The following is a 72,089-nucleotide window of genomic DNA, read 5'->3' as shown; positions in this document are numbered from 1 at the left end:
TGTTTAGTTTTGTTTGTTTTACCGGGTTGTATTATGACCCTTGGATGTAGTTGATCCAACGGTTATAATATGTCCTCACATAAAATAGGGTTCTCACATAAGGAGGGTGGTCTCATATGATCTTATTTCTATATATATATATATTGTTCTAGTAAGCAATTGTACATTACACATAACATAATATAAGACATGAAATTTTAGAATAAAACAAATATACAATAAGAAATTAGACTTATTTTGAGTAGCTTAAGAAACTATACCTTATTATGGGGCGAAATAATTGATGATTTAGACAGGGAAACCATGGTCGAATTTGAAATAGCATCAACACAATTAGATCCAAAAGGCGATGATAACATCGTCAAAAACCTGAAGCAAACGCTACATTGTTGTAGCATTATATCTCTCATAATTTGGTAGCAAATAGAAAAAATCATTTTTGTAGCATATTAGTTAGTCGAAGAACAGATCTAAAGAGGAAAAAAATATGTAAACGCGGCGGAGAATTTACCCTAAACAATTTGTGTCAACTTTATATAACAACAAGGCTAATGCACTTGGCCTATCACTTATATCAGTCTATCAGCAACAGTCAATACTCAATAGTGAATCTAGTAAATGATAATAAGACTTTGAAATGTCCGTCAAATAAAAGTCTTTGTCAAGGTTGTGGTCCAATAATACAGTAGCCTAAATTTTTTTTTTTTTTTTCTTGAATAGACCTAGCCTTTTTTAAATTGCATTACTCAAGTAATTTTGGAGATAAGAATGATTTAGAGAGTAAAAAAAATGGTTTTAAACTATATAACTAAAAAGAAAAGTAATGCAACTAATTTGAAACTTTTGTTTTGGAAAAATAATGCAACTAAAAAAAATTACTAGGGGACATCGTGAATGGGCTTCAAAGTTGAACAATTTTAATTCTTACAAATTGAACAAAAAGATTAGATAATTCAAATTATGAAGCAATAGTGGTATAAGTACTGTAAATCGAATGATGATTCAAATTATGAAGCATTAATGGTATAAGTACATACTGTAAATCGCATAATAAGACATGGTAATCAAATTACCGTAATTTGCAGATTTCTTCGCAGATTTCGAACACGGATTGAACAAAGTAAGGAGTAATTCGGCCAATTCGAATACTGAAGGAGCAAAGAGGAAGATTTGAAGTCGAAATCGTAAAAAAAAAAAAAAAAAAAAAAAAAAAAAAAAAAAAAAAAAAAAACTGTAATTTCAGAGAGAAAGCTAGGGTTTATTAAAAAAAAAAAATTACTCGTAAGACATGGTGAAAGGTTGAAGAAAGAGAAGAGAGGAACTTTCTGGATCATATAGGGACATAAAAATCAAATTATATTGGGAAAGATTTTATTTAGTGAAGTTGAATTAATAATAAATAATCTAAATAGAATCCTAGGATAAATTAGGTAATTTTAATGGAATAATAAGGGCAGATTAGGAAAATAAAATAAAATAAATAAGGAATAGATTCAATATGGGTAGATTATTTTGAAACGTCCAAAATAGTGTATGGGACTAACATTATGAAACGGAGGGAGTAAAAAATTACTCTTTTCGTGTTTTAATAAGTGTTACGCTTATCAAATCTGACCATGTTTTAATAAGTGTTACATTTTCTGTTTTGACAAAAAGCTACATTCAAATATTATGGCCTTGTTTGACAAATGGGTGTTGGCGGTTGGTTGTTGGCTAATTCACTTAGCTTGTTTGACCAGCTGAAATGTTTGGATGTTTGTAATGGCTTTTGAAATTGGTTATTTTTAAAAATGTTTGGTAAATTAATTATTGACTGTTTATTAGATAATTTGTAGGTCAACAAGCCAAAAACCAACAAAAAAGCTACTTAAAGCATCTTTTTCATTTTGGCTTAAAAGCCAGTTTTTTTCGCTGAGTAAAAAGTCAATTACCAAACACATTATTTGGCTGTTTGACCACATAAAAAAGCCAAAAGTCAAAAGCTAAATAAAAAGTCATTTACCAAGCATTGTCATATCTCTCTTCTCTCATAGTCCCCACATAAACCCACTAGTACTTTTTTTATTATATATTACCTCTCACATTCATTACTTTTCAATAAACTATTGACCCACTATTTTTCTTTTATAATTTTTTAATACTTCAATTACCCCACTTACCTCTTATTGTATTTAAGTTAATAAAATTGCCTAAAACTATGTGCCGGTCAAAGTGTAACACTTATTTAAACACATAGATCGTAAAAATAAGGGAAAAATACAGTTTAGTAATCCTAACTATTAACAATTTACTTCTAATAATCCCAATTATGGGCTCAGTTTGCCTCCAGTGATCTCAATGACCGATAACTTGTTGGAAGGGTGATTTTTTTTTTTTTTCAAAAGCCCCATGTTCGAACATGGTTTGCTACAATAAGGCATTGTTTTGGTGTTGACCAATTGGGATCATTGGAGGCAAACAGCCAAACATACCCAATAGTTGGGATTCTTAGATAATAAACCTTATTCATACTTCCTCCGTTTTCTTATACTTGCAACAGTTTGACTTTTACACTATTCATATAATCTACTTTGACTAGCTTTGATGATTTATAGCTAAGAAAAAATATAGTCATGTGAGATCTTGTTAGATTCGTCTCGATTTATACTATTTTAATATATAACATTTATAATTTTTACATATTGATAATTAAAGATATAAACGATTGAAATAATGCATCGGCAAGTGTGAAAAAATAAGTGTTGCAAGTAAATAAAAACACAGAAAGTAATTATTAGAAGTAAATCACTAATAGTTGGGATTATAAAAATGTATTTTTTTCTATGTAGTAAAATATAAATTTAACATTGGGGTTGAAGATTTCTTTTTATTTTTTTTAACCTTATGGGACCCTAATGTTTTTTTTTTTCAACTTTTGTTACTTAGAGTCCAATTTTCGGCCAAAAACTAAATAAAGGAGAGTTTATCAATAATCTATAGCTATATATAACTATAAATTACTGTGCATGGCACGGGATCTAACCTAGTATATTTCTTGTCAGAATAGGTCCCACTCGTCGGAATTAGTTGTGGGAAAATGAAAAGGGTAATGCTACTAAACTTTTAAAATTTGGAGGGTAGTTTTTTATTAAACTTTTTTTTTACTGGATTTATTAAACTTTTTAGCAAGTAGTTGTTCACAAATTGACCTGTTAAGCGAGTTGTTTCGTGACAATTTTTCCTTATAACTACTTTAGTTTAAAGGTGAATGCTACTTTGATTGAGTTATTTGACAATGTTGTCTTGATAAAACAAACTTATAAGTAACATTTTAGACCTTCTCCTTTATTGTTAGAAACCAATGTAAAATCTTTCAATTTGTTTCAGTATGATGAAAATAGTTATGATTATAAAAAGGGAATTTTAAAAGTGAAAATTTTTGAGTGCTGCAAGTGTAATGAGATGTTATGAAATAATTTAGCTAAGTGGAATATTTTTATTTTTATATTATTTTCTAAAGATTATGTTTGAGATACAAAGGTTATCATATAACTAATATATAAAGCTAAACTTTTAGACAGGCGACGAGACAGCGACATTTGGCGTATCAAATTTTCGCCAAGTGTCGCGCCACGTAAGATAGAGTCATATATATAGAATTTAATTTGTAGGATAAAAAAATTACTCCGTAGTTTATAATTCTATTTTCAATCAAATTTCGATAGAATTTTAGGATAAAATTGTTAATTTAGAGCTTTATTTTCGATAAAGTACCAATATTTCATATGTACAAATTGAATTATTATTTATTTAAAAAATAATTAGATTATAACTCTCATAAATTATTATATAAATTTATTTTTTGTATCATAATATTTTTTTTAGAGAGAAGGAATTAGTTCAAAATGCACCACATCCTTTATTTATAATATATTCTAATCAATTTAAATAATATATACTTCACAATCTAATATAATTTTATTACTCTGTGTAGACCAGTCATTGTCAATCGGATCTGGTCCCAAGTCATTTCAAACAGGGTCATTATTTCAGGTTACGGGTCAAGAAATATTTTTCACCAATATTATTATTATTATTAATCATTACATGTCTACTACATAGTTTTAATTTTCACAAAAACACATCAATTCTTAACTAATTTTGTATCAATGATATATTTTAAAATTTGACATATAGATTAAAAATTTATCTTAAAATTCAATAAACAACCCGGGCATCGCACGGGCACAAAACTAGTTATAAATTAAATTTATTTCAAAGATCAATGATCAATAGTTTTAAATTGTGTACAACAGTTTTTAATTGTGTATATTATTTACAAATAACTTGAACTAGTCATTATCTTGTTATAGTTGGCTCATCGACTTGCTATTCATGGAAGGGAGATGGCTGTTAGGTACAAGACTCATTATCTTGTTCCAGATTGTGTTTCAAAATTATATGAAGCTGAGAAAGCTCGTGTTGCAGCAGGTTCTAATCAACAAAACTGATGCTCAGGTTGTCTTAGTTATGGATGTCAGTAGCTTTTGGTTCTCCATTATGGATGTTGATAGCTTTTGGGTTACTAGATGATGTACATATTCTTCTCCTTAGGAGAGTAATTTTGGAGCTATGGTTAGCCTATTATACTGGCAACTTTTGTAATTACATCAATTTTCAGTGTAAAAGGTATGGGATGTACTATGTAAATATTAAGGCCTTAGCCTTTTAATCTAATATATCTTCTAGTTGTGTTAAAAAAAAACTTGAACTAGTCATTAAAAGTTATTTTGAACTAAGTAATATCGATCAAGAGTATTGATTTGTTGATTTGTTTACTTATTACATAATTATGTTTGCAAATGTGACACTTTGATGGATAATTTGTGTTATTACAATAGTTTTGGAACCATGAGTTGTTTGGTTTTCTTGGGGAAAGTAGCTAGGCAAAGTGAGATTTTAGTCACAGCCTTTTGACAAACTGGTCTGCTAGTCATAGTACGGTCTAAGGACCTGTTCTCATTGACTGAACTGAACTGAACTGAACTGAACTGAGCTGAAATGAATATTTTATAAGAGAAGGAAATTAGGAGCTGAACTGAACTGAACTAAGCTGAAATGAACTGAATTTCAACGTAAGAGAACAGGCCCTAAGTCTTTAATAGACTCGTGATCATCATGAGGCGCTTAAAATTATCTTCAATGGTGAGATTTGAGGAAATTTTTTTAGGAAAGAGAGTAGTTTTTGTAAAGGATACCAATAAGTTGGTATCTAAATTTAACAACTTTCTAACTCCAAAAGAAAGTTGGTAAGTTTAAATCCTCTCCAATGGTGAGACTCAAGTGAGTATTTTTAGGAGAGAGAGAGTATTTTTTTGCAATGTATACCAATAAGTTGGTATCTAAACTTAGCAACTGCAAAAGAAAGTTGCTAAGTTTAGATACTCAACTTTGAGTCTCATTTGACAAAAAATGTGGATCCCTGTCAATATTCTAATACATTTTGTAATTTATTTAAATTTTATCTTTTTTTTATCTTACAATATTTGATAATAAAAAAGAAATGATTTGGTGAGCCATAACTGAAAGTGTCATTTGTATACTTTAGAGAGTCTCACCATTGGAAAATTAGGCTTTACATGAAATGTTAAATTGAGAAGTGAATATGGTATCACCATTGAAGGTAAAAAGACAACTCATTTTGTATTGGATTTTTTGACTTTTACCACCAAAAAAAATCAAAAAAAATGTTTTTTACAACCAAAACTTCTAAAACTTTTATTTTACCACCAAATAAAAAAATAAAAGTTGTTTTTTACCACCTGCCGTCAAAAACCTAACGAAATTTTCTAAATTCTTCGATTTTCGTGTCAAGCACAGGCTCTTTAGGGGTTTTGGGGGGCACTTTAGTCCTTCGAGTCCAATTTGAGGTCAGAATTAACAAAAAATGATCGGAAATGCCTCGTTTAGCGTGTTTAAAAAAACCTCGATTTGCGTGAAAACGCAAAACGAGGCATTTCCGATCATTTTTTGTTAATTTTGACCTCAAATTGGACCCAAAGGACTAAAGTGCCCCCCTAAACCTTTGAAAAACATCTTTTGCGCACAAAATACGAAGGAATTTTTTTAAACCGTTAGATTTAACGGTTTTCTTGACGTTTGGTGGTAAAAAACAATTTTTCGAAGTTTTTTTGGTGGTAAAATCAAAGTTTTAGAAGTTTTGGTGGTAAAAAACATTTTTTTGATTTTTTTTGGTGGTAAAAGTCAAAATTTCCTTTTGTATTTCAATACTTAAATTTGAGTCTCTCCATTGGAGATAGTTTAGCTACCCAACTTTGAGTCTCATTTGACAAAAAGTGTGAGTTCCTTATAAATATTATAATGTATTATGTAAATTATTTAAGTTTTATTTTTAATTTTTTTTATAAAAAACTTACAATATAGATTTGGTGGGCCATAAATTAAAAGTGGCATTAATATAATTTAGGGAGTCTCACCATTGGGAAATTAGATTTTCAAATGAGTTGTTAAATTGAGAAGTCTTAGGTTTCACCATTGAAGACAAAAAACAACTCATCTTGTATTTCAATACTCAAAATTGAGTCTTACCAATGGAGGTGGTCTAGTAGGGGAAAATTAAGCGTGATCCGAGCTTGTGGTCGTGTTTTTCGGGCTTATATGCTCATGGTTTATTATGAAAGTCTTGCAAGCACTTGGTTTATAGGAGGCAACCACCCCATAGTCTAGAAACAGCGGTCTTGTGACCCCTCTTTATGATAGAAAATGATTTTAATCAAATGATATGGTTGTATATACATATTTTTGTAGTTTTAAATTACTTAAAAAGAAAGCATATTTTGAGAAATAGTTATAACTACTTAAAATTTGAAAAAACAGTTATTAAAAAATACGCAAACTATTGGGTGTAGGCATCCGCACTCAAGTGTTTGTGCGTCCCGTCACTAGGTGAAAAAATAAGATTGGCACCGCCCTAAGGCCACCGGTTTTTCAAAACCGGTGGGGAAAATAGGGAGAAAAATAGACGGGATTTTGAGGGGTGGTTTTTGCCGTCGGTTCAAACCAAACCGGTGGGGAAAACCATTATTCCCACCGTTTTGGTTCAAACCGGTGGCCTTTTATTTAAAAAAAACCCCATGTTTAAACCCCCTAACCTTACGTACCCAACTTCTTCATTCACGCAGCTTCTCACTCCTTCTCTCTCCAGCTCTCTCCTCTCTCCTTTCCATCTCTCAATCTCCTACTCTCTCCTCTCCATCTCGTCTCACCACCACCATAACCATCGTCGTCCTCTTATCTCTGCTCTCATCTCCCTCGTCTCTCCTTCTCTCTCCTCTCCCTCATCTCTCCTTCTCTCTCCTCTCCCCCGTCTCGTCTCACCACCACCACTAACCACCGCCGCCACCAAGTACAAACAACAACACCCTCGCTTAGTGCGTGCATGTTTCTGGGTTTAATTATTCGAGGTTAGGGTTTATAGGTTTAATTATTTTTGTTAAATGTCTTAATTTTATTGGGTTTGATTGTTGTAATATTGTTCGAAATTGATGGGTTAAATTGATTTTGGAATTTTCTGGGGTGATTTTTAAATTTTTTTGGTTTAATTTCTGGGTTTAATCGATTTTAATTCGATTTTTTTGTATTTTAATCTATTTTGGGATTTTCAGGGATGATTTAATCGCTTTGAAGTCGATTTTTTTATTTTAATCGATTTAATTTCGATTTAAATTCTGGGGTTCTTTTTTACGAGTTCTTGGTCATCAATTTCTGGGTTTAATCGATTTTGGTTCGATTTTTTTTTATTTTAATCTATTTTGGGATTTTCTGGGGTGATTTTAATTGATTTGAAGTCAATTTTTTTTTTATTTTAATCGATTTGATTTCGATTTAAATTCTGGGTTTTTTTTACGAGTTCTTAGTCATCAATTTCTGGTTTGTTTTTTTCTAGGTTTTTGTTTTTTATTTTTGTGGGTTTTTTTTGTGGGTGTGATTTTATTCGATTAAAGGGTACATGCAGATCGTTTTTGGTTTTTGTTTTTTTTCACAGCTTATTTATTTTAATCGATTTATTTTTTTGTTTTAATTGGTTCAGGTATATTGATTTAGATCTTAAATAGAAGAATCAAGCCTAAGAATCAAGATGCAAGAATTTTGATTTTGATGTTGTACTATTTTTTTTATTTATATTGTAAATTTTTTTTGTTTATATGTTGGAATTGTTCGATTTTTTTTTAGGAAATACTTGATCGATTTTATTGATCTATATTGTAATTTTTTTTTATTATATATTATAAATTTTCGATTACATTTATCTATATTGTTTTATTTGGATTTTGATATTCTATTTTTTTTTATTTAATTGTTCTATTATATTTCTTTTTCGAAAAAGGCAAAAATAAAATAAAATAAAATTACATAACATGTACATTGCCACCGGTTAACCGGTGGCATTTATATTTAAAACAAAAAAAATAAAGCGGGAATTGTTACCATCGGTTTAACCGGTGGCAATACTTTATTTCGCCACCGGTTTTGAACCGGTGGCTTTTCAACTGAGTATTGCCACCCTCCAAATGCCCAACGGTTCAAAATCGGTGGCATAGGGGGCTTTTGAACCGGTGAGGAATTGCTTTTTTCTACTAGTGCGTATCATTTTGCTTTCTCTTTCTCTATATTTCTTTTTTTTCCCTTCTCTTTCTCACTCCTATGTTCCTCCTTTCTAGATCTAAATTGGTGGTCAGTGGGGCTGCGGTAGAAAGGATGAAAGAGAGATCTAAATACACACAATGAAGTGTATCAGTCGATATCGGCGTCGCAAGAGGTGCGATTCTCGAGCCTCCCCGCCAGAACCCAGTCTTCCCCTAACCGCCTGCGACCCTAAATCATCAGAGCATCGCAATCCAAAGCTCCAAAATTAAATCCCCCAAATTCCCTCCCCCGAAAAAATAAACTCTCTTTCTCCAATCTCCATTAAAACAGGAAAACATTGAGCAGCCCATCAATGGAGGGATTCTCTAAAATGGAACGGTAACCGAGGTGGGGGGTTTCTGGGCGCCGGGGGGTAGATATCGGAGGGTTCTGGCCATGCGGTGGTCAAGATAGAAGGGTTCTGGGTTGCTGGAAGGAGTGAGCGAAAATTCCGAGTACTCGGAATTGGAACCGGAATCGGTTAGGAACTGGTGGGTCCAGAACCAGAATTGGACCCGGGGGTTCCAATTCCAGGAAATAAATTAAGGACCCGGTTATAACCAATTCCAATTCCAATTCTAAACTTTTTGGAATCGGAACCGGTTGGGTACTCGGTAACCTAATATATGCTAAACTAAATAAATTTTAAATAATAAAAATATGTTGAATCTATCTAATTTGTAAATTAAAAATGTATTATTAATACCTATCATAAATACAAATAGCTTAATGCATATATAAATATAAGTATTAAATGCTAAAAATGAACTTATAACTAAAATAAGAATTATAATTTGTATTATATTGTAACAATATCATACATAAGTGGGTAGGGATGGCAATTTAATCCGAGTTCGATTCGAATCCGATCCAATCCGAAGGAAAAAAATCCGATTCGAATCCGTTTAAAATTAGTCCGAATCCGAATTCGATAAAATAGATCCGAATCCGAATAGGAGGTGGATCGGACTTGGACCCTACGCAAAGTCCGACGGAGTCCGATCCGAGTCCGAATCCGAGAGTATAAGCATATGCTCTATAACTCGGGACAATTATTTGCTTGTTTTGTAGCAAAATTTTGTTATGTACGTAACTATGTTATGTTTATACTTTAATTGGTATGACAATACAAGCAATTATAGGTATATGACATTACAAAAAATAAAAATAAAAAAAATATTCGGATCACTTCGGAGGTCCGTATAAACGGACCGGATTTGGATCCAAAAATTACGAGTCCGATCGGATTTGGACTTGGATTTTTCGGATTCGGACTCGGATTCGGATCCGAGTCCAGGGTTCGTTTACTAAATGGATCGGATTCGGATTTAGCCACATCCAACCCGAATTCGATCCGTTTCCATTCCTATAAGTGGGTACCCAGAACTGGTACACGGTGGTTCAAATACCAATTCCTAAATTTTAGGACCTGGTTGAACTAATTCCAATTTCAGATCCGAATTTTAGGACCCGATCCAACCAATTCCAAGTTCGGGTCCTAAAATTTTGATCGGGTACCCGGTTTGCTCACCCCTAGTTGTTGGTAAAGGCGCCATCAGAAAAGTTAAACATCCTGTTAACCAAATCAATTTGCCCCATTATCAGGTGGCTATTGAGAATGTCGACAGAGAGGGACAAAGATGTTTGGAGAATTGGAGGTTGAGATGTTGATGTGGAGTTAATTTACAGTCAAGAGATGGTGTTACATCAACGTTTAAGGTCGTTAGTGAGGTATGCTGAGAGGTCACCTAATACGTGGCTACTTGTACATGTCACGAGCACGAAGTTACAATTTTATCCTCCATTAAACAGGTTGAAATACCTACAGAGCCCCTAGATTAACATTTTATAGCAATCAAAGAAATTAACATGAATTTTCCCTTAAAATAAGGCTACAGGTATGAAAATAGGAGTAGGAAGAAGAAGAAATAAAGAATAAGTAGCATGAATTTACCCTTAAAATAAGGCTACAGGTATGAAAGCTTTTGAATGAACCCAGAATTAGCATATTAGTGACACTTTAGAGCTTGTAGTGCAGGACTGCTGGGTTCCTAGAGATATGATGGTTGTTGCAAGAAATGAGAGATTGTATATACTATAATACGAAGTAGTAAGTTGCTTATGATAAATGGTACAGACGAGTAAATGATTAATTAGGTTAATATAATGAAGATATACTTGAAAATTAATTCAAAAATGTTTTTACATGGAAACATATGTGTCAAAGTAAAGGTGGTCATTCTTCCTAAAAAAAAATTAAAGGTGATCATTGGGCGCCTGGGCAGGCAGGCCAAGGCTTAAAATTTCAGCTCGTATCACTGGTCAGGCTAAACTTTGGCCCGAAAAGTCCGTTCCCAAACTTGCCCAAAATGCTCGGCCACGCGGGCATTTCGGGCCAGGTCAAAAAAATTAAACAAATTTGCAAAAAAATGATTTCCCAAGCCCGTTCAATTATTTGAAATGCTTTCCCAAGCCTGTTCAATTATTTTGAAGTGAACCCGAAATTAGCATATTAGTGACACTTACTAGGGCTGAAAGCTCGGTTTTCGATTTGGTTTTTTGCCCAAATCAAAACCGATTCACCATATTTCCATTTCTTGATTTTGCAAACCACACTGCACCACTTTACCTTTGAAACCGAATCAAACTAAATCACCTAAATTTCGATTTTCTTAAAAAAAAAAAAAACAAATCGCACCGAATTTTCCTATCAAGCATCATAAACATCAAATTTGCAAAATTACCGAACCAAAACACACCAAACAAAACCAAACCCCACCCACACCAAACTGACAACCCAACCAAACCCCACCCCACCCCACCCAAACCAAACCGAAACCACCACCACTAGATTTTAACCAAAAATAATGAAATTTAAAAAAAAAAAACTAAGCACGAAAATTACCAGAAATCATATCAAGATCATATAAATGGATTTATTAAAAATTCATAAAAAAAAGAAAGAAATTTAAAAACATGAAATAATACCTTTTAACCCAAAAATGGCCTTGAATTTCACCTCAAATTTGGTTTAAAACAATCAAATACGACCATGAAAACTCTAGGTTTTCATATTTAGAGTTTCTATAGTTGAATTTGACCATTAAAACCTTCATTTTGGCTAAATTTTGCGAATTTTGTTACGAAAACCTTCGTTTTGACCTTAAAAATCTTTACTTTGATATGAAAACCTTTGTTTTAGCCAAATTAAGTGAAATTTGTGACGTTGTGCTAATTTTGATAGACAAAGAGGAGTAGAGGCAAGGAGAAAGACAAGAAAGAGGAAAAGAAAAGAGTAGATCGAAGAAGAGAGAGAAAGAGGAGATTGAAGAAGAGAGCGAAGAGGAGAGAGAAAGAGCAAAGAAAAGAAGAGGAAAAGAGAGAGAAAGGGCAGAAAGAGGCTGAGAGAAAGATTAGGGGTTTTTTTTTTCCCTTTATATACTATGTAGTATAGAGTTGGGCTAGGGTTTTTTGAGGTTGGGCCGAAAATTCGGTTCTATTTCGGTTTTTCATTTTCCGAAACCGCCCGAACCATATAATTTCGGTTTCTTCATTTTGCAAACCGTAACCGAACCACTTAAAAAAAAACGAACCATATTTGTTATTTGGTTCAGTTTTAAACCGAGTTTATTTCACCCCTAACACTTACGTTATTCTTTTGCTAATTCCGAGCTCAATTCGGATCCTTTAGGGCTAAAATGATCCCTAAAACCTTCACCAAATATTATTTGACACGTAAACCGATGAAAAAGTTGAACGAGGCTGCAATTTATAATTTATAAGAACTTTTGGGCTTCAATTTGCAATTTTTTTTTCAAATGGCTACAATTTACAAATTACTCGATAAAATAAAAGATAAGTTGGGTAGTTGGAGTATTAAAAATTTGTAAAGAGAAAGATAGTGGGTTAATAGTTTATTGAAAAGTAATGAATGCGAGAGGAAAGAAATGATAAAAAAAAAGTAGTATTGGGTTTGAATAGGGACCATAAGAAGAGCTAGAGAGACATTATATTTAAATGTAGTTTTTTAAGTGTAACACTTATTAAAACAAAGAGAAAGTAGTGGAGTACAATCTTTGACCCATTCTTTTTAAATAGTACAATCTTGGAATAAGCCTGAGTATTACAACCTTTTGGGGTCTCAATTTTAAACAAGACAAAAAACTTGTAACCGATTAAGCAGGTTGATCAAGACACATGTCGTCATATAATTGGTGACTTTTTTTCCTTTTCTCTTTTCTTCTTCCTTTCTCTTTCCCCTCCATGCTTTTGGCCACCTTCCCCTCCTCGTTGCTCATACCTTTTTTGGCCACCCCATTTCCCTACACCCCACAACTACCCACCTCTGTTTCCTTTTCCTTGCATCCCTCGCCTTAGCGAGCTCGCCACTTTCCCCTCTCCATCGAAACCCAGAAAAAAAACCCACCACCTCTGTCCCTTGAAAACAACTCAAATGCCCACCCCTCTCCTTCGAAACACAATGCAACCTCCAATTGATGTTGATTTGCGATTGTTGCTGCTGAAGGTTATTTGCGATTGTTGTTGATGTTGATCCAAGAAGCAGTTTCGGTGGTGATCGAATGATGTGGGGATTGACATTGAGGGGTATGAGAGAAGAAAAGGGTGGTTGCGATGGTATTAAGGGTGGTAGAGGTGGTCGTTGAGGGGTATGAGAGAAGAATGGGGTGGTGGTTGTATAAAGGGTGTAATTGTGGTGTTGGATGAGACTTGAGAGGAAAGAGAGTGTGGCTCGGCTGGCGGTGGGAGAGCTGGATGCCGGCTGTACCATCGCCGAGGAGGACTGCGTGTAGTGGGGGGGGGGGGGGAGAGGAAGTGGCTTTGTGGTGGTGGAAGTGTTGGCTTGGTGGTGGGTGTTTATCTTTTAATTTTATTATTAATAATATTTATATATTAATAATTAATAATTAATTAATTAATTAAATTGACAAAATTAATAAAAAATGACACATGTCACAGTATTCTGTAAAAATAGATTACCAACTGAGATGGTATTATTTAAAAAGATTACCAAACATTTTGTTCTTTAAAAAAGTAACCGTCAAAAGCAATCGGGAAATCAAAGTTTATATGCCAGATTAATTCGTCAATCTGATGGCAAACTCGTAAATATGAACAATACTGTTCATTATTTTAATTTTGCTAGCTGTTGTTTAATTATTTCAAGTTGATCAAAAGCGACATGTTTATACCATTTCCTGCATGTAACGGTGAAAGTGGGCTTCAATTTTCATTTTCTCTCTCTTCCTCAATAATTTTGCCCCTCCTATCGATTAATAACACCAACAAAGCAACAAATTTATCAATATAAATTTCAGTTTATCGATTGCACAAAAGAATGAAGTGATTTCTTTTTAATTTCACAAAGTAGTTGTTGCAAATCAAGTACAGACTGCCATTTATGAATCTCAACTTCAAATCTTCAATGGATAATAGATGAGTGGGAGGAAGATGAAGATGTTGGTGATGTCGAAGTAGCTTGAAGTCTTGAAGATGAGTGGGAGGAAGAAGAAGATGGGTGTGAGGAAGGAGAAAGAAGAAGACGAAGGTTAACGTCAGTCAAAAGCCTATCTAATGAAGTTTGTCGCAAATCATCAATCAATAACTATATACTAAAAGACACGCTAGGAGATACTATATACTAAAAGACATACCAGGAGATGACATATTAGTAGTTTTTTTGTTTTAAAAAAATTAAATAAATAAAATTCAATTATAGTATAAAATCTTATACAAAAATAATTTTTTATATGTTAATTGCAAAAATAATTACTTTAAATAAAAAAAATTTGATATACTCTTTTCCCACAAACATTTATGACTATGATAGAAAATATTAACGTATTTTGCAACATACTCCATAGTTTAATTTAATTACTTCAAGAAAATATTCATATTTTTCCACAAACAAAAAAAATAGTTGTTTATTTAAAATTTTGTAAAATAACCAATTATATTGAAAAGTTTATATTAATTTTTTAAAACTAAGGCACAAGACCTAAACTAGTCAATTAGTTTTGCATATATCCCTAACTTAGGTCCTGTTTGATTCACCTTAAAAAAATAATATTAAGTAAAAAAAATTTCAGTTCAGTAAAAATAAGTTCAGTTCAGTAAAATTAATTTCAGTTCAGTAAAATTAATTTCAGTTCAGTAAAATAATTTCAGTTCAGTAAAAATAAGTTCAGTTCAGTAAAATTCAGTTTATTTAAAGAAGAATTATAATAGAAAATTAGTAAAAATAATTTCAGTTCAGTAAAAATAATTTAAGTTCAGTAAAAATAATTTCAGTTCAGTAAAAAGTTCAGTTCAGTAAAAATAAGTTCAGTTCAGTAAAAATAATTTCAGTTCAGCAAAATTAAGGTGAATCAAACAGGGCCTTACAATTGAAAAAGAGTATAATACCTGGGGATGGCAATTTAGTCCGGATCCGAACCTACTCCGCCCCGATCCAAGGTAAAAAAAATTCGCTCCGAGTCCGAGAAAAAAGTAATCCGAATTTGACTCTGTTAAAATAATTCGACTCTGAGTCGGAGGAGGGTCAGAGTCGGATCCTACAAAAAATCAGAGAAAAATCCAACTCCGAAAAATGTCCGACTCTGACAGATTATCTGACTCCGACTCCAATAGATAGTGGATTTTTGTGTGGGTCATGGTGGCATTGGGTGTGGGTTTTAAATACCCAAATAACCTAATTTCTCAAAGTATATAGAATAACGAAAAAAATCGGAGTTGGGTCAAATCGGAGGCGGAGGTCGGATATTGAAGTCGGATGTCAGAGTGGGAGTCGGAGTCAAATTTAGCCTAATCCGCTCTGAGTCCGACCCGTTGCCATCAATAGTAGTGGGATTTGTTAAACATCGCCCACAAATTACTACATAAAGCCCACAAAATTCACTTGGTTTGACAATGTTGCCCTTGACCTAAAAAAAAAAACACTCACACTCTTATCACTCACACTCTCATCGCTCATCTTCTTTCAACCTCTCTAAAAAAAAAAATTCAAACAACGGCAATGTCGAGGCGGCAAGGCAAGGAATTGGCGGCGGCGGCGGAGGGAAGGAGGTCCCAAGGAGGCAAGGTACAATTTGTAAAAAAAAAAAAAAAAAAAGGAAAAACCGCCGTGACGGAGGTGGGGCGCCCTGGCTGGACGCCCAGCCAGCGGTGGTGGCGCCAGCTGCAGACGCCGCCACCAGTAGGCTGGCGCCTGGGCTGGACGCCATAGCCACAGTTGTGGCGTTTATTCAAGGCGCCGCAGCCGTGGCTGTGGCGTCCAGCCCAGGCGCCGCAGCCGTGGCTGTGGCGTCCAGCCCAGGCGCCAGCCCACTGGTGGCGGCGTCTGCAGCTGGCGCCACCACCGCTGGCTGGGCGTCCAGCCAAGGCGCCCCCCCCCCCCCCTTTTTTTTCTTTTTTTTTTATATTTGTTTTAAAATATTGTTTTTATTTTTTTTATTTTTTTTTTGTGTAATATCTTTTTGAACTGTTTTTATATTTTGTTGTTTATTTTTATAAATTTTTTCAATTTTGTTGTATTTTTTCTATGTTTATATTTTGTTTACAATTATTTGTTTGTTTTTTTTGTACATTTTTATTTTTATTCTCTATTTTGATTTGTTTTTAAATTTTTTTTGTGACTTTGATATTGTTTTTAGTTAGATAATTTATTTTAAATTTTATTATTGATATTGTTTTTGGTTAGTTAATTTATTTTAATTGGGAATGAATTATTTATGTTTATATATATTCTTCTGTGTTGGTTTTATTTCCTTTCTAAGTGTATTTTTTATTCTATTATTTTTATTTAAGTGTTTTGTTAATTTCTTTATTATGTTAATTTGTTAGTATGTTTTTAGTTTATTTGATTTGGGTAGTGGTAGCTATTTTTCGTATAAATTTTTGTATGTTTATATATTTTAAAATTTTGTGTAGAATTCAATGGGTCGTCATGGTGCGGGGAAGAATGTAGAGCTTCTTAGTAGAAGCTATTCAGTGGAGAGGTCGGGGCATAGACATGTCAGATCCCGTGGTATTTTGGCCTCAGCTCGTAGAGAACGGATCCACCGTCGGGATGAGGATGACGATGACGATGATGATGCTGAGGAGGGTGACCAGGAGGAGGAGCAGGAGGAGGGCGTAGATGAGGATGAGGATGTGAACGATGGCAGTGGACCGTATGATGATTACGGTCCATTCAGTCAGAGGGTTGATGACATGTACGAGACACATATGGTGGAGGTGCGTAAGGGTAGGGGTGGTAGGTTTGTTAGTAGATCTGGCACATCATCTGCGTCCACTGTATCTGGGGCAAGCAGGAAACGGTCGAGGGCCGGTAATGATTCTTGGGTTGTTAGGAGTGAGGTGCCCGATGGGCCTGTTGACGGGAGTGTGATTCCTAGCTTTCTAGGACACATAGCTGCCCGTATTTGGGAGGACCAGGAGAGGCCTTCAGTTACGGGGTTGTTGAAATGTCATACCCGGGAAAAGACTTGTAGCTTTTTGCGTACATGGGCTGAGGCTTGGCCGGCGGAGAGCGAGATGTTCGAGCGACTGGAGGGCACTGGGGTGAATCACGTTCCTGCCACCATGCACGATAAGATTGACAGTACGCTGATCACGGCTTTCATTGAGCGATGGCAGCCGGATACAAACTCTTTCCACCTTCCGTTCGGTGAGATGACGATCATGTTACATGACGTCGAGGCCATTCTGGGGATTCGTGTTGAGGGTAAACGACTTTGTGCTGTGGCTGATGCGGATCAGGCAGATTTGCTGGCAGAGTTGTTGGCGGTGGACAGGGCTGCACTGTACACCGAGGCGCTAGGTGTTTGGGAACACGGAGGTGTGAAGATCGCATCCGTGTTGCAGCGGTGTTTGTACCCCAGTGCACGTAGGACGCACGACGCACAGCTGAGTGCTTATGTTTTTTTACTCCTCGGATGTACCTTGTTTCCGGATAAGAGCGGCGGAAACAAGCTCAGGCCACGCGACATAGTAGAGGCGTGTGACCCCGACAGTGTAGGCCAGTTTTCCTGGGGATCGGCTACGTTGGCGTATTTGTATCGCCAACTAGGATTTGCGAGTCGGGCTGACGCGAAAGGTATCACTGGGTGTCTGACTCTATTGCAGACCTGGATATACGAGTACTTTCCTGCATTGCGACCACATCGTGACCCAGTTCCTATTGATGAGGGGATGCCGCGTGCTTGTGCGTGGAGTCCGCGCTCGGAGAAGAAGTCCGTTGACCGCCTCCGATCAATACGGTTATTGCTGGACAGGCTGTCCCCCTTAGAGGTAACGTTTATAAATTGTTTAAACATTTTATTATTTGCACATATTATATTCATGTTATTAAATTTTAAAACTATGTGCAGGTGAACTGGATGCCTTTCGGCCCGAACCCTAGTGTTAGGGTACCCAGGACCCTGTACACGGGACTCTTTCAGTATCGTGACATCGTCGAGGCGTACATGCCCCAGCGTTGTCTTCGCCAGCTTGGATTTGTCCAAGTTGTCCCTCCTCCCCCGGCATGCCCGATGAAGGCGGTCCGACCTGCATCGTCGAGGGACTACGTCGTGCAATGGCCGGATATCATGACCGGGACGTGGGATCAGTTTCCGATGGTGGCCCGCTTATGGACTGCGGAGTTGTAGCGGCCGCCCTCTGGGGTTCCTCCCATGTGTGACCATTACTACATGGAATGGTTCAACCGGTATTCACACCCGAGGTTGATCGCAGATCTCGACCACAGCGATGATGATTATGTGCCACCGCCTACTGCCATGGAAGCGGTATGTCTCATATTATATTTATCGTTGTCTTTTAATTAAGTTTTATATGTTGTTATTGTATTTCATCTTTTGTTTTTTGTTGTATGTAGTGGATGGGAAAGATAATGCAGGACGTACAGAAACTCTCTCTTGAGAAGGACAGCATGAGTGCAACAGGAAGAGCTGTTGTTGATAGTCTGGAACAGACCCTTGCGCAGTGGGAGTCGTCGTCGAGGAGGGATTACTGATGGTTTTGTCATTTTATTTATAGAGCACTTTAAATATTATCGTTTTAATTTATTAAATTGGACATTATGTTGTAAGTTTGTAACATTTTAGATTGTTCTTTTAGCTTCCAACTTAAACATATTATCATTGCTGTTTTTAAATTTTGATATAACCGTTCGTGGATCCGCGCAACTTACCCATGCAACATATAGAATGCAGTAAGCAATACAATATAAAAGATTAATGTTCTCATTAAAAGAGCAACGTACAAATAAGATTACATAGGAAGAATGTAAACATGAAAAACTAAAATGCAGCTAGGGTGTTCCATTCGTGGATCCGGTCATGATATAGCGCATCCCAACCCTCTACGCTCGCTGTGCGAATGTTGTACCACCGAGGTATAATCGGTGGCACTGGAAAATCGGATGACATGTCTAGTCGGATGAAATGTCTGTATGACGACCCAAGAAACGCAATAGCTAGCTCTCTGACCGGTGTGGTGACAGTCTCACGCGACCGCCAAGGGAGAACCGTGGTACAAGGATAATAAGGTTGACTATGCACTCCCAGGCCGAAATGCATGACTGCGCATTTGTAAATGTTTGCAACGACAAACAGATCTAGGGGCGCGTCAAAATAATGATTTTGGCCGCAAGGTCCACCTCCCCACCGGATACGCCGCAGAGCGCCATCCAAGTCATCCTGGTACACATGACGATAAACATTTCGGTTAGAGGCAATTTCGCTGTACATCAACTGACGCACCAAACCGTAGTTGTCTTCGCCCATTTGAAAAACATCAGCCACGACCCGGAATCCGCAGTTACCATCTCTGACTACATCATTCCACCCTTCCAAGTACGACATGATGATCGAAGGTATCCTTTCCTTGTACGGAAACTGATCAACATCGTTTCTTCCTATTCACCATATAATTATAGACAGTTAAGAAGGAAGGAGTAACACTTTAAAACTATGTGCAATGTAAACAACCAAAACGTACCAGTTCTCAAGGGCATATTCACAGACGATGAAGATTGACTACGACTAGATGACGATGTCCGACCACGAGCACGACCACGACCAAGACCACGGATATACTCAAACGCACTCCTGTTCCGCCATTGTCGACCTCGAGGACGGTCAACTCCTTTGGGTTCCTCATAATCTAAGGTAGACGTGTGGAACATGTCATGAAGTACATGAGTAGCGTCACGAATAATAGAAGGATGGCTGGAGGACACTCGGTCGTACATCGAACGAAACTGCTCCAACTCCTCCTGTTCACGGTCGGCCGTTTGAGTGTCTGCATGCTCACCAATAACAAGCGTCCTCCAGAATGAATGGACCTGATCAACATGTAACGACGCCCTTTCTTCTGTAATAACGCGGTGAATGGTGCATGCGCAAGGTAATCCATGAGTTACTGAAATAGCACACCCACACCGAGCATACACTTCGTCAGCCAAGTCCCTCATCCTGTTCAGCTCAGTGAGAATCAACCCCAAGCAGTAGTGCGACACACGACCATGGAGAATCTTAAATATAAAATGGCTATACATCGTACCATGTCGTCGTCTGGAGTCCTCTAGAGAGTTCCTGATGCCGTTCTTCTGAGTTTCAATTGACTTGTTAAGTCTATCGAACAGTGTATCCAAAGCAGCGGTCGATGAATCAATCCAGTCCTTGGTAGCTCTATGAGCGCTCTCAACTCCACATGTTGTAGTGTTCCCGAAATGAAGTACCTGGTTTGTCCAATATTTGACAAACTTTTCCCTGTGAGGGACCCATTGCTGCATCACATAGTCCACCAGTGCCGGACACCACTGGTACGAATCCCTGAAGTTAGCCAATGCTCGCTCATACGCTTCCTCTGTGGTAGCCTGTAGGATCTTCCGCCACTTACCATTCACCAATCTCTCTGCCATTTTCAAATTCTTGTTGAAAAGGTTGTAGGCTTTCACTTTCACGCAGTTGTTGATGTGCCATGTGCACAATAAGTGGTTCGATTCTGGATACAACTCTGCTATGGGGGCAAAGAGACCTCCCTCACAGTTGCTGACGATGGTTGCTGGATGAACATTAGGCCCGATGTAGTTTCTCAGCTTCTCCAACACCCAATAATAACTTGGAGCCGTCTCATCCTTGATGATTGCATGACCAATCAGAAAGTTCTGGTTCGTTGGAGTCATCCCCATGATCTCAACCAGTGGGAACTTGTACTTGTTTGTCTTGTACGTTGAGTCGATCAAAATCACAAATGGCCAAGACTTGATCATATCAGCACAATCAGGATGTGATTAGGGGATTTTTCCCCACCAGTCACCATCTGACAAGTTGACCAATCAGGTTCCGCCATGTGTCCGTCACATGGGCCAATAGGAGCCTGCCACGTGTCAAGCAATGATCCGTCCACTATGGACCAATTACGACACGACACGTGTCCTTCCCATGACACCTGGGATAACCGGTCACCTAGGCCCAACTTCCGTGGGAAGCCTAATCAGCCCAAGGTTAACCTAAACCTAGATTGGCACGTTTCCCGAGGTTATAAATACCTCCCTTAATCCTCATTAAGGGAGATTACGCAGATTACACACATTAAACTCTCTCACCTAGAGAGACCCAATCACTTTAATTTCCGCATTAATTACTCCTTAATCAAGTACTAACTTGACCGTCGGAGGCGGATCTCCAATCATCCGGAGCATCCGTTTGTTTTGCAGGTACAGGCGTCCGGTTCCAGTCTCGGAATTGTAACTCTCCCGCAGGACATCAGAAAACCCCGAAACATCTTGGCGCCGTCTGTGGGGAGAGTACTTCTGAGATGGCATCCACGTTTGTACCGGCTCCTGAAGAGAGACGTCCCCTGGACGACCCTCTAGTTCAGTCGGACCACGATACTGAGAATGAATTTGAAGTTGAAGCTCACACAGCTTCAGACGGGACCCTAAGGGCCCGACGTACCCGTCATACCGAAAGGAGGGAACGGGAACATCTTCAAACTGGAAGCAAGCCAGCAGGCGCACCGCCTGTTCGGCAGCAGCCGACTGATGGGTCTGCTCCCATCACAAGGAACGAACTCATGACCTTCATGAGGGACTTCAAGGGAGAAATTCAAGAGTTGATCAACAAGAAGCCGCCTGCTCTGGACAAGGAGCAGTTGGCTAAGAAACCCTCCACTTCACGGAAGAGGAAGCCAGTTCAAGGGCGAGAGGCAACCCCTCATCCTAAATCTAGGAAGTGGGAGCCACCTGTCCTTGATTTCACAAAATACCGTTTTCCTACTCCAGGAAATAGGAAACCTGTTCGTCATATTCAGGCGGACGGGTCGAGGAAAACATACACAGACGCTCGGCTACTGCTAGAGCAGAAGAAGAGTGACCGATTGTCAGAGTCGGCCTCTACTTCAAACTTCAAAGACAGTCTGCGAAATACCTCGATGAGGCATACTCAGTCGTATCATGAGAGTCAGTCAGGCGGCACCTCCCGTCAGTCCGGCTTTCATAGCGACCAGGCGGTACCAAACTTACCGTTTGTACCGCAACAACAGTATTTTTTACAGCCACCTCCGTTTGGTGGACATGCAGCAAAAAATGTCCAACCTATGGACTGGCAGCTACGGTTGCTTAGACTTGGTGAACAGCCGTCGGCCTTCTCCAAGGAAATTACTGAAGCCGCTCAGCCGGTCAAAGTGAAAAATGTATTAGTAGGCACCTATGACGGCACTACTAACCCAGAAGACCATCTGATGGCATTCACCAACCTGATGTACCTTCAAGGGTTGGATGATCCCACTTGGTGCAAGTGTTTCCCAGCGACTCTCAAAGGAATCGCACAACAATGGTTCGTCAACCTGCCGACTGGTTGTGTAAATAACTTCAAGACGCTTGCTTACTTATTCACCTCCAACTTCGCCATGAACATCCCTGCGAAGAAGACGACCCTTGATTTAGGAACAATTCAGCAGGGCGAGAAGGAGGGACTTCGTTCTTACATCAGGCGGTTTAACCTGATGAGAATACAGATTCAAGGGTTACCGGATGAAGTAGCTTATACTGACTTTTTCAGAGGTCTCAAAGACGGGTCGACCTTCAAATTTGATTTGGTCCGAAAGAGGGTGGCGACTCTTCAAGAGGCCTTGATTGAAGCGGAAGCTTATATACAGGCGACTGATCTTTGTAGTACGGTAAAACAGTCAGACGGGAGAAGGTCCGACAAAAGAGAAGGACGATAGAAACAGTCGTCAAACAAAGACGAGAAGAGAAAAGAGGTCTGGGCGGCTGATTCCTCTAAACAGCCGGCCCAGAAAAAGAAAAAAGAATTCAAACCATACTCCCCAAAGTATGCGTTTAACAAGGATAGCCAATTTAAACTAAAGGAAATCAAGGGACGGATCTCAATTGAGAAGCCGGTCCCCATGAAGGGTTCTGCAAACAACCGGAACCAAGAAAAATTCTGTGATTATCATGAAGATGTTGGTCATCACACCAATGAATGCATCAGTCTCATGCGGTATCTGGACCGCCTGGCTGAGCAAGGTGATCTTGACACTTATGTCAAGAAATCTACGGGGAACACTTCCTCGAAAAAGCAGTCGGCCAAAAAGAATCAACAGGCCGACAGTTCCGATACAGATGATGCAGTCGTCTACACCATTGCAGGCGGCTTCTCAGGAGGCGGCCCCACTATTAGGGGCAACAAAGACAATATCAGACGGTTAGATGTAAATTCCGTTCACCAAGAACGACCCTCCAAATATTCATTTTCTGAGATTGTCATCACTGAAGAAGATCTAGGAGGGGTAAGAGGGCCGCATGACGACCCTATCGTTATTGAATGTAAAGTGGCCAACCAGAGAGTTGGCCGAATCCTCATAGATACCGGAAGCTCCTCAGATCTCATCAGTAGCAAATTTCTGTCGAAACTAAAATATCAGACTGATTGCATACATCCGGCATCCCACCCTTTAGTAGGGTTTGGAGGAGGAGTCGTCCACCCAGTGGGACGAGTGGATTTATGACAAGGGTTAAATCGGTCGCTACAATCTAACTCTCAATCAAACAATACTTATACGAACACCCTATAACCAAGTACAAAGGCAAATAAAGGTTCGGTCCACGAGGAACGAGAGTAATTGCAAATCAATCTTAAACCTAAGCTAGTTCGAAATCAATGGAAAATGGTGTTCTAAAATACTACTAATAATATGGGATAAACCAGATAAACTAAGACACTAGGGAAGACGGGAATTCACCAAACCATCGGTAACTACGCAACAAGGAATCACAGAGACAAACGGGATATGCAAAGACTATATGTCTGATCAATATCATGAGGTAGGAAGACAACGGGCAATATTAAGCTTGGATTTCTCATGCACTTAACATTACTCGATACATAATCAAACCACATTCAACAATGAAATACTCAATTCACAATCTCTTGTTCAAATCAAGGAAATCATGCAATCAAATTCAAGATTCTAGGTTAGCTACTCCTATTATAATGAATTAACATGCAATCGCATATAATCAATTTAATCACAATCCGTTTATCAAAATCAATCCTCAATTACATAGGTTACCTAGGCCGGGTTTAATCCCGAAACCCTAGCTAGGAGACTACTCACACATATTCATAATCAAAGCAATAATGAATTCCAAAAGCATAATAAATATAAACATGAATTCTGATTAAGGAATAATAAAGCTTGATTAATAAACAAGAATGAATAATACCAATTGTATTGATACGAATCAATGGAAAAGTTCAGAACTTTGATATCCGTCGTCAATGAATAATACAAAGAATCTTCGCAAATCTTGCTTCAAATCAATCCAAGAAAACTAAAATCTCTAGAAATATGTCTAAGAAAACTAATGAATCTCTAATACTAAGAACGTTCTCCAATAACTCTCTACAAAGGCTCTCAAAACTATCTCTAAAACTGTATATGGAATCCTCTTAAAGTTGGGCCTTATATACGTCTTCTAATACGGAGAAGTCAAGCGCGCAGTTAACCCTGGATCAGCACGGCCGTGCTGTATTTGGCACGGTCGTGCTAGCTTGTCAGTAAGTAAACCGGATTTCTTCTTCAAATTGGCACGGCCGTGCTATATATGGCACGGCCGTGCAGCTTCCTGGCACGGCCGTGCTAAAAATGACACGACCGTGCTGAATATGCTCTAGCACGGGGCTCATACTGAAGCTGACACGGGCACGGGCAACATCTGGCACGGCCGTGCTAATGGTCTGCACGGCCGTGCGGGTGCGTGGATACTGACACGGCCGTGCTATTGGCTTGCACGGCCGCGCTGCCTTGCCTGGGGTTGCTTGCTTATAGGCCAGCACGGGTGTGCCTATGGTAACACGGCCGTGTTGCCTGTGCTATGTAATCAATGCACGACACTTGAACTTCCTTAACTCCTCGGACTTCGGTCAAGGCTAGCTCGGTTACGCATCAAGGGCTCGGGATCCGATTAAACTCGGTTGAAATTACCTGAAAACACATCAAAAACAAACTGAAAACCCGTGAAGCACGTAATATGGGGAACGTAAGCATAACAAGGTAATAATAGGCCAAAGCGGCCCCAAATACATCCAAAATCATCCTAAAATATGCTCTAAAGCGCGCCCTAAAGTGCGCTTGTCAATTTACCCATCCGCCTGGGCGAAAAAGGGGAAGGACGACACATGGTAGTCCGGTTCTTGGTAGTAGAAGAACTCTCGGCCTACAACATGATTCTGGGACAACCAACCCTGAATAATTCCAAGGCTGTTATAATCCCATCTCTTATGTTGCTCAAGTTTGAGAGGGATAATGGAACAGTCGGGTCCCTAAGGGGAGATCAGAGGATGGCCCGTGAGTGCTATCTCTCGGATGTCAAGCCCACTGTTATGGCCACTGGGTCGAGCGGTGGAAAAATAGACCTTGACAATGTCAAGGAGAGTGCGCCTGTTCAAGAAGCAGGCGGCAAGAAGAGAAAGGCATCCCAGACAGGGGCCGCAAGAAAAGACAGAAAATAGCAATCATTGGCAGAGGAGCGGTCGGATGAATTCCGCCCTCAGCCAGCTGGTGAGCATACGGACCTGATCTTAGATGACTCGCGTCTTGACAGAACAATCAAGGTTGGGACGACTGCTCTAAGGGACCTGGGTGACGACTTTCACAAACTAAAAGAATGCAAGGACATCTTTGCATTCGAAGTCCATGAAATGCCAGGCATTAGTCCTGATCTGGCGGTACATAAACTGGCCGTGGATCCGAAAAAGAAGCCGGTACGGTAGAAGAAGCGGAACCATGGCGAAGAAAGAAGTCAGGCGGCAGCCGCCGAAGTTAAAAAATTACTTGATGCAGGGTTCATTCGGCAATGTTACTTCCCAGACTGGGTTGCAAATGTGGTGCTTGTTAAAAAGCCGAATGGCACCTGGCGAATGTGTGTAGACTACACAGACTTAAACAAGGCGTGCCCCAAAGACAGTTACCCTCTGCCTAAAATTGATAACCTAGTCGACTCAACAGCCGGCCATGCTTTGATGAGCTTTATGGACGCCTACTCTAGTTTCCATCAAATTCCTTTATGGGAGAAAGATCAGGAGAAGACGGCCTTCGTCACTGATCAGGGGTTATACTGTTACACGGTCATGCCGTTTGGTCTTAAGAATGCCCCGGCCACTTTCCAGCGAATGATAAACACTGTGTTCTTTGATCAGATTGGGAGAAATGTCGAGGCATATATTGATGATATGATTGTCAAGTCTGAACTTCAGAAAGATCATCTGTCGGACCTCTGAGAAACTTTCGCCACACTCAGGCGGCACCATGTCATGCTCAATCCCAAGAAATGTGTCTTTGGAGTTGAGTCTGGGAAATTTCTCGGATTCCTTATCAATCAGAGAGGAATAGAGGCGAACCCTGAGAAGGTGCAGGCGGTCATCGACATGCAGTCGCCTCGTACCATCCGAGAGGTTCAGAAGTTAACAGGTTGTCTGGCGGCCTTGGGAAGATTTCTAAGCCGATCAGGCGACAAATGCCTATACTTTTTCCAGGCAATTAAGAAAAAGGCAAGGTTTGAATGGGGGTCGGATGCTGAGGCGGCCTTCCAGAAATTGAAAGTTCACTTGCATTCCTTGCCGAGGCTGGTCAGCCCTTTGCCCAAAGAAGTACTCTACATGTACCTGACCGTCTCTGATCATGCGTTAAGCGCTGTTCTCCTTGCTGAAAGAGACGGCTGTCAGCTCCCGGTCTACTTTGTCAGTCACGTACTGAAAAATGCTGAGTTGAGGTATCCCTTAGTGGAAAAATTTGGTCTTGCACTCTTCATGGCTGTTAAAAAATTGAAGCCCTACTTTTTGGCACATGCAGTCGTCGTGTATACAGACCAACCTATCAAGCGGCCACTGACCATCATGGAGTCGTCAGGCCGAATGATCAAATGGGCCTTAGAAATACAGAGCCTCGAAGTTACCTTCGAGCCTAGAAAAGCAGTGAAGGGGCAAGCTTTTGCTGACTTTAATGTTGAGATGACTCGTCCTCCTGACTCTCAAGTTCCAGACCAAGTCTGGAAGGTATATGTGGATGGAAGCTCTACTTCAAATGGTTGTGGAGCAGGCGTCATATGTCAGTCGCCAGAGGGCGACAGGTACGAGTATGCTCTACGCTTCAGTTTTCAGGCCTCAAACAATGAGGCAGAATATGAAGCTTTACTAGCCGGAATCCGCATGTGCAAGGCGGCAGGGGCAAGAAAAATAGACGCCTGTTCCGATTCACAATTGATAGTGAGTCAGTACAATGGCGAATACGAAGCAACCCATCCGGCCATGATCAAGTATTTACAGGCGGTACGACAGGCGGTCGGATCCCTTGAAGATTTTCGTCTGACCCAAGTGCCGAGATCAGAAAACAACCAGGCGGATGCACTTTCAAAATTAGCATAATCCGCCTCCTGTGATACTCCTTGAACTGTTTTTTGGGAAGTAATGGAGAGGAGAAGCATTGAGGAAGAACCTATTGGAATCTTAGACAGAAGCTCAACCTGGATGGATCCAATCAGGGCATATCTGACAAAGGGTACCCTGCCGGATGATCATCAACAGGCGGCAGCACTGAAAACACGAGCAACCAGTTTTGAAATAATAAAGGGAGAACTTCACAAAAGGGGGTACCTTCAACCCTTCTTAAAGTGTGTTTCTCCAGAAAAGGGACGAGAGATACTAGACGATCTTCACTCTGGTTACTGTGCTTCCCATATAGGCGGTAGGACGCTTGCTCAACGGGCAAGGCGGCAAGGCTACTTTTGGCCTACTTTAGAAGCAGATGCAATGGAGATGGTGAAAAAATGTGACAAGTGCCAAAGGTTTGGCAAGCTAATTCACCGTCCGGCTACTGACCTCACTACCATTCATAGCCCACTACCGTTTGCTAAGTGGGGCATGGATATTCTGGGTCCATATACGCCTGCTACAGGCGGAAGGAGGTACATACTTGTTGCCGTCGACTACTTCACTAAATGGGTAGAGGCGGAGGCTGTAAAGGGAATCAAGACGAAGGATGTAATTTCATTCATTTGGAAAAATGTCATCACTCGGTTCGGGGTTCCCATGTCTATGGTTTTTGATAATGGTCCCCAATTTGAGACGCCTGTTCTCAAAAGCTGGTTGGGTGACCAAGGAATTGCACACTACTTTGCATTTGTCGGCCGTCCACAAGCAAACGGCCAGGTAGAAGCCTTTAATAAAATCATCTCAGACGGTCTCAAGAAAAAGATTGAACGAGCAGGCGGCCTATGGGCGGATGAATTACCACATGTTCTCTGGGCCATTAGGACGACTGAAAAAGGGGCAACTGGAGAAACTCCATTCCTCCTAACTTATGGTGCGGAAGCTGTTCTTCCAATAGCACACTACGAGCCGACTCTTCGAGTAATGCTATATGACGAAGAGGCAAACTGGGAAGCCATGCGCCTGGCATTAGACTCACTTCCTGAAAGGAGGGGCAATGCTGTCTTGCGCCATGAAATTTACCGTCTGAGAATGACTAGATCATACAACAAAAAAGTACACAGGCGTCCACTCAAAGTGGGGGACTTTGTACTTAGAAAAATGGAAGCAGTTGGAAGGGCTAATGAGTCTGGCAAACTAACTCCCAACTGGGAAGGACCCTACCGAATCTGTGAAGAGGTCAGGGACGTTACCTACCGTCTGGAAACACCAGACGACCAACCGTTGCCTCGAACTTGGAATGCAGATAATCTTAAGAAATATTTCTTTTGAATGATATAAATAGTCAAGGGCTACTTAATAAAAGTTTGCATACTTAATATTCTATTTTGTACTAAGAGGGGCACGCCTACTAACAAACAGTCGGCTACTCTCCATACTTAGTTTTCATTTTTACCTAAGAGGGGCATGCCTACTGACAAACAGTCGGCTACTCTCCATGTTTAATTTTTATTCTTATCGGCTACCCTCCTCTTACTTAGCACCTACGTTCACCAAGAGCTAACCAATTCCACAAGCCGAATGATCAGTCCAGGCGCCAAGCCAGCTGATCCAATCTTTAAACTAATACAACCTGTCCCAACATCATAGCAGGCGTCCGGCGGCATCCCTCCGGATGAAATTCGTCGCAGAGAGCAGCTCCCTTTTGGGTGGAACATTGCTCTATAAACTAATTACACGGCACCTATACGACTTTCCCCAAGGGCAACCACGTAGCCGTTTTTGAGACAAGGATAACTCTATCACTAACCAAACCAGTGGTAGCAGTTGGCATCTGAGTCAGATGACCGCCTGTATTACTTGGGATAAATGCAGGGGTACCTATTGAGTTAATAGCCAACATTGGCGAATCAAAAGGTTCAGCCGGCCTCCGCCGCCTGGTACCTTTACTACTCAAGCAGGAGTGACGGCGACTGAGTAACACCAAAGTTAACTCATAGTCACTCTCTCAAACTTAGTATGGAGCCCAAAAGGTATGAGTCGTCCGCCTGTTTTTAGCAAACAGGGCTCTCAACCACTACTCCTGCTAGGTTAACAACCTATGAGTTAAAAGCCAACAAACATTGGCGAATAAAGGGGAACAACCGGTACCCACCGCTTGATACCTCTACTACTTAGTTACTTGGCGACTAGGTAACAATCATGTTTACTTGGTCACTCCTTAAAAATTTAGTATGAAACTAAAAAGGTGTTCATACAACACCTGTTCACACTAGATTAAATATGGCGGAAAACAGTCGGCCTAGACGCCCTAAAGTCTCTAGCCTAAAAGCATGACAAGTAGGAAACAACTTTCCTACTTGGTTAAATTTTACAAATGACAGGACCGCCTGCCTAAAGGGGATCCAGTCTATAAAATGGTTCGAATACCAATTGGATAAATGGCCGACTGATCGTCTAGCCTGGAAACAGATAACCAGTCGTCCAGGGGCATAGGCGGCGTGACTAACTATCCGTACCTGTTTGCAACTATCGGCCATGTAAAACAGTCGGTATAGTGTACAATTGGATATCAGAATATTCAATACTTAAACAAATTTGAAGCAAAATAAAAAAAATTCATTAAAAAGAAGCCGGTCATTAAAGACCGGCAAAATATTCAGAGCCCCGGCCCCCTGGCCGGGTAAATACAAACAAACGGCACGCAGGCCGTGGAAAGAAGACATAAAGCTTAAGAAGGGGGCAGATCTTCAATATTAGCAGCTGCCGCCTGGTCAGCACTCTTCTTGCTGGACTTGGCTTCAGCTGCATCCTTCTTTGATGCATTACCCCCAAGCGGCACAAGCGCCACTACCGGCTGCTCCTCCTCCTCCAACGCCTCTTCCTCAGCAGCCGCCAGGATCTCTTGATTATATCTATCAGAACACTGGCGGTACGTTTTTTCCCATGAGGCAAAGTCGGCATTGGGGAAGAGGCGGCCCCAAGTCATGCGCTGGATTTGAGCAGAGTCTTCCATCATCTCCCGGACCAGCTCTTTCTTTTCTTGCTCGGCCTTTTCCGAGAGCTCCTGAGTAAGACTCTTCTCCTGGGTCACCAGGCGTACCTTTACTCTCGCCAAGGATTTCTCCAAGGTTTCGTATGAGGACATCTTTTGGCGAAGAGGTCTTAGCTCGGCCTTGAGGTTGTTGATGGTCGCCTCCAGCTCGCTATTCCTCTTCTAGGCAGCCTCTAACTGAGCCCGGATAGCGGCGGTAGCCTGCGCCTGATAATAAAGAATATCAATGGTCAGAACTTCATTTTGGGCAATTTGAAACATTGTCTTATCACAGTCAGAGGCGGCCATAGCTTTTGCAGCCTTTACCTCTTTGTTCTTCCGGTCAAGCGGCTTGCGAAGGCCGTTCACTCGGAGCAGGGCCTAAGTAAAAAGGGGAACAGGCGTCAGTTTCCAAACAAAAAAGAAAACAGGCATCCTGGAATTCAAATACTCAAAAATATGCTAAGTATACCTCAGCAAGGACCCCTGCAATCCCGTCTAGGTCAAGGGTGCCGACACCCCTGACCGCCTCCCTTTCAGCTGGAGGAACGGCCTTGATCATAGACTTGGCCACCTCGACCAAGTCAGGCTCCTGAGGGCCGGCTGCATCAAGCATAAACAAACGGATTAGACCTAGTAAAGAAGGGAGCAAGTCTAAAATTTACAAGGATAATTTCATACTTCTAGGTGGCCCAGCTGGAGTTTTAGAAGAAGTGGCCGGCTGTTTCTCAGCCGCCACATGTTTCCTGGCAGAACCAGGAGAGCTCGCAACAGTCGTCCTCCGGGCCTTAGGGTCCGGCTGTTGGGAAGAAGAAGCTCTTGGAGCGCCCGTCTAAAAAAGAAGAAAAGAGTCAGTATATGCATAAACACATCTCCAAAAAGAGGGTGAAAGGTTCGAAGCCCACCAAGGGTGCCCCCTTGTTGGGGGAGTCGGTTGAAGACTGTTGCATGATGGAGGCCCGCAACATGGCCGCCGCAGTCTTGGAGGCGGTAATTTTGCTCATGGCGTCCGCTGCAAAAACAAATAGCAAAGTTAATAAAAGTCATAACAAGAAATGCATGGAACAACAGAGTATTCGACAGGCTGGCTACCTCTTGAGCACCGACTGCTGAGGCCACAGGCGGCCAAAAAGTACTCGTCGTAGAGCCATTTGAAGCTCGGGACGCAGTGCAGGGGTACTTGCTCTCGTACCCCTGAAGTAGAGTTCACCTTCGACTCTACTTTGAAGAGTCCTTTATCTAGGATCTCTTTCTTAGCCTTGGGGGGAACAGGCGGCATGCTGCGGCCGCCTGCAAGAAGGGGCGGATTCCTGTTCCACCTGTTGAAGTGCTTGTTCAGCTCTGTGTCTGAACTCTCAATGATAAGGAAGGTGCTCCGCCAGTCCTTCCATTTGTTTGCTTTACCTCTCGTCATGAGGTAGCCCCTGTGGCTCGTCAATTGATACCAGCCGGTACCGCCTTCCTTAGGGGTCCGGCTGAGGTAGTTCATGTGGGCGAAAGCCTCGAAGTTCGGCTCCACCCCGTGCAGTTCGCACCCGGCCACATAGCCGAGTACGTTGACCCAGGAGTTCGGGGCTAACTGCCATAACCCCAACTCATACCCATCCAAGATCCGCTGAACAGCCGGATGTAGTGGGAAGCGCAGCCTAGCCTTGATGGCCGCCTCGTAGCAGCCAAAGCAGGCGCCATCATAACTGGTACCAGCCGGCCAGACGACTGTGTCTTCTGGATCCGGCACGAACACTAAAAAGTCGGGGCCCATTGTGTGGTTTGCGATAAAGCTCTCCACTTTCTCTTGCATGGCTGTGATCCGGCCCCGAGGTACCGTGCAGTAGTAGGGGGTATTTTTCTCTCGGTGAGAGGCGGATGGCTCCGCCCAATCGTCCCCCTTCTCAACTGCGTGAGAAAGCCTCGCCTCTTGCAGGCGACTGTTTTTCTCTTCTGTGTCCAGAGAAGCATGGCCAGAAGAGCTAGACTCGGAATCGTCCTCTGACGAGTCCGAAGAGGACGACTCCTCCCCTCTCCCGGAGGGGCCCGCCTCCTCTCCTTTAAAAGGAGCAGGAGAGAATGTAGAATTGTCAACTGTAAAATGGGAAGGGGTCACTTTGACTCCTCCCTCAGAACTGCCGGCTTTCAAGCCGCTTTGTTTCACTTCCAAATCTGGCGCCTGGTCAGATGTTTCACTAATCGGCACCCTGTGGGAGGAGCCGTCTGAGTTTGAGATCCTGGCAGTCTTTTTTGTTCTGGCCATCATGCTCTGCATAGACACAGATACAGTCGGACTTTGTATAAAGGGCAAAGATGGGTCCAGAAAAGGGCAGGCGGCACTCCTAGTCCTAGATTCAGCCTTCCCCGGTGACCGGCTGATCACTAACCTAGGTCGTGTCGTGTGCTTCCGTGGTGCCATTTCAAAAAAGAATAAAGTAAAGAGAAAATTAAGAGTAAGAGAACCGACGGTTACCTGAACGAGTGACGATTGATGAAGTTCTGAAAATCCTTTGCAGTCGGCTTGTCAGAGCAGGCGGTAGGCAGAAAGGGTCCAAAATGTCAGAGCAAGTTCAGGGGTCCGAATGTTCTCTCACAAAGTTTTCAAGTGTGAAAATGACCGAAGTCAACACTCCTTTATATAGGCGAAGTGAGAAGGCGAAGGGTCACTTCCAGAATTCAAAATTTTGGCGGGAGAATCTCTCGGCCTCTCGCCGAGTGACACCTGTAGCAGGCCGTCGCCTGTTACAGGGCGATACGTGTCACAGGTAACACGTGACCAGTCACGTGCCACCTGTGAGGGGCAAATGATTAGGGGATTTTTCCCCACCAATCACCATCTGACAAGTGGACCAATCAGGTTCCGCCATGTGTCCGTCACATGGGCCAACAGGAGCCTGCCACGTGTCAAGCAATGATCCGTCCACTATGGACCAATTACGACACGACACGTGTCCTTCCCATGACACCTGGGATAACCGGTCACCTAGGCCCAACTTCCGTGGGAAGCCCAATCAGCCTAAGGTTAACCTAAACCTAGATTGGCACGTTTCCCGAGGTTATAAATACCTCCCTTAATCCTCATTAAGGGAGATTACGCAGATTACACACATTAAACTCTCTCACCTAGAGAGACCCAATCACTTTAATTTCCGCATTAATTACTCCTTAATCAAGTACTAACTTGACCGTCGGAGGCGGATCTCCAATCATCCGGAGCATCCGTTTGTTTTGCAGGTACAGGCGTCCGGTTCCAGTCTCGGAATTGTAACTCTCCCGCAGGACATCAGAAAACCCCGAAACAGGATGCACAAGGAAAAGATGAGTCACCTCCGCTGTATCTTCATCAGAATCAAACTAGAACAGGTAACCACGTGATTGTGCCTGGTGTAGCAGCTGCTGTATAGGGTTCCTTCCCTCTGACCGTTCAAACCTGAGTTGCTGTCTGACGTTGTAGATGTGTCTTCGGTTTGGATGGTCTTCTGGAAATTTCTCTAACACAGATGCTAATATTTTAGCAGGCTTGACTTGAGCATCACTCATTTCTTTCACAACTACTTTCGCAGCAGGACTTAAGCCGCTCAGCTGTCGATGACCCTCTTCATATACTATCATCTCATGGTTGTGATACCCCCATTTAGAGTAACCAATCACTTCCCAACCGTCACGACTCCGTAGTTATTGAACCTTTACTCTGAACTCACACCCACAACCTTTCCGCTTTGTATCAAACCGAGTGGCTGTACGAAAATCTATGTCTTCTCTTTTGCGATAACGGTCACATCTCAAAATGCGATCCATTCTACCATCCCGTTGAGATTTATGAGTTACTACTACCAAGCAAAATCCAGCTGCAATTGCAACCTGTTTTGCCCAATCAATCGCCTGTTGAGCTTCTTCGAATGGACCATCATGTCCAAATATCCCACTGTAATCATTTCCGTCTCCACCATAATCCTGCATCAATTATATATTACAATAAATACATTTAACGGATAATACATTTAATTTCTATATTTACACAGAATTAACACAAAAAAAAAGCATAATTATGTATAATCAAACTTAATTTTTATAAAAACCCAATTCGAATTTTCAAACTAAATTTAAAAATATACCATTTCGAATTTTCAAACTTAATTTTAAAAAAACCTATTTCGAATTTTCAAAATTAATTTAAAAAAAACCCATTTCGAATTTTTTTAAAAAATCATTTTCGATTTTTTTAAAAAAAAAATAAATAAATAAAAAACAACAACAAAATCAAAAAAGAAAAAAAATTAATTTATAAGGGTGGCGTCTGCCAGGGCTGCCACAACCACTGGACTGGCGCCTGGCAGGGCCGCCTCAGCCAGTAGAGTGGCGCCTGGCCAGGACGCCAGTCTGGGCGTCTGGGCTGGACGCCACTCTGGTGGTCTGGGCGTCTGGGCTGGACGCCACTCTGGTGGTTCTAGCGTCTGGCTTGGACGTCCAGGCTACGGTTTGGGCGTCCATCCTAGGCGCCAGAGCCACTCCGACGGTAAACCGTGAATTTTAACGGTGACTTACCTCGTTTTCCGTCGACGACGACGTACCTCCGGCGTCCCCCGCATCTCCGGCCTGCCCTCCGGTCTCCCCCGGCGAGCCAGTACGGCTCCACATTTTTTAAACCGAGATTATTTCAATTTTAGAAAATGGGCATAATGGTCACACCAAGTCATATTTATGGGCTTTATATGGTAATTTACGGGCGATGTTTAGCGATTCACATAGTAATACCCCCATACATAGCACTATAGCAGATCAATTGGGTGCGGCTCGAAAGCAATGCCATCAAAGCAAAACACATGCAAAATTGCAGAAGCCAAATAAGCCATCAATGCCAGAAAACACCATGAACAACCACCTCAACAAAATAAATCGTTGCAGTATCATCAACACTAGAAACTGGGCGGATCTTCCCAAAGAATTGCTAGAAAAAATTGGAAATTATCTCAATTTTCGAATCGATGTTTTACGATACAGAGCTGTTTGTTCTTCATGGAGGTCCGCCATTTTTCTCTCTCCTCCTTCATCTACTGGTATTCATGCATTCATCAATACTGTTACAATCTTCCGTCTTGAACACAATCACCATAATTGTTTGGTTAAGCTCGTCGAAACAGCCGAGGGTAAGTTCGGGGGATTGAACCCTTTAACTATTCCTAAAAAAGATTGGATTTTGGGTAAGAGTCTGAATTTATGGGATTGTCGGTTAATTGAATTGGGGAAAGTTTTGCATTTCGGTTCGAGTATTGAATATGGTGAATTGAATGTGAAGAAAGCTGTTGTGCTTCGTGATTGTGGGATTCTTGCTATATATGATGATGTGAAATTAGGGTTTAGGGGTTTTGGGGATGAATATTGGACCAATTTGTGTCTTAGTCCTTATTTTATGTTTTTGGATATATCAGTATGTCAGGGTGAATATTATGTGTTGGACACTTATGGGAATGTGCATTGTATTGATAAGTTTATGAATGTTGTTAAGCATTTGCCCGGATTGAAATCTTTGGGGCAGGTGCAGAACTTAGTTGAATCAGAAGGGCAGTTGTATGTGGTTGATGCTTACAGTCGTAGATCGATTGACTTCGAGGAATCGGGGCTGATTGATACTGGCTTTGACAAGGTGGATATGAAAGTGTACAAGTTTGATGAAAACTTGGGGATGTGGGTTCAGGTTACTTCATTGAATGATCGAGTTTTTGTTCTAGGAAAAGATGTTTGTTTCTCTGTTTCAGTTAATGATTTCCCTGGTTGTGAGGGGAATTGCATATATTATATTGACTCTGTGCCTTACAAGGATGTCATTTGACACCGTTCACACCAATCTAATAATGCAGGAAGGGAAATCATTACTGATATCTGTAGACCCAATCGTTCATTTAGAAGGCGTGATGCACGATCACCTAGTTATCTGCGATATTATGATGCTGAAATCGGATACTATGTTCCTCGTGTCTTTAAATTGGAAGATCATAGTATGAGAGATGTTGAAGGGTCACTTAGCTTCAAGCAATTGTTCTCTCCACCCAAGGAGTGTTTCTACTCAACCTTATCCTTCCCCTGATACCATGTGGAAACATTGCACTGCATGTATTATATGTTCCTTTTGTTTTTTTGTTTTCGTGCTTTGTTGAACTAATATGATATATCAGTACATCTGTATCCATCTAGGGAGAATCTAAAGCTTTTTGGCATAATAGTGTTAAAACAGAACTGCGGGAACAAAAACAGTAAGAACAAAGTTACCGAAAATTAGACTGAGTCGCGGACTATGTCGCTCTCTTTAGAACATTCACGGCACTGCCCTGAAAATGTGCAAGCAGTTCGTACTAAACCGGATGTTCCCAAGGATAAAACAGCCTTTCTCTATTGTAATTATACCGGTGGAACTGCACAAAACCACCGGGCAACTAAACACCAAAAAGAAAAGAAACTGCTCGAGGGTTTTTTTTGTGAGGAAAAATAGAGAGGAGAAGAAGATTGCTTTCTGTTTATTTTTTTTGTGTCTTAAAAACAGGAAATCAACACGCCTTTTATAGGCAAAATTGCAACGTAACTGCTGTTGTTTAATTAGGCACTAATCACGCAATTAAAACGGTCATAAGTTGAACGTTCAAAACGGTTACAGAAGATTAATGCGTGGCAAAGCGTTTAGCAAAAAATCAGTGAAAATGTTTGCATGATTAACGCTCCATTAATCAGTTTTGAAAAAACGGTCAAATGTAATCAGTCAAAAACGTTTAGCAAAAATCAAGGAACTAATCACGCAATTAGCCTTGTCCAAAAAATAAGTTTAATTTATAAACCCGACCCGACCCGGCTCGGCGCGCGTGTGTGTGATAGATGGTTTACCATATAGGTCCTCCCTCTCCACAAAATGTGGGTAGCCCAAGGGCCACACCCCTTTAGCCCACTCTCTATATTATAAAGAGAGTAAAACTCTCATTTCCCACCAATGTGGGACTTTGAGTTTTTTCACAAAATTCACACACTACACACTTGTTGTTCCAACAAATAGTATTGCTGGTTATTTGGGCTCCCTAGAAGAACTTGTAACTCTGGCTGTAGTGATCTTGGTGACGTGAAGGCCTTTGACAATCGGGGTTTAGTCGTGTAGCAATGTAGGAAAGTAGTCGTTATTTTTAGTTACAGTCTTAATGTAGTCAGTGATTCAGTATTGATTGAAAAAGGAGGAAAATTCAAACTTGTAAAAACTCAGTACTTTAGTGACACTTAAGAGCTGATTGTGCTGAGTTGCAAGAAAATTGAGATGTATTAGAAATTAGATGTAATATATGATGCTTATGGTAAATGATTAAGTTTCTTTGTTCCAAAAAAAAAAAAGATGTTTTTCTTTTCTCAATTTGGTGCAATTGTGAGTTGCCGAAAGCATCTAAAATTGTTTGTCTCCACTCTGTGTGATAGTTAATTTGTGATGTTATTCAACCACATCAGTTGGTACTAATATACAAATTTCACGCAATTAATAAATTTGTGTGTTGCATATAATTAAAATTAGCTGCTTTTGAAACTAAATCAATCAATACAATTGCACATTAACACGACTTTCAGATTCTTATGGTAGCTTTTAGATTCTTATGGTCAAAGTTTACATATTGGACTATTCACTTGTAGTTGGAGAAAGTAACAAAGAATTGTAAACTGATTACTGATTATAAATCATGAAGCTTTTATACAGTAGATATATATATATTTTTTCTCTTCTTTGATCTGGATCTGATCATGGATGTTTACGTTTTGCCTTATAATGTATCTTAGTGAGTTAGTGACTTAGCCTCTTTTCATATCATTATATATGAATGTTCAATTCATATCATAAAAAAAAATGGCTACAGGTATGAAAATAGTTGGGAGAAGAAGAAATAAAGAATAAGTAGCATGGATTGGGCAACCAACTAGTTGCCGTTGCCCCATTACATAAGTATGTATGAAAAATCATGTATAATGTATGATTTGATCGAGATTCACTGCAGAGACAGATGAGGTAGTGCATAAAATGAATTTTCTTCTGGAATTGCACCCAGCACAGGACGCCAAGTTCGCTTGAAAAACCGAATGCGGAGACCTGTAGAGGCAGTGGCCGGTCTGTTTGTCCCCTGTCTAGCTCTTCGGCTGCCATGATTAGTACTGCTACCACTCTTCAGTGGAGGCAAAGTATCACCTCCAATTGGTTTCTGCTCTTGGAACACAAAAACTTGATGGTGATCATCTGCTTCTGTACTCGTATTTTCAAATAGGTTAGTTGTAGATGACATTAAATTCTTCAATGTGTTTCTGCCAATAACTGCCTTGTTACTAGTGATCCCTTGCCTTAACAAGGTTTGCCGGGGATTTGGCTTCTTGTCGCTTTCGATGGGACTGAGAAGAAGCATCCCTAGAGTCATCCGATGGCGCCCATGATGGTGCGTTAATGGGGTGCGAGTTGGGCTACTGCTGATTCCACATTTTCTGATCATCGCCATTTCTTTGCTCGCTATTTCTCTCCCTCTCCCTCCCTCCTACAGTCTTGTATCTGTCTTGTGTTTTGGTTTGTTTATTGGGGTACTGAGACTAGTTATACTTATATAAATGTAGTCCTGGGTGAATAACGTTTTCTAAGGTAATTCAAATTTGAATTTATTAACTATGATTGTAAAATTCATGATGATTTATGGGAGTGAGGAGAAGATGGTGATTGTGTCTTGGGATTAATGTCTCAAATCAAGTACCAAAGTTGATCTTATTCTTAAAAAGAAACTTAAAAGTTTATGCACGCTCAATCATTGTACTTTCGATCTATAGTCATGTCGTTTCGCAGCAAGCTTAGCAACTACTCATACTTGTTTATTTGAGAGGACTTGAAATAATCTATGACCTCAAGTTACCTGTATACCCCTGATGGTAATGCCTATTTACCTCTAAGCGTAATTTATAATACTACTTCCGTTTCAAATTATTTGCAACAATTAAACATTTCTTAGTCATATTTTTTGTCAAATCGTTGCAAATAATAGGAAACGGAGGTAGTATTTAGTTACCAACAGAGGTAGTATTTACTATTTAGTTACCATCTAATTCCTTTGTTTCTTGTTTCTTTTTACTACAATATTTCCTTACATGTTTGCCATGGCACCTTTGCACTTTTATACTCACAAATATTACCAATAAGTAAAAAATCGTAAAAAAAATTGATAATATGAAATAATAAATTAAGGTGAATCCAACAAGATTTAACATGACTATAGTTTTTTTAACTATATATCATGTTAAATTGATAATGAGTTGTAATGTAAGGACACAAAAAAAAAATAAAAAAAAAAATCAAACAGCATTGCCATAGGCGTTGGCATTGGCATTGGATGGACTGTGTGACATTTTATGCATCATTATCAACTATGTCTGCTGCAACACAAAGTACTGGTGAGTGTAAATTTTATTTGTTCTGTTGAATTCCTCGTTGCTAACAGAAAAACAATCTCGTGTCAACTTGCAAGTGTATTGTTTTCAAATGGTTCATTGTTACAAATGCTGTGAGAAATCCACTGTATTTCTCAGTTGTATAAACATCTCATATTTCATAGCAAAATTTAAAGACAACTTGGTCTCTGTAACTGCATGCATATCAGTGAAAACAGGTATATGAGAGCGTAGATGAACTTACTCTGGTTTATGGTATACATTTGTTTCGGTGCTGCCTCATCTGCTGGCTGTGGGTGTGGCGGACTTGCTACTGCCCCATTTTTACATTACTACTGAATTCGGTGAAGGTAGGTTTTCTGCATTACTCAATAGCCAAGCATCACTGTCTTCCTTTTCTATTGACTTTTTGTAATCTGCACTGTCTTCCTTTTCTATTGACTTAAGGACTCCGTAATCTGCACTGTCTATTCTTCTTAACGTTTCTAGAACTTCATCCATTGAGGGCCTGAATTCTTTCTTGTGTTGCAGACACTGAAAAGCAAGCTCTGCCACCAAGGTAATCATCCTCTTCACCTTGTAATTTGAGTCAAATCCTAGTCGTTTGTCTACTAAATCATCAAATGCACAACATTGAATTCTCTTCATTGCATAATAAGACAAGTTGATTTCATCTTCTTTCCTGGTTAAATCAACCGCTGGCATTGATGAAATGAGCTCGACAAGAACAACACCAAAGCTATATACATCACTCTTATCAGTCAACTGGTAACATTGATGGTACTCAGGATCAAGATACCCAGGAGTGCCTTGTGGAGCAGTCGATATATGAGTAACATCCATTGGAAAAAGTCTTGATAATCCAAAATCTGCTACCTTTACACTAAAGTTGTTGTCCAACAGAATATTCTGAGTTTTAACATCCCGGTGTATGACATCTGAGGCATGGAGGTACGACAATGCTGTTGCTGTTTCTATGGCAATCCTCATTCGGACAGGCCAAGTGAGTGTAGCACACATTGCTTGATCACCAACTAAGTGATCAGCCACTGTACCATTGGGAACATATTCATAGACAAGTAGGAGTTCTCTGCTTCTCCGTGAAGTACATCCATAAAGGGTAACTAGATTCTGATGGCGAAGGCAGGCAAGGATTTCAATCTCATTCATATACAGTTCGATCTGTCTGCAGTTTCTCTCATATAGGCGCTTCACTGCAACTTCTCTCCTGTCTTTTAGTTTTCCTGACAAATATAGAAATGTTTATGTTACTTGTTAGATCATGAAGTGTTTAAAACGAAACTATATTGATACAACTTCATGATTTAACTGCTACAAGTGTTAATGACAGCAGATGGCAAAAAAGAGCTTCCTACAGCCCTGAAACTCGTAATGTTTCTTACCGTAATAAACAGTTCCAAAGCCTCCATCTCCAAGCTCATTACTGGGATCAAAATTTTTTGTTGCTTCTTCGAGCTCGCTGTAAGAGAAGACTGGTACAGTAAAATACACCTTGCTCCCCTCAAGGTTCGTTTTCATTCTCATGGTTTGCTTAGAATTGTTCCCTGAAGCCAATTCCAGTGATCTGAGTTTTATTTTCTTACTACACCAGAATAGCAGCCCAAAGATTATAATGACAACGATTCCTCCTGAAATGCCTAAAAAGGAATAAGGATTTGTACTTAGTTTTCTCAATAACAGTAAACTTTCAAGGAAAGTTAATTATTGTACCATAATTTACCTAATCCCAAAAGTAGTCTGAATCTCCTCCTTTCTGCAAAGATGATCATTAGACATTAATAAAGCTTTAGTATAAATTGCATAAAAGGCGATATATTATGATTGAAGAGTACACAGATATGATCCTTCTCTGTTACCTTTTCGGTTGTTGATGCACTGAAATTTGTCAGGTTTGGTTTCCTGACAATAGCCTCCTTTACTAACACAGTGTGAACATTTATCAGACAATTCTACTATCAGAAATTTCGGATACTTAAAAGACTTGCAGTCGGAAAATTTGCTGCCATCTTCTGAGCTATTATTACTATGATAAATATTGTAATCTCGACACTTAAGTATACGAAGAAAGCTGCCTTTGCTGCTCAAATTGAAGTTCCTCTTGCACTTCCAAAATGTTTCATTCCACAAGGTTGTGATGATGACAGCAGTAGATTTTGGAAGGCTAATGGTTTTACCTTTAAAGGCATCACAAGTGTCAGAGTTCACGACATATTCGAGGAGCGCATCACTGACAAGGAAACTCCTGTTATTTGAAAAGGAATTCTTAATTTCATACCAAGGTCCTGTGGGTGATAAACCAATCGTCGGAGTCGTATCAGTACAGTTGATCACACAAATCCCACAGGTCGGGTTGAAGGCGGTCGTGAGGGGGTAACCGAAGGTACCAAGTGTTCCACACTGAAAGGTAGTTGGGCAGACATGCCTCTTTTGATCTTGAGCTGAGAGATTTTGTACAAAGTTTAAGAGAAAAAAAATCAGGGCAACAAAAGCAGAAGCCATCTGAGGACCCTTGTCACTGTTATCAGACAACAGAAGCCACTACTTCTAAAGTTATGTACAAGTATATGGAAAAATATCCTCCTTTTGTTTAATATAAGTGAGATTACTTTAAATACTCATACTCTTCTATTACTTCATCCGTTTTCAAATAATCTTCTCGACTTCTTATTTGATTTATTAGGATTAATTGAACATGCACATTAAAAATTTATTAGTAAAGTGAAATTTTGAGAGAAATAAAAGTAAAATATTATTCTATAAAGATCTTAATATATATAGAATACAGGAAGATTATTTGTGGACAAATAGAGTATTATTCAATACGAGTAATAATAAAATCTTATTTACTAAGATTAGTATTACACGCATTTGACTTGAAAATCATAGTATTGACTTGGTGGATAATGATAAAGACTAGAAAGAAAAAAATGGGTAATTGTTGGGGAATGTGGGGCCAGGGTGATGTTTAGTTTACTCTCTAGCAAGACGAATCATCCTCTAGAATTGAAAAATATTGATGACTTTTCTGATAACTACAATTATTAGAATGATTTAATTTTATTGTGTTCACAAAGGCGGATTTTAAAAATAAATAAATAAATAATTTGTAAGCTTTATTATTATTATAATCCGCTGAAGTTTCCGATCTTTGTTTTTGTCTAACTTTTCTTTGTTTCTTTAAAAGATGGATGCCTGGTTGGCCTAATAAAAGAACCTATACCAACTCTGGTGGACCATGGTGTCTTGGATCTACCCTAGTAATAAAAACAGAAAAATTTATATGAGGGACTTAAGGTAGTTAGGCATTTAGGCGTACAACAGGAAATTATAATACATCACCATTCGACATAAGTAAAATTGTACATCCACCTTTTATTATTGAGATGTTCTTTTATTATAGTTTGTTTTATATTAATGGAATTATATATAGTACTACTGAGAAAGTTTAGTAGTATTATTTCATATATTACCTTTTAGTAGTACTCTTAAAATATTATTATTTATAAAATTGTCATTGTTAATTTGTTATGTGTCGAACAATGATGTTATAATAAGACTTCCCCGGCATAGACCTATCAAATTAGTTAACTAGGTCGGGTTTGTGTTTGTTCATTTTGGGTTCGACAATTCGAGGTTAGAAACAGTCTACTATGGGGTTATTTCGGGTTCAAATCAAGTTTGGGAAAGGTAATTATCAGGTTAATCAACTTGTTATACAATTGGGTTTAAGTCATTTTTGGATGGGATCATTTTAAAGCCAGATTAAGTGAAGTCTGGGTCATGCTTTGGTAAGATCATGTTTGGATCATATCACTATTGGCTTATCACTCGATTAAGGCTGAAGTATGCATTGTCATATTTATTTAGAACATTTACAATTTAGTTCATAAATAAGAGTTGATCAGCTTATTCTTAGTCAATGATATAGTTTCTGCTAGACTTGCTGTAGTAGATAAAATTCTTTCCCATTACCACCGTTTATTACTAGCTGTCAAACGAGTTGTTAAATTAGTAACAACATTGATGGAGGCATAATATCTACTACTCGTATGAGTCGTATCATACTTACACATTTATAAAACCGGTAGCACTATTATGGTCATGCGCTCATTCTGGACTTCATGGAAATCTCAGAACTAATCATACTTTTCCTAGGAGCGGCATCTTTCCTCATGTCCACAAAGGCAAAATTCAATTTTAATACTTGAATCTTCATGAGAAAATGATACTCACCATTGTTAGAAGATTATTCCAACACTAGGGAACTTAATATTTGGACAAATGTTGATCGTTATCAGGTAAAGACTCCTGATTTGTAATTATTTTTAAATTCATAATCTATTACATATTACTAAATGCAAAACTAATAGGGGCACTTGACAACATTTTATTAAAAATTTTCCCTCTAATAATACTTGCTAAAAATATTTATCTTCCACAATAATCCTTGCTCTAAACATTATAACTACTAAAAAAGGATTGCATTTGATTTATTACATTTGCTTTACATAAAAAAATAAACCAAACTTTCTAAAATATTTAATTGTTCAATATAATTTATATGTGGCTTTGTTAAAAAAATTATATCTTGATATTTATTAAATTGTTCAATATAACTTTATACGTAGCCTAACAAAAATGATGTTTTTAATAATTATTGAACAACGGGGTTTAACCTAGTTTTACTATATGTCTAAACCAATCATAGGTTACTACATCATTAAGATAATTTAAAAGTAAAAGTTTAATAGCTTAATATAAAGGAAAATGCTATACATAGCCCTTAGGGCTAACTATAAGCATTAAAAATACTCTTGAAAACTGTTTAAATTTAAAAAATCATGACAAGTTCATGACAAGTTCACATTAATTACACTGATCTACGCGTGTTTTTGTCATAAATTCCTAATTTTATACAATTTTCAAGAGTGTTTTTAATGCTTATATATAGCCGTAAGGGCTATGTATAGCATTACCCTAATATAAATAATGACTTTTTTTTTAAATGGAATATAAAGAATGACTTTTTTTTTTGACAACTTAACAAAATTAATGTTTATTATTTAGGGACGGAGAGAGTCACGGTGAAAAATTATTTTATACCTGCTATTTGGTCAGTGCTCATTCTACCACTTAAAAATACTCCCAATGAAGCTTTGGATTCTGTTCAAGATGCTGAAAGCAACACCAGTTATGTACTACCTGTGGTAACTTAAATCAGATATATGTGAGGCCAATTTCCATGGCTCTACTAATGAACTGCAAGTTAGCATCTGCACCAACACTACCTGAACTGACAAAAATCGATCTTATATATCAGTAAGCTGCTGGCGTGAGGCTATTATGTCCTGATTCCTGAACCGCTTACTTGCAGTTTGAAAATACTGCTTTCAGTCATCTACATAGTTGAGTCACCTGCAACATATGATATTGAACTTGCAACTAATCTAAACTATTATATAACGTCTAATATGTTACATAATGTAGTACTTAGACTAACTTTCTTAAGACGAAAAATATTAAAAAACAGAGAAATCATAATGATGATTTTGTGATACATCAATTTAAGATATTGCAAGGTGTTAAGACAGTTTTCAAGAAGCATTCTCCAAATAACAGCGAGCGCTCTAAACACAGTTCACTGAGATTTGAAGCAGTACTGCAGAATGTGGATTAATCTCCTCTATACATTTCTTACATCAAAAATTCCAAATATGTGCATAGTTCATAGTCAGATATGGACCATTATACGAGTAAAAACACGATTTCATGGTTACACTACCTAGAGCTTGAGGTGCCAAAAGGTTCCTCTTTATCATTTTAATTGCTTACCAATGTTATTTTCCAAAAAGTAATAAACATAAAACATCAACTTACTTGTCTTTGCTTTGTATAGTGGATCTACTGTCCCATTTATCCATTACAGAAATTGGAGAAGGCGGATGCAGCTGACGAGTATTTAACAACTGTGCATGATCATCATCTATAGATGAAGGTGGTGGACAACTACTTTGTGTTTTCACCACTTCCCCAGTATCATTAGCCATCTCTTCTTCCTGCAAAGCATCATAATCGGAACTCTCTATCCTATTCAGTGACTCCAAAATCTCATCCATAGATGGTCTGAATTCCTTGTCATGTTGTAAGCACTGGAATGCGAGCTCTGCCACCAAAGTAGTCATCTTCTTAACCTTAAAATCTGAGGCAAAGCCTAGTTGCGGGTCTACCAACTCATCAAATGCACATCGTTGGATCCTGTTCATCGCGTAGTTAGACAAGTTGATCTCACTTCTATTCCTCTCCAAGTCAATTGCAGGCAGAGAAGAAATAAGCTCAATGAGAACAACCCCGAAGCTGTAAACATCACTTCTATCAGTTAGCTGATAACATTGGTGGTACTCCGGGTCTACGTACCCAGGAGTCCCCTGTGGTGCTGTTGAGACATGAGTTACATCAGTAGGAAAGAGTCTAGAAAGTCCGAAATCAGCCACCCTAACTTTGTAGTTGCTGTCAAGGAGAATGTTGCTAGTTTTGACATCACGGTGTATAATATCAGAAGCATGAAGGTATGAAAGTGCACTGGCTGTTTCAATGGCAATTCTGAGGCGGATGGGCCATGTGAGTGATCCGGGTTTTGCCTTTTCACCAAACAGATGATCTGCCACAGTCCCATTTTCCACATACTCGTATACAAGCAGTAACTCCCTGCAGTGCTGGGAAGTGCATCCATAAAGAGTTACAAGGTTTTGGTGTCTCAAACGCGTGAGTATCTGAATTTCATTCATGAACTGTTCCACCCTTCTGAAGCTCTTTTCGTACAGCCGCTTTACTGCTACTTCCCTACCATCTTTTAGCTTTCCTATGGTTGAAATTTTTATTAGCTACTTGCTTAATGAGGTTTAGGCTATATTTTTTAGTAGTACAGGAAAATTAAAGCTTACCATAATAAACTGTTCCGAAGCCTCCATCACCAAGCTCTCTAGACTCATTGAAATTGTCAGTGGCTTCAATTAGTTCACTGTAGGTGAAAAGTGGAATGCCAAAGTATATGTTTCCCCTTTCGAGGTCTGATGCACTCCGATCAAGGGACACACTCCGACTCACATATTTTGAGTGACCAAATTTCAGCTTCTTACGGTGCCAGCCGGCTAGAAATGCTAGAAACACAAGCACAAGCCCTCCAATGCCTGATGTTTGGTGAGTTCATGAGTCAGTTAAGTTACAGGATCCAAAAGCCAAATCAAAGTTACACAAAGTATGAAAGTCTACCGGGTGGATTTGATCAGAAGAGAATATAATAGTTACCTAATCCAAGAATTAGATGCCACCGAGACTTCTCTACAAAAAAGTAAAAACACATGAACTTCAATTCAGTGCTGTAGCAACAAGCAAGGAAATACATGTATGCTCAAATAAACATTGATATCAAGATAATGAAAGAAAAGATGCCAAGTCCTTTGAATTAGGGAGTTAAGGGTGTAATCACATAAATAAGAACATAACCATGAAGCTTGTGTCAAACCATCTACTGTATTTATGCAATCAAACAACTGCAAGCTTTATGATGTGTGACTGCAGTTTATCCCCTTGCAGAGTTGCAGGGACTAGAAAGTCATATGAATGCCGATCACAAACAAAATAAAGAAATTATAATATTTTCGAGAGCAACAACTACCTACACTAATGCAAAAAACTGCTTAGTGTTTTCATAATCAATAATTTTTACTCTCTAATCACCAAATTGTTATCTCATTCTCAAATACATTGTAATCTATGTATGTTCCGGATCGTTGTAAGGTCCATATGGCTTACTTGCCAAGTTGATATATGAACAATTATTAAGTTTCCTTACAATTGCTACTTATACTTGAAGGAGCTGAAGCATTTCACACACTAACTACAACTATTCAACATATACTAGTTCAACTTGTATACATTCCTTGCAATTTGCATATTCAAAGACTTGGTCAATTTCTATGACCTGTCAATGAACATTTGTCTTCTTAGGTATGGTCCAGCTTTTAATGATTTTCCTACGCAGTTTCCCACATTAATATTAGTGGTGGATTTGGTACCAAAAAGAAAAGGTAATAATTTTGTTAGATTTTGCAAAAAATATTAAAAATAAAGGCTTGTATAGCTTATTTCATATCATAATAAATTAATAATCAAAACATTTACCATCCAATGATCCAATCATTAATATTAGCTCAGGAAAAAAAACAAAAACATTTGCTATCTGATCACTAAGAATATCCTAAGAAGGAAAGTTCTCTATGATCAACTCACATGAAAACTACTATGCAACAATCAAAGAGTTTGAGCCACCACTAGTTGTGGGACAGCTTTGCAAGACATTTTTTAAAAGATTATAGCATAAAGAAAACTTGCACCTCAATAAAATAATTAAAAAAAAATTAAAAAAAGACTGACACAGAAGAGTAAGGGTCTACTTGTTTTATCTTATTCAACTTTTCTGCTTTATTTCAGACAAAATAAGTCCGTATAAGTTAAAATAAATCCAGAAAAGTTCAGACAAAAATAAGTAACTATTTTTATTTTACACAACAGTTTCAAACAAAATCACAAACCTAAATATAAGTTTCTATTTTTTCACACAAAATATGGTCTTACAAAATAAGTCAGATAATCAGAACTTAGATGATTTCAGAGACAGCATTTCCAGACAAAATAGGTTAACCTAAAAAAAGCCTTTTCATAGAAAAAAATGAATAGATAGTTGCAATGTTTATCTCTATACTGTTTTGTGTTAAAAATGCAGATTTAGCATAACAGCATATTTCACTCCTTTATGTGATTCAGACGATTTTGTTGTTTTTTGTACTGGGATATGTTATACTGATGTCACACGTTTTATTTTTCTACTAATCTAGATGAGTTGTAAATAACAATTGAATATCATAGATGGAGTAACGAAACAAGAGTTAGTATAATGTAAGAAAGTTGCATTGTTAGTTTCGTTTTATCAAGAAATATCATAAAGTTATAGAAACTGATACAATCTAATCCTAATGCCCATTTATTTCAGAATGAGTAGTCATACTATACGTTCTGAGAAAAAAAAGGCAGGAAACACAAATCAAGCATCAAATTATAGGTGACCAAGATCTTGAGTGAACTGAAAACAATTTTAAGAAATGAATTTATAAGAGCATGGACAGCCAACGCCATATGTTTGTATCAATTTAAAATATCTGCAACGGGGCTAAAATTCAACCCATAGACCATAGAAATATATTCCTGTTAGAGAAAACTTGGAGATAGTAAGAGACATAAAGATAGAAACTTACTCGGACATCTATGAGAATCAGAGAATGAACACCATAAGGACAGAAACACTGCATCTGTAAACTAGTTTCATTATGATATCCACATCTACCTCCGCTTTTAGCACACTCTCTACAATTAGTAGCATTCCATTTCAGCTGAACCCCCATCCTTAAAGCACCGTCAATATCAGTTACATTCTTTCCTTCATATGGCACTGAAACTACTTTTTTGCATTTGCCAGCAAATTGACTTAAATTTCTACCTTGTGCATATATGCCAATAAGATTGCCCCTACTTTTATTATTAGAGATGCATGACTCCTCCTTATATTCTCCTATGCTGTTTTTAACTTTATTGTTGCAATCTTGCAGCAAGAATACCTCACTATGTGTACAAGCAAACTTGAATCTATTCTCATCCAAGGTGAAGCTATGAAGACCGAGAGTGCAATTGAAAGTAGCATCGATGAAGGCAGTGTTCAGAATATGCATGGATTGAAATTCATAAAAAATTCCTTGAATAGCATATGTATCATTGGAGAGATTAATGATTAGATGATTTTTGCTATTACAAGTGACTTCGAAACCCTGTTGGCCACAGAAGGGTTTCTGTAGGCCTGAAATGTAGAAAGGGTAAGAGATGGAAATGCTTCCACATACTCTAGGCGTACAGTCTTTAAAATAATGATCTAAAGCCAAAGAACGATATGTTAGAAAGGAGAGGATTGAGATGAATAGGCTACTCAGCTTGTAGAATGGATTCATTTTTGGAAAGTAAATCCGAGTGGCCTGCTTGGATCGAAGGAATGAACAAGGTGCAATGTAAAAAGAGAATGAGCCTTTTATGGGAGTTTATAGTCAAGTCTTTAAAGTTGGTATTCTTAATCAATTTGACTTTTAACAACCGTTCAAAACCTACTACTACTACTTTGATTTTGCTAATTTACTAGCAATTACTACTCTGATTCTTTTCATTTTAGAAATTCTCGGGAAAAACAGCTGGCACCATGTCTAAAATTGGAAAGATGCATCAAGTTAAGGGTATCATATATAAGTTTTTGAGAGTGGATTAGGGAAACTTACCAGGGTAGCTAAGTATTGAGCCTCCTTGAATAGTTGATTAGACAAGCTTTATTAAGACAAGTGAGAATGTGGGATGGAAGTTTCTACAAACAAGCACTTTTCTGACTGAGACTATTAGCTATGATAAGATTAATCTGGTCAAAAACTGGTAAAGAAATATAAAAAAAGTCCTAATTAAGATAATTTATAATTGATTAAAGACTCGAAATTTATTTATGCAAAATGACTTCAGGAACTCTGAAATTTTTAACCTTTAACTACAAAAATAAGGCTTTAAAAAAGACAGTTGGTCCACATCAAAATTCTGATTTGCATATTGGACAATCAATATGATAAACTATCTCTTTGGTTAATCAGACAAGAATACGGTTGCATGAGGACAGATCTTCAGAGTCAACTAGCCAACTCTGCAAGCTAAATCTACTTCTAATAAGCAATAAAATCTACCCTATGTTGGCGCTCATGGAAGCAATGATTGAAATCGCCTTACTCTTTCTATTTAGTCTAGTAGCTACTTTGTGAAAATTTCATAGCAAAGTAACAATATCTCCTACTGTCAGAGTAATGTTGAGGACTGAAGGAACGCGTCATAGGAAGGCATATCAGTTAAAGACTTGCACTCTAAATCAGGATAGCCAGTCTAGCCACTTCTCAGCATTTACTTAGCACACATGCTTCACAACAGTAGAGTTAAAAGTGAATATTAGGCTAATCTTTGCAGATAGGCACAAACGTGAAAGATGGGTTTGAGTGAGATCGCAAGGACAAAGAGATAGCCAAAAATGGGCACTATTATGGGACTGCCAAAAAAAGTGCATTAAATGCTGGCTTTTTGAGCATAAACAATATGAATTAAATTCTAAACTCAAGACTAAAGGTCGAAGTCAAGGACTAACATAGGAGCTCAGAAAAGTCAGGTAGCAGCTCATGATGCTTTCATTTTACTGGCCTTTGTGATCTATTTGCTTGACCATACAAAGTAGTATCCACTAAACTTAATACCTTATGATTCGGAAACCCTTTCAAACTGAATTTAATGAGCAACTAACTCAGGGTTGTCCAAGAAATCTAGAAATTACCGTACTAAGCAACAAAACAAGTCCAAAGTATTCTTATAAGCTGTAGCCTTTCTTGGAAATATTAATTCCAAAAACAAAGTGCACAAACAAAACATCAAACATTTACAAAAATAGCATAACCACCACATAAAAATGCATACAACTTAAATTAAAGAAAGACTACATCATTGCCCCTTAGATTCTCTTCTAACCAAATTTGCTACAAAATCTTAACTTCATTGCCCCGAACTCTTCATAACACATTGCACTTCCACACATACACACGCACACGCACGCACGCACACACACAAGGGTGAAGACAGTAAGAGGGAAAAAAGTGGAGAGACTTACTATGAACCTGTTGAATTGGAGGACAATGAAGAGCATGAGTTCGATCAAGACAGAAACAATTGAATTGATTATTAGGCTCATCAAACCCACACTGCCCTCCAGTTTCTAAGCAGGCAGTACAATTATAGGCTTTCCAGTTCAACAACACTCCCCTTTCAAGCATATCCATAACTTTGCCTTTAGTCTGACCCTCATTATTATAAGGAACTTCAATAACAACTCCTTTGCACTTTTTCTCCAAATACTGCAATTTTGAGTCATTCTTATACATTGCCAAACTCCCACAATTCACTCTTTTATCCCTGTATTCTTTCAAAACCTTCTCTGGACAATCAGGAAACACGTATACATAATCATGATACGTCGAGAACTTCATCAGATCATTCTGTATCGACAGATTATGAAGAGAATGGAAACAACCCTGGCTACTCGGAACCTCTTTAACAAGAGCTGAGTTTATGACTTGAAACTTCTGACTTTCATAAGAAATATTTTTAATAATATAAGCATCTCCTGATATATTGAACACAGGAAAACTGTCAGAATTGCAGGACACCCCAAAACCAGGATACCCACAATATGGTTTTTGATCATTTTGTATATGAAATGGATACTTTATGATTTGATTCCCACATTTTCTGGGCTCGCAATCACCATAATGATTTTCTGATAATGAGAGCAGAAGATGAAACTGAAGTAACAGAGTTAGATTGAATAAGTTTGACTTACAGAAAAAGCAGCATTTTTTCTTCTTATTTTTTTTAAAGATTGAATAAAATAAATAAAAGTTCATGAATTCAGCATCACTCATTATATGATGGAGAAGAAGAAGCTGATTTATGAATTGGGGGTAAGAGAAAGTGTGTATTATTTAGTAGGTACCAAGAAATGTAAAGTTTAAGGAGGCTCTTTGAGTTTGACTTGAAAGGGGTATTTGACTCCATTGTTATTAACATTGTATTGTGATTGTGAAGTAGTAGTTGAATTTGTCTAGGTGGGGATGTTCAGGATGAGCACCATATCTTGGACCGTTGAATTTATTTTATAAATTTCCTCGGTTCTTTTGTAATGGAAATATTTGTAATTTCAAGCTTATCAATATACGGTAGTTTATTTTATATTATTATAAATTATTTAAAATTATATTTTAAAAGTAAATATTTGGTAACACAAATATAGAAGAGTATGCATAAATAATGTAAAATTTTCAATATTATACGCAAAAGTTAAAAAAAAAATGGATGAAGTAAACAATTTGGGGTTTTAGTAAATCAATAATGAAGTACAAATTGGTTGATTTTTAATGTAAGAGTGATGTAATGAGGGCAGCTTGGAGGTAGTATTAAAAAAGCTAAAAGAGGAATTTAATGAATGATAATGCAAGAAGGTGACATTATCTATTGTTTATTTTACAAAATTACAAGTAACTCATATTCTTGATAAAAGAAAAAAAATATTGATTTGACAGATTTGGAAATGGGCTAGTGGAAGAGATCCGGGCCCACGAGAAAAAGATAAAAGATGGGAAATTGGGTGTATTATAGGATCCAACTTCAAACATGTGAGAACTGTAGCCACTATTAGTTTATGTGACAGCTTTCAATTAGTACGAATGTAGGCTACGTGGCATCTTCACATGCCATATGTATTGCCCTTTTATTCACTTTGAGGTTGCTTCAATGGTGACCAAGAAATTGGGCTTGGAGAAGGGGGAAGGGGGGGTGACAAGTCAAATGTCACTTACCTTTTTGATGAATTTTTTCATGTGTTTTTTTGGCCGTTTGGTTGACATATAGAGGTCGTTAGTGCGTCGGATTGATAACGATACATCTTAATCTACACAGCTGATGGGTCCACTAAATTTGGCTTGGATTCGAGCTAACATAAGCTGTCACAACTCAATCTGATACTAGACATTCAACACATGAACCCAACCCACACGACCCATTAAAGTGGACTAGCCAACAACACACAACCCAACTAGACCACCCCCTTGGCCCACTCTATTGATCCAATGAATTTGAACTTAGTATGATTAATTAGCAATTAGTATTATGTGCACCACGACTATACTTTTGAACATTTAGTAAAAAAAATTGAACATTTTACAAAAAATGAACATTTAGTAAAAAGAATATGAACACGTCACAAAAATTGAACATAAACATGCAATTTTAATGTTCATATTTTATCAATAAATGTTCATTTTGTATACATTAAATGTTCAGTTTATATTACAAAACTATTGAATTATTACGAGTCAGTTCAAAATTTGTCTGACTCGTAATAATTCAAAAGTTGCGATTGTTCAGATTTTTTTACTAAATGTTCAAAATATTTTATTGTTCATATTTTTTTTACTAAAAGTTCAAAATTATAGGCGTGGTGCATTGCGATTGTTCAGTTTTTTTTTTTTACTAAAGGTTCAAAATTGTGATGTTCAGATTTTTTAACTAAATGTTCAAAATTCTTGATTGTTCAGATTTCTTTTACTAAATGTTCAAAAGTTAGGCATGATGCATTGTAATTGTTTAGATTTCTTAATTAAATGTTCAAAATTTGCGATGTTCAGATGTTTTTACTACATGTTCAAAATTTGCAATTGTTCAGATTTTTTTTACTGATTGTTCAAAAGTACAGGCGTGACCATGGTGCATCTTAAAATTTGCGATTAATTAGAACTATATTAAAATATCAAATTGGATATCATGCTTGTCTAATTATGTTCATCGTAACTTGATAAGCAAAACTTCAGCGGTACACTTGATCTCAGCCTTAATACCCATCTAACACACACTAACCTACCCAAACATAACCCACGACCTGCCTAAACAACCTACCCAACCAACAACCCACATAACCCGACCCTAACATACCCAGCCCGCACAATCGGCCACCTCTAGAAACTAAATTACATAGGAAAATTACAACATTTTTTAGAAGAATAAAAAAGGTATTGAAGAGGTTTATGAGGAATTACTTCTCATAAAATGAGGAAAATACATGAAAGGTGCGACTCCTATGGATATACAATTACAAACGTATAGGATGATTGTCTTGAATTGTTAACATACCCTTTCAATTTTATTTCTTCATCTCTTTAATTGACGTAAGAAAAATGTGATGTGAGTTTAACATACCAAAATTTATGTAGTGTAAAATGGTATTACACTTCTTCAGCCTAATGTTGTGAATTTAATGATATCAAATATTATTTAAGGCGCATAGTGAATAATATTAACAACTTGACTAGTCTATAGCTTCAAGTTTTGTGATATTTGTGACAATTCATTCATACTGCTTTTGCTTATGTTAAATGAGCTTTTATGGCTTTGACATAATCATAATTGAACCATATGAACAAAGTTATAACTTATAAGCCTACAACCTCATCTGGTGACTTGTCTTTGCTGATTGTATCATTAGTTTTTTCAGGTTTACTGGATTGGTAAACAGTCTGTTTAGACTAATTGTATCATTAGCTTTTTAGGATTACTGAATTGCCAACTATCTGTTTAGTATCATATCAGCAGGTTCTTTTCTTTGACAAAATAAAAACCTACATTGCAAGCCTCACCAATTTAACCCTCGATATTTGATCAAACCCAACAAAGGGGCAAAACTTGCAGTACTTTATACCGATACCAATCACCCATACACAAACAAGCAAGCTTGGGAAGATAGTGGATTAGTGGGGAACTCGCCAGGCCACAAAGCTCAGTAACAAATACTTGTGCTTGAGAGACGGGGATTCCATTGACATCTCCCCTACTCTCAAACAACGAGTTGTGTAGCCGTGCTGACAGAACTAGTAAGGTCTTTCTCCTTGCAAAAGATAAAAATAAACAGACAGCTCATATATATGCAACTGACGCCAAAAAACAACAAACAGTTTAGCATCATATCTTAGAAGAGCAGAAGCAGAGATGCTAAAAATAACTCCAATCTATTTTACACTATAAAACTACTCTTTATATATATATATATGACAACAATAAGTCCGCACAAAAGCTCATATACTCCTGTTACAAACATATCAAAATCCCCTACTAAACATTAGATCAGCTAAATTTAAGTAACTGACTAGGGCAAGGGATTTAAATAGTAAAAACCAGAAGCCTGTTTCCCATATGCAGATATCTAAAAAAAAAAAAAGTTAACAATGAAATTAAACTCTAAGCCTGCTCCTCCTGATTGCAAGCCTTGTCTGCCTCAGCCATGCTTTAGCTTAACTAAACCTATCCTGTTTCTATCCCAATCCAGCCAGACCTAAACCTTTCACCTGTACTGGCAGTAAACCGCCTTTGACTCCTTTTTTCTTTTGTTTTCTTTTTACCTTTTTTTTTTTTTTTTTTTGTTATTTTCCCTTTTTTTTTTTTTTTTTTTTTTGAATTTTTGATATATTTAACCTCATTGATATACAGATGACTAGAAAAAGTCAGAGAAAGACTCTAAACTCAGCAGCCACCTGACACCTTGATCAGATGGCAATGTCTTTCAGAGAAGACCAGACATTCCTCCAAAATGGCAGGCATTGTACAGTAACAGTCTACTTATCAACATCATCTATGACGGCAGAAGAACAGGTAGTCAGGGTGATGGACCTGAAGCTGTCTCAACCAGCTATCAGCTGCCTGTGAGAGCGAGTTCACTAATTGACGATCACTCCCACTGTTTGAGATCCACAAGGGCCCTCTGAATTTGTATGAAGAAAGTCCAAAGACTGGTAGAGAGATCCTTGGAATTCCATCAATCTCACTGGGATAAATCACATTTGGAGCTTGGGCAGCAGAAGCTCCTGCACAGAGACACAAAAGAAAAACTGGATTCAGTTCAAAGCCTTCAGACACTACAAGAAACGGCTTATTGCATCCTCGCAGTTACTAGCCCATAAAGATTCATTAAGCATTAACAAAGGGAAGAATAATTACAGCCACTGAAAAATAAAAGATAGCAAGCTAAACACTGAGGGAGATAGATAAATAAGTTGCAGAACAAACATAACAATGGCAACATAAGTTGAGCCACTGTCCTATTTTTCACCCACAAATTTGGCCATAATGGCATCAAACCTCACATGTTCTATAAATTCTATGAGTATAATTGAAATCCCTGTTCAACTATAAATAAGATAGTAATGTTATGTTACTCAGACTCTACATTTCACCTCAAGTACCCGTGTTGGACCCCCAATACTTAAGACATGGGTATGACACTAGGGCACTTCACTTTTAAGGATTTTTTTCACCAAACAGCCAAGTTGGATGCTTGGACACGTAACCATGTTGAAAATAGAAGCAATGTACCTCTAATTAATTCAGTAGATAGACTTGCTTCATCAAAAAGGTTTCCTTTTAAGTACTATGGAACTCTTAAGATCATTTAAAAAGTCTCTTTCGGTTTAAATATTACTCGAACTAGCTAGATTTTTTGCCAATTCGTGACATGGTTCTTACTTGGTGGTTACTAGATCAAGCAATCAGGTCGTTTGGGTTAGGTATGGGTCGAGTCATTTCAGGGTTAGTGGGCCATGGGTGTAAGAAAGGGTGGATATATTGAGGGGAAATGGGGCAGGATAGAATAATGTGTTTGCCTCTAATAAATCAAGTGGGAAGAACTTAAAAAAACACAGTTAAAAAAAAGAGGGAAAAAACATAGGAAGTATATCCTTTACAAGTTAAAAATTAAGAAAATACATTCTTACAAATCATTATATGTTTTGATATTTTATAATTTGAATTACATACAAAAATGTTTCATGTTATTCAAGATTAAATTGATTTATAATTATGTTATTCAAGTTTAAGCTATTTTATAGATAAGAATTAAATTTCAATGATTCAATATACTAAACACCTAATCCCAGCAAGTTATATAATTATACAATGGGTAAATGAGCAGAGAAAAGTATATCCGCATTCCGCAGATATGAATACCGCCCAAAAAAACAGCATGAAAAGGGTGCTATATGTTTAAATTACCAGTGACCAAATGAAAGAATAATCTAAGGGGTCAATTGGTTCGTTAAACTAGTATGATTGGTATGAAATCTCATACTTCCTCTTTTCTTATTTTATTGCACCATAGGGGTTGGGCACAAGTATTTTGGTAATGGAATAAAGGATGAGAGAGAAAGGGAAAAATACAAGATTGCCCTAGTGATGATATACATAAACTAAAAAATCAAGTGTTGAAAAGTAAGGATATATTTGGTATTTGTAGTGTGAACACAAATATTTCTTTTCCTAGAATAGAAATGGTGCAATATTTGTGATATTTCCTTATAAGGAAAGTGGTGCAAAGTGCAATATTAAAAGAACGGAGGAAGTATTTGGGAGGAATGATTCAAAGTCCCATACTAGTTTGAAGTTAATTGGTTTATAGTTGGAATGGTTTCTACATCTTACTAATGTTATGAAATGTGAATCTTAGGAGGTGAGGTGGGTATGAAATTCTTGGGAATGGGGAAGAGTTAGAACCCTCTTGGTATGAGGTTCCATAGCTAAAAAGCCATACCAAACAATAAAATGGATGGAATGAGCTCTAATCCCACTCAAACTCATTCCAACGGTCCAACTAAATGGGCCCTGGATTTCAATTTGCATGTTTACAAAATCTTGCACATACTAATGATAATTTGATTTTTATACTGCCATTAAGCTGAAGAGAACCAACTTCCACTTGGTTTCCTAATATATACTCAAATTACATTAAACACATTTTGTAGGGGCAATCGTGTATGGCAATTATTGTAGCCATGTGGGCTAACTTATATAATTAAAGCATACAAATTACTAAACTTTAAAAAAATAGAGAGTAATTAATGGTGGGGTAGTTTAAAAAGCGTTCAAATATTCTAATAACTCTTGCAGTCAGCCAAAAGTAACATAATGCCTTACCTCCCATTGGTGTGTACAAAGAGTGATAGGTCAAGAAACAAGCTTCTAAATCTTTCAGTGTCGGTCCCATAGGTATCCTATAGATTGGGTACCTAAAATAATTTATTTTTTTTAAAAAAAAAAAAAAAAAAAGCCCACATAAGTTAAAAACAATTTTATATAGCAAAGAAAGAACATGGTGACTGAAGCGGTAAGTACCATGCCACAGAAAACCAACTTGAGGAGAGTACGTCACAACTACGAAGTGACTTTAACTCCGAGAAACGCAATGCCAGATCAGATATCTATCGAAACAAATGACACAATTTTAAAAAATTAGTATGAGGAATTAAAAAAATATATATATAAATAAACAGATACAAGGCATCCTCCACTAAATGATAGAAAAGTAAAACAGCACTAGCCTTATCAGCCAAAGGTTCACGACAAAAGGGTGGATCATGTTCATAAAACTCGAACAACAGCCTTCCTTGAGCAGTCCCAGGTTCAGCCTCATCACTTGAAAAGCCCTCTTGCATCGCTGTATGCTGATCTCTCAATAATAATCTGTCCATTTTAAGAGTAACATCACTAGGATGGTTATAATGACTCCGTTGGCCCCTTGAGCAAGCTAAGCCCTTGTCACGCTCGGAATCACTGCTTCCATCACTACTTGAGTCCCTGCTAAAACAGTCTGCGTCACCGTCCTCACTAGTGCGCCTGATCCACAAAGAATCATAACATCACAGTCACACAAATAATTCCAATCATTTTTAAATCTATTACGTCAACCTATGGGGTATACAAAAATTTACATTAAGGTCAAAAGGGAGAAGCACCAAAAAATACATATAATATATTTGACAGGTAGATGACACAAAAACAAGACAAAAAGTAACACTTAGCAATCCTAAAAGATTAGAAATATATGGCCAAAAAAAGGGAAGAAAAAGAAAGAAAGAAAGCAAAGAGTAAAAATATACTACCTTGTAGTATAAATTAGAAGTGGAGTGCATAATGTATGCTAAGAGGCACATTGGCCAGGGAAGTGTAGCTAAGTACTGTACATTTTTCCCATAAATTGATTCATAGATTATGCATAAGTAGACAAATCAAAACTTAAAATAAATTGAAAGTGAGCTGAAAATTATAACTTTATGCAATGGTAAATGCAGCAAGATAAGCATGTTATCATGGCAAAAGACAAGATTACATATTTCAATTTCCACATCTGCTAGTATTACCTCATCAATAAAATGACATTACTGGAAAATTTTCATTATAATAAGACATTAAAAAACGCAGCTAACATGTACATAGTCAACATAAATAAGGAAAAATAGTAGCGCAGTAGAGCAACATGAACCCTTCTTAGTTCTAACTCAACAATATAATAACAACGCCTTAGTCCCAACATAATTTGGGTCAACTAAAATGAAATAAGAATCCGCAGCAACACACACACACATAAAATAAAATAAAACAAAAATAAAAAGAAGGGAAGTGCACAGTGAGACCCAAAAGGAGGATATAATAAAAATAATTTGAAAAAATTTATAAAAGAGGGCCAGGGGGGATCCAATAAAAAAAGGAAACACATGCGAGTAGAAACACTATAAAAAGTTAATAAAAAGAGTTTGCACAACACAACGAGTTGGTTGGTGGGAGGGACTAGTAATAACAATATAATAACATACACGTAAAAACATCTCTTCCTTACAAAATCAGTGTAATCTAATAAGTAGAATCATAGTTTGCACAACACAATGAGTTGGTTTGTGGAAGGAACAAGCAAGCCTTGATTCAACAATGGATACATGCAAAACAAGTGTGAATAAAAAAATCTATTTTTTGTGTTTTCACTTGTCAGTAGCAGAGCACCTTAGTATATGTCATAAATAAACACAATTTTTTAATAAATAAAGTAAACGTATAGATAAAAGCCAAAAAAAACTTCAGATATAACTACTCCAATATTTTTAACATTAATAGAGGCGCAAAAGTTATTAATGATTAGAAATTCCCACGCAGCTACACGTGTTACACAGAGAACTTAAAAGAGAAGCATTTGTTTCAGTTCGAGTTTACGTCACCAAAATGATATTAATTGTATAAGAATCAAGTTTTGTCTTTACCATAACGGTCAAGTAGGCATAAAAGTTCACCAGATAAACAACGGCATGCACGTGCTTGCAAAAGAGGAAAACCATCATTTAATATAGCACACATTAAATCTGGCAGATTCACCCTGAAACCCTCATATATGCACGTGGGCGTAAAAGAGGAAAACTACATGAAGAAAACGATAACACCAGATGTGCAAATTAATCCCCATCCCATTAAGAAGAGTACCATTTGTGAGCAGCAGAACAAGATCCTTAACCAATTGCTTCCTATAATCAAATTACACATTTATTTTTAGATTACACAATTCTGAAACAGATCAGACTCTTTCGCCTTTTATTACTACGGTGTACTAAACTTTCATGCAATGACTAAGAGACTAGAAACATGAAGGGAAAAATGGCAATTTTCCAAGAATTCCGTAATCAAGAATGATGTATTTCTCAAAGATGTTTAATCTGAATACATTCTAATTGGTAAATAAAAGAAACTATGACAAAACCCAATGTCTTTGCCAGATTTTCCTGAAGTTCCTGTTTCACGTGACACAAGTGACTCAATACTGCCTACATAAACATGCACGGCATAGTGACATACAGTACCACAGAGGCATAGAGTTTACTGCTCCTACCTTTCAACTATCACCAATGAAGATATAATGTCTAGGAGCAGTAATAATACACTCTTCAACCACCAGGCTTATCACAAGGTTAAGTCTAAGGGTACATTACAAGAATTTCAAGAACAAAAGCTTGATGTAACACGAAGGAGATACAGTGTAATCTAGGCTACTAGAAACAAAACTCAAGCAATCATTAAAGCTTAAAACACATTTTAGTATTTTAATAAAGAGCATAACAGAACTACAGAAGAAAGGAACTAGCATGGACCCTCCACATAAAGTAATTTAGAATGAAGCAACCCTGTCAATTCTTTACTTAAGCCCTAGTTTACCAAAAACATACCATTAGTGCACTACAGAAATACTTTAATATTTCTTAGAGTACAGATTAGGGAATAAAGAGACTAGTTACAGTGTCCAGGATTTTAAGATTTGTCACAAAAGACATTTTGATAAAAACTTATAAAACAGAAATAAAATGTAAAAATCAAACAAAATCAAAGGGGTAACCCGTGCTTAATGATTGTGAGCATGACAAACAAACCATACACCCCAAAAATGAAACATTACATAACATACAAAACCTCAAATTCAAAACTCTAACCCTAATCAAAACTTCTACAAAACCCTAGAATCAATCCTTCTTAAACCCAGAAGATGAAGAAAACGATAACAACACAAGATGCGCAAATTTATCTCCATCCCATTAAGAAGAGTACCATATGTGAGCAGCAGAACAATTGCCTTAACCAAATTGCTACCTATAATCAAATTACACATTAATTTTTAGATTACACAAATCTGAAACAGATCAGAATCTTTCGCCTTTTATCACTACGGTGTACTAATCTTTCATGCATTGACTAAGAGACTAGAAACATGAAGGGAAAAATGATAAGTCCAAGACTTCCGTAATTAAGAAAGATGTATCCCTCAAAGATGTTTATCTGAACCCGTGGCGGATCCAGAAATTTCGAAATGGGGGGCCATTTTGAACTTACATAACGACATTTTAATAAAAACTTATATAACAGAAATAAACTGAAAAAATCAAACAAAATAAAAGGGGTAACCCGTGCTTAATGATTGTGAACACGACAAACAAACCATACACCCCAACAATGAAACATTACATAACATACACGACAAACAAACCATACACCCCGACAATGAAACATTACATAACATACACGACAAACAAACCATACACCCCGACAAACATACAAGAAAAGGCAATTTAAATAAACTAACATAATACACATATAACTACTCTCAAGCAATAGTGGAAAGAAAATCACATGAACCATTACCCAAATCACAGCTAACAACCTAAAATTCATATTCCACTACCAAATTAATATGATGGAATCCATGAATTTCAAAGTTGCTATAAAAAACAAGCCAAATGCATGATCTCGGAACGGCAATTATATACAAACATCAATGAGCAAAACATAAGATATTTCATTGAACAACAAAGACAACAAACAAACGGAACAGAGAATAATCAAAGTATTATACCTCCTCGACTTAACATAAATTTGGATGGCAGACAAGGAAGGTACATAGTACTGAACAACAGAATCACTGCCATTCAAAACCAAAGGAACTCCAGCACCATAAGCACTCCATTCCTTGAATGACTCCCACAAGTCACTCAGCATGAAGTAAGGCTGGTATTCCACATCACAAGTCCTCCACCCTCTCACAGTAGTCTGCAAAAACCCACCATTTTCATCAGCAAAAAACACACATTTAATCAATAAATATTAACAATCACATAAAATGATAAAGTTTTTTTTCCTGGAACAACCTTGGAGAGATACTGAGCATTAACAGAAGGAGTAATGGACTCAAGAAAACGTTCTACATTACTCAAAGGCAACGCCACGGGTTCAAAAGCCGGCAAGGCGGCTGGCACCGGGGTCTGTTCAACCCGGTTGTCAGGTTCCCTACTTCCTGTAACCACAGACTTCTCTCTGCATTGACTTCCTCCTGCTAACCCACCATTAACAACATCACTTTGAGTTCTTTGAAGATGAGGGTTCTTATGATTTTGATTAAAATTATTTCGGCCTTTCGCCGGAATGTAGAACCGATCATCGTTACGACTCCGATTAAATTGTAAGCCCGCACCTAACATTGTTTTTTTCTGCTTCTTTTTCAAACTAAAACCTCCGTTTTTCCCCCAAAATCCGGACACCAAAATTCTCAAACCAAAAAAAAAGAAAAAAAACCCAAATTCAGAGCTCTAACCCTAATCAAAACTTCTACAAAACCCTAGAATCAATCCTTCTGAAACCCACAAAATCAACCTCAAATTCAACCTTTCGAATCACCCCCACCGATCTACCCAAACCCCAGAATCGAATCGGCTCAAAACCGAAACGATTAAAGATCGGATAAAAAACCCAATCAAACCAACAAAATACCCAAATCAAAACCCTAGATTATATCAAAATAAAAAAAAAAAACTCAAAGTCAAAACGATTAATAATTGATTTTTATTCTTTTTTAATAAAAAAAAAAAAAAAAAAAAAAAAAAAAAAAAAAAAAAACAAGAACAAATTGACCGACCACTGAATGAATTTCGAAAGAGGAGAGAGAAAAACAGGAATTCGAAAACTATTTAAAAAATTTTGATTATTTAAAATATAATGTAAGATTGAATTGAAGAAGAAGGAAGAATCGAAAATCAGGAAAAAGATGGGAAGAATGACAAGGAAAGAGGTGAGAGAAAGAAGAAGTGAGTGTGCTGATGAATATAAGGATGGGATTGTGTTGAAAGGAGGAGGAAAACGACACTCACCTTTTTACGTAGTATTATTTTTTTAATTATTATTATTATTTCTATTTATTTTTGCTTTTTCTTTAATTTATTTAATGATGTCGTTTTGTGTTTCATTTTTAATTCATTTAATTAATTTCCTTTTTTGTTAAAAATTTGAAAGTAAGTTGTTTCTTGTGGGCGACTTGGCCGATGAGGTTTCCCAAGTCACGTTTTATGTTGTTCTATGGAGTGTGTTCTCAAAAAAAAAAATGAAGTGTGTTACATTTTTCTGTTTTAAAAAGTTATTACTCCCTTTGTTTGTTTGTTTGTGTTACACCTTGATAAATCATGCATGACAAGATTGACAACAATTAATGCTTTGTTTCTCTCAACCAATTTTTAATATTCCGTTTCTTCAAAAAAAAAAAATAATAATAATATTCTGCATTTCGTATTATACTGAGTATTCTATTAAAAAAAATCAGTAGTTTTGAACAAATATAATGGAAATCACTACAATTTTTTTTTGGGAAATTTTCACCGGTAACACCCAACTTTCGTTTTTTCTCAATGGTAGAATGCAAAATTTTGGATTATCATTGGTAATCACCAATTAGCAATACTAAGGGCTTGTTTGGCATCATTTTTGGTTTTCAAGAAAAAGTTGTTTCCACTTTTTTGTTGTCAGTTTTCAAAATTATCATGATTTTAAGCAGTCTAAATATTTTTTGATTCATTATGTGACATATATAATATACTTTTAAAAAACAAAAAACCAAAAAACAGAAAACCACAGCGATGCCAAACGAACCCTTAGTTACTGGTAACATTAATGAAAGTTTTATTTAAAAACTTAACCATGGTTAAAATGTTAAGTGGGAAATAAACTGCGAAATGACTAAATTGACCCTATTTATTTCCCTTAACCACTTCTGTCTAATCAAATGAATTTAACACTTCTCGTTTCATCATTATGCAGTTTGGATTCCCTTTTTTTTTCTTTGAAAACCCCCTTTCTAAGAGATTATATAAATTAATTATTTTCAGATGTTGTCACGACCACTGTTAGTCCTCTCCATAGCAACAACTTTCTCTGACAAATCAGATTAGGTGAGCTCTACGGATGATCACCATGATTCTCATGTACCTTCTGTACAGCCCCATGTTGATGTAAGGTAAACCAATAGCAATATAGCATTCACTTTACAATATTGGTTGTATAAGGTCAGATAAACGAATTTGTTGCAATATGATGATAGTGTATTATTGAAATTAGCCGAAGCCTCGGTGCTTCAGATGATCAAATTCTCACATAAACTAAAATTAATCAATAAACCCAGTAGTTCATCCCCAAATTAGATCGAAACCCACCAAATTAAACTCAAAATCAGATCGAAAATTGGAAGAACAAGTGATGATTGGGTCAAGTGAACCTAAATTAATCGAACCCAGAAAAATTGAACCTTGAATTACCCACGATTGATAAAATACAGATAAATTGGTAATTGTAGGCGTCGCTCGAAGTGCGCCTACGTTAAAGCATGTGGTGAATATGCTTGGCACTCTTAGGAAGTGGGAGTTGACGTATACAATTAGGGACAAAGAAAGTAGGGAGCCGCCAACAAGTTTTTAAGGAACTTGTAAACCGTTCACGGATCATAAAAAGGCAACCACGATAAGGGACAACGATAGGCAACAACGATTGACCCGTGAAGGTTACACCCCATTCATAATCCATGAGATTACTAACTCCATATGGTTCGGAACCACGAAAGGAGGATCGGAGATGATTGTACGAAGTGATTCATGGAGTCACATTCGCCCGTATTGGCCTCTACTCGATTCTTATAGTGAAAAGTGATTCCTACGATCTCAAAGGCATACAAACAAAATATTCAATTTGCTCCAAACTATTATTAAGCTAAATTGGTTTAATATTAATGCAACACATAATTCTAAAATATTGTGATCACTTCAATTAACAACAAGATTTAAAAGGAACCTAAACCGGCTGTCCAAATTATCTTATTAGGCGTGATTTTCAATTACATATTCCCTTTAACATGCAAAATGGTGATCATAACAAATAATAGAATAAACATTAATATTGGAAGCAATTCAATAATAATTCTAACAATACAAAATCGTTAGAAAAATAATAGAAATAAAAGGAACATAATTCTTACTTTGGTTCTGTTTGTTTGCTACTACAAAATAATAAACGAGTTAGTAACTTCAAGGAAATAATAATAAAACAATAATTAAATTAAATTAAATAGAATTGATTTGGGCCAAACCCTCAAACAGTTCTACCTTTCACGCCTTGGCTTAAGGACAGAACCACGAGTGAAGTATGGACTCCTTGGAGTACTTGAAGAAGGAATTTTGAAAGAAGAAGGGTAGGCTAGTGTTTAGGCTAGAGCATAGAAGAGAGAAAAAATAGAGAATTAATTGATGCCCCGTACATCAGAAATGAGGGGGTATTTATAGAAAAAATGTGTTAAGGGAACACACGGAACCCTAAAATGATAAAAACCCTAAAAAAGTATCCCGCGACACGGCAAAGTGTACCGTGACACGGGAAATCCCACCGTCAGACGAGAAACATTCCCGTGACACGGTGCAAATTTTGTGTGACGCAGGAAATATTTAGTAAACGGGGGAGAAAACGCGTTAAGGGTTTACGCGAAAAGGACACAGAAATTCCCGTGTCACAGCAGGTTTCCCGTGTCACGGGAAATCCTACCGTCAGACGGGAAAGTTTCTCGTGACACGGTGAACTGCTGCCGTGGCGCGGGAATTTTCAGTCCGCTTTTCCATCTAAATTCATTTTTAACCCTAATTTCGTTTAGCATTTTAAGTGTCGATTGATAATTTCGGGCCTTTTTCTGATTTATTATTATTTGGGCTAGAATAAGAAAATAAGTAAATAAAATAAATAAAAGGTTTGGGCCAAAAATAAATAATAAAACAATAAAATAAATAAAAGGTTTGGGCTAAAATTAAATAATAAGTTTGGGCTGAAATTAAAACTATGCTTTTACCAAACATCAAGAATAATCCATGGACTATTCAAAAATACGAATTTAATCAAATACGATTTTTTAAGCACTCTCGGGATTAAATACTGAACCCGACCAATAGTGGCGGTGAAAGGTTGTTCATCATCGGGTTTGGTTTTGGGGAGACATTTTTAGGTGACTACAGTAACTCAATCTATAATCATCTGACTAAAACTTCAATCAATTCAAGATGATCAATTTATTGGATTGGATACTTTCGTTGACCTCCTGTCTCATTCCCTATGCTATCTTATATTTCTTATTTTGTTTAGCCATGGAAGTATTAAGATAAATTGAGAAGAAGAAGAACAGAGAATACGAATAGAATTGGGGGTTTAGGGTTTATATAAAGGGGTAATTGATTAAGGAGGGAAAGCAGCATATAACTTTGGAGGGAAGTGATTTTTTAGAAGGATAGGTTTGTAATTGTATTATTTGTAAACCATGGTTAGTCAATAATTACGTAAAGGTTTAATTAATGTTACCAGTAAATTATTAATACTAATTGGTGATTACCAATGATAATCCAAAATTTTGCATTCTAACATTGAGAAAAAACAAAAGTTGGGTGTTACCGGTGAGAATTTCTCCTTTTTTTTAATTGGTGTATAGATAGCACAAGGACAGTTAATGAGAATCTATTAACTATTACTAAAACAGAAAATTGCTGACATCATGCTCTCCTCAAATTGTATACGTGTCGCTCTCTCATAAAAAAATTTCCCGCCTAATGCACTTATGATGTCATATATATTTTTGGTTTTTTTTTTTTTAAAGAATAGTTTTTTTTAATCATTTCTATTTCAATAAATAAATCAATAATTTTTTTGGTTGGAATTAAATAAAATTGATATTGAGCTAAAATGTTTTAGGTAACTATGACATTTTTTTTAAAAAAAAAAATTTGTAAGGTTTTCCTATTATTGTGCAAGCAACCTAGCTATGAAGTCATGTAATAATAATATGGATATTTGTTATACAAAAATGAACTAATGTTGTCGTTAAATGTTACCACTGTTTCGCGTATTTCCAAAGTGCTTCAATTTATTCATTTATTTTTGGGTTTTTCTACATAGTACCCTTGAGATATTCATTTTTCTAAGCTTTGCCCACCCATTTTCAAAATTCCACAATATAACCCCAAGGTACCTTTAGTGTTTATGATTTAATCCCCCACTAATCCTAAAGTTAACACCGTTAACTTTTGTTAAAAAATCTATTTTTTTTTAAAAAAAAAAACCCTCCCTCCTACAAAACCACCCACGCACAACCAACCCTTCCCTCCTTCAAACCCACCCACCCACCGGACTTCACCCAAGCCACCGCACTTCACCCAAGCCACCGCACCCACCCTATGAACCGCATCCACCCTGTGAACCGCACCGCCGAAACAACAGCAATTTGCCGCCAATTCGAGCACTAAAAATCTGATGCGTGAACCCTAAAGGACGAAAAACTCAAATCCTTTACCCGGCCTTTCACCCTTAAAATGGCCGAAATCGACCATTGAAACCCCGAATGGTCGATTTGGTTGTTTAAAGGGTGAGGGAAAAAGGGGGTGCGTGGCTTTGCATGGTAGTGGTTGGGGCTTAGGTGTTTTGGGTTGGGCTAGGGTGGTGCGTCAGCCGCAGAGTTTGGGGTTGGGCTAAGGTGGTGCATCGGTTGGAGTAGGTGGGGATGGGAGTGCCGGTAGCTGCTGCCGGCAGTGGCTGTGGTGGGGCTGGGTTCAATTTTCTTCATGGTTGTTGGTGTGTGGCGGTTGTGCTAGTTGTGGTGGTTGTTGGTGTGTGGCGGTTGCTAGGTGTAGCGGTGTCTAGGTGCGTTAGTTAGGTGGTTAGGGCTGGGTCGTGAGAGTGTGAGGGAGGCAACATAAAACTAACGATAATAGCTAACAACAACTTTACGGCAGGGTTACATCGTAGACACTAAAGTTACCTTGGGGTTACAGTGTGGAATTTTGAAAATGGGTGGTTACAACTTAGAAAAGTGAATACCTCAGGGGTACTATGTAGAAAAACCCTTTATTTTTTTATTACAGCACAAGGACAGTTACATGTATTTTTAATTTGTATTTCGAACTCTTAGGTATATAAACCCGTAAGCATATGGTTTGACTAGATCAGATTGACTTTCATTTTTATATTTTGTTACTATGTAGTTTATGATGAAAGATGTGTTTTTATGATCTAATATATAAGTATGTACGGGGAAATAATAAATAGAAACACTTTATTTCATTCTAATAATTTTTTCAATCCGTGCATCGCACAGGTCTAATCTAGTTGATCCTAAAATTTCTTGAAATTGAGAAAGAAGCTCTAATCATACTTCATACTTGAGTTATCCCTCACTCTTAGTAGAAATAAATTTAAGTTTAGTAAACAAATAAGAATTTCAATTTTGGGCACGTCAATTGTATGGAATGGGGTAGTATATTTCTCTTCACTCATTATCCATTATTAGGTTGTGATTTCTTCATCTTATTTTTGCTAAATTAAATTATTATTTTTTTACAAAATAATACTTAATGTTATTTATTGGAAAAATGTAATCTAATAATCCCACCTTTATGTCAGTATTCCATAAACAATCCCACCTTTTGAAATTCCAGAAACAATCCCACCTTTGACATAAATCTTCCACTAACGATCCCATTGACCTACAACCTGTCAAACAGATTGATTTTTTTTTTTTAAAAAAAAACATTCTTCTCAAGCCACCAGCCCACTACCATGGCCACCCCAACACTCACACCTTACCACCACCCCACCCACCAAGCCACGCCGGAATATTCTATAACCACCCCCAAAACCCAACCACAGCCCCGAAAACCCCACCCATAGCCCCAAAAAACCCCACTCAGCCCTAAAACTGAACCCTCAGCCCCAAAATACTCTACCCTATCCCCGAAAATTCTACCCACAGGCCCGAAAAATGCCACCCATCTTGAAAACTCAACCCCCAGCCCTAAATACTCAACCCCGACAGCCCCAATTGCCTCTCAATTCGATTTTCGGTTTGAAATTAAAAGCAAATTATGATTTCAGTCATCTGAAAAAATCGAATTGAAAGGAAAATTGATGAATTTAGAGGAGAGAGAAACGTACCCAAGAGAAGAGAGAAAGACAAGGAGAAAGAAGGGTTCTAGTGCTAGAGTAGTAGCGTGCGAAGAATAAGAGCGAGATATGGGCTGCGGTTTTTGGGGAAGCAAGGCGGCTACAGTAGGGGTTAGATTTCCGGAGAAAGTAAGAGCGGAGATAGGGAGGGGATACGGTGGCTGGGATGGGGACGAGATATGGTGGCGTGGCTAAGGCTGGGGTTTTTGGTTTTTTTTTTTTCTTTTTTAATTAGTTTTGTTTTTTAAATTATTATTAAATATTAAAATAAATCTATTAAAATCTGACACGTGTCTTATAACCTAAGAAAACCGATTAATAAAATAATCCAACCAGTTAGGGACTGTTAATGGAAGATGGAGGTCAAAGGTAGGATTGTTTCTGGAATTTCAAAAGGTGGGATTGTTTATGCAATGCCAACTAAAGGTGGGATTATTAGATTACATTTTTCCTTATTTATTCTCTATTGTATTTGTTTAAAGTTGTTAATTTATAATTATTATTATTTTTACTGAACTGTAAATATTTTTACTAAAGTCAAGTTATTTTTATTAAATATTACTGTATTTTTTTTTAAGAAGAAGATAACAAGGCCTTAATTTTAAATTTTTAATTTTTATAACTTATGTTTTTTCAAATTCATTAATTTTGAATAAAGTTTTAAATTCACTATCTTTTCTTTACCACTTTTTATAACCAAAACAAACTCAATCTTTTATTAATACTTGGGTGGCTAATGTGTGCGATACGTGCACCATAATTAGCTATGTTTAGGGAGCTCTAATTGTTGAAAACATTACTGCAGGAAAATATGTAAACATTATTATTTGTAGGGGTATAAATGCTTACAATCCAAGAGTGAGAAAAATTAACATTAATAAGGGCAAATAAGTAAAAAAATACTTTAAAGGGTATATATAATTGTCTAAACACTATTCATAAGAGTTATTCTCAATCTTTATAAAACGTAGGGATTTTTTTTTTTTGCAATAGTGTTCACTAATTTGAATTATTCTTTGCAAAAGAGGATATGAAATTAAATATCCTACTATGACTTAGTGCCAAGGCATATGGTGCTAAATCATGTGTCAAAACTGGAGGTTTGTTTTAATTTCAAATCTTGCATGGAAACATTTAGACTCGTTTAGGGCAGCCAGAAATATTAAATAAAGTACAAAAAAACTTTATTAAGGTAAATACTAATCTTCCTTATAAGTCGGAACCATTTTAAGTCCGGCTCTTAAATTAACCAAACTAAGTTCAAACTAAATTCATTTAATTAAACCAATTAAATCATATGAACTTAATATGGGTTGTTTACAAAGCAACAAAAATCATAATCTATAGTCACATAATATTTTTTTGGCAATGCTTTATGATCTTCAGCCTAAGAATCTAAGATAATCAAATTATATATTTAAACCGCGAAATATTCACTATATCATACAAAGATTAAAGTACATACAAGTTTTAAAAAAAAAACCGTATATACATAATGCAAACCTATACAACTTCAAGTTCTAACATTGATGTCTCACCAGTCACCACTATGTCATATCAAATTTCATTTTGCAAACAAAAGATCAAAATTTATTGAATAATAATATATG

At 37.6% G+C, this 72,089-nt stretch overlaps 5 protein-coding genes across 10 annotated transcripts in view; 1 reads left to right on the top strand and 4 right to left on the bottom strand.

Annotated features, from left to right (window-relative positions):
• The window catches only part of LOC110718592, a 10,134-nt gene extending 8,909 nt beyond the window's left edge, over nucleotides 1-1,225 (bottom strand). For 4 of the 5 annotated variants that reach the window (XM_021897456.1, XM_021897471.1, XM_021897478.1 and 1 more), the window contains exon 1: nucleotides 261-1,225. The gene's annotated coding sequence lies outside the window, so the exon portion shown is untranslated. The remainder of the gene's footprint in view (nucleotides 1-260) is intronic. The other variant, XM_021897464.1, reaches the window with a different exon arrangement.
• Nucleotides 1,226-35,521: 34,296 nt separating this feature from the next.
• LOC110726541 (putative F-box protein At1g65770) lies at nucleotides 35,522-36,751 on the top strand. Its single transcript, XM_021906056.1, has 2 exons — nucleotides 35,522-36,437; nucleotides 36,525-36,751. Exons 1-2 carry the CDS (start codon nucleotides 35,522-35,524, stop codon nucleotides 36,749-36,751), a joined length of 1,143 nt encoding a protein of 380 aa, XP_021761748.1.
• Nucleotides 36,752-40,102: 3,351 nt separating this feature from the next.
• On the bottom strand, nucleotides 40,103-42,770 carry LOC110718575 (LEAF RUST 10 DISEASE-RESISTANCE LOCUS RECEPTOR-LIKE PROTEIN KINASE-like 1.1). Of its 2 annotated transcripts, XM_021897445.1 has the most exons (5): nucleotides 41,982-42,770; nucleotides 41,846-41,878; nucleotides 41,508-41,762; nucleotides 40,534-41,348; nucleotides 40,103-40,497 (listed from the first exon to the last, which is right to left on the bottom strand). In XM_021897445.1, exons 1-5 carry the CDS (start codon nucleotides 42,622-42,624, stop codon nucleotides 40,429-40,431), a joined length of 1,815 nt encoding a protein of 604 aa, XP_021753137.1. In that variant the 5' UTR covers nucleotides 42,625-42,770; the 3' UTR covers nucleotides 40,103-40,428. The 2 variants fall into 2 exon arrangements, with proteins under 2 accessions (XP_021753137.1, XP_021753129.1); XM_021897437.1 differs by having other exon boundaries at nucleotides 40,103-41,348.
• Nucleotides 42,771-45,658: 2,888 nt separating this feature from the next.
• Nucleotides 45,659-52,985, bottom strand: LOC110718565 (LEAF RUST 10 DISEASE-RESISTANCE LOCUS RECEPTOR-LIKE PROTEIN KINASE-like 1.2). Its single transcript, XM_021897425.1, has 4 exons — nucleotides 51,908-52,985; nucleotides 47,431-47,463; nucleotides 47,067-47,312; nucleotides 45,659-46,984 (listed from the first exon to the last, which is right to left on the bottom strand). Exons 1-4 carry the CDS (start codon nucleotides 52,716-52,718, stop codon nucleotides 45,999-46,001), a joined length of 2,076 nt encoding a protein of 691 aa, XP_021753117.1. The 5' UTR covers nucleotides 52,719-52,985; the 3' UTR covers nucleotides 45,659-45,998.
• Nucleotides 52,986-55,843: 2,858 nt separating this feature from the next.
• LOC110718559 lies at nucleotides 55,844-64,045 on the bottom strand. The gene is made up of 6 exons (XM_021897414.1): nucleotides 63,345-64,045; nucleotides 63,053-63,246; nucleotides 59,211-59,505; nucleotides 59,005-59,090; nucleotides 58,807-58,898; nucleotides 55,844-56,705 (listed from the first exon to the last, which is right to left on the bottom strand). Exons 1-6 carry the CDS (start codon nucleotides 63,672-63,674, stop codon nucleotides 56,470-56,472), a joined length of 1,233 nt encoding a protein of 410 aa, XP_021753106.1. The 5' UTR covers nucleotides 63,675-64,045; the 3' UTR covers nucleotides 55,844-56,469.
• Between the last annotated feature and the right edge of the window lie 8,044 nt (nucleotides 64,046-72,089).

This window comes from Chenopodium quinoa, unplaced genomic scaffold, assembly GCF_001683475.1.
Source record: "Chenopodium quinoa cultivar QQ74 unplaced genomic scaffold, ASM168347v1, whole genome shotgun sequence".
In the NCBI taxonomy this organism is placed as follows: Eukaryota; Viridiplantae; Streptophyta; class Magnoliopsida; order Caryophyllales; family Amaranthaceae; genus Chenopodium; species Chenopodium quinoa.
The sequence above is the reverse complement of the archived record's forward strand: the minus strand, read 5'-3'. Positions and strand labels throughout refer to the sequence as shown.

Excerpts from the sequence above, each read along its gene's own strand:
- LOC110718575 (XM_021897437.1), bottom strand. The coding sequence starts at position 42,624 with ATGGCTTCTGCTTTTGTTGCCCTGATTTTTTTTCTCTTAAACTTTGTA. Across the intron at positions 41,879-41,981 it reads GTGCATCAACAACCGAAAAG|AAAGGAGGAGATTCAGACTA; the intron begins GTAACAGAGAAG and ends TCATCTTTGCAG. Across the intron at positions 41,763-41,845 it reads CAGACTACTTTTGGGATTAG|GCATTTCAGGAGGAATCGTT; the intron begins GTAAATTATGGT and ends ATTCCTTTTTAG.
- LOC110726541 (XM_021906056.1), top strand. The coding sequence starts at position 35,522 with ATGCCAGAAAACACCATGAACAACCACCTCAACAAAATAAATCGTTGC. Across the intron at positions 36,438-36,524 it reads TTCAGTTAATGATTTCCCTG|GAAGGGAAATCATTACTGAT; the intron begins GTTGTGAGGGGA and ends CTAATAATGCAG.
- LOC110718559 (XM_021897414.1), bottom strand. The coding sequence starts at position 63,674 with ATGTTAGGTGCGGGCTTACAATTTAATCGGAGTCGTAACGATGATCGG. Across the intron at positions 63,247-63,344 it reads ATGCTCAGTATCTCTCCAAG|ACTACTGTGAGAGGGTGGAG; the intron begins GTTGTTCCAGGA and ends GGGTTTTTGCAG. Across the intron at positions 59,091-59,210 it reads GTGAACCTTTGGCTGATAAG|ATATCTGATCTGGCATTGCG; the intron begins GCTAGTGCTGTT and ends TTGTTTCGATAG.
- LOC110718565 (XM_021897425.1), bottom strand. The coding sequence starts at position 52,718 with ATGAGTGATGCTGAATTCATGAACTTTTATTTATTTTATTCAATCTTT. Across the intron at positions 47,464-51,907 it reads TCCAATTCAACAGGTTCATA|AGAAGTCTCGGTGGCATCTA; the intron begins GTAAGTCTCTCC and ends ACTTTTTTGTAG. Across the intron at positions 46,985-47,066 it reads CTTCGGAACAGTTTATTATG|GAAAGCTAAAAGATGGTAGG; the intron begins GTAAGCTTTAAT and ends TTTCAACCATAG.